The sequence below is a fragment of the Cornus florida genome, unplaced genomic scaffold, assembly GCF_030987335.1.
Source record: "Cornus florida cultivar Cherokee Brave unplaced genomic scaffold, ASM3098733v1 CherokeeBrave_3.0.0_Hap2_Chr10, whole genome shotgun sequence".
Taxonomy (NCBI): domain Eukaryota; kingdom Viridiplantae; phylum Streptophyta; class Magnoliopsida; order Cornales; family Cornaceae; genus Cornus; species Cornus florida.
In genome coordinates, this window is record NW_026775580.1 from 35,836,799 (window position 1) to 35,908,887 (window position 72,089).

A 72,089-nucleotide genomic window follows, 5' to 3' on the forward strand; every position below is an offset into this window, starting at 1 on the left:
CCATGCCGGATTTTATCATCGCTTCATCAAAGACTTTAGCAAAGTCTCACGGCCCTTGTGTAATCTCTTAGCCAAGGATGTTCCATTCGATTTTGATGAAGCTTGTATGGAAGCTTTCATTAAACTTCGCACTCTCTTCTCATCTGCCCCAATAATGAAACTGCCTAATTGGTCTCTTCCTTTTGAGATCATGTGTGATGCATCCGACTATGCATTAGGCGCGGTTTTGGGCCAACGTATGGACAAGCTCCCATACGTCATTTATTACGCTAGTCGAACTCTTTCTGATGCTCAATTAAATTACACAACTACTGAAAAAGAGTTACTAGCTGTAGTTTATGCCTTGGACAAATTCCGCTCCTATCTTCTAGGTTCCAAGGTCATAGTTTTCTCGGATCATGCCGCCCTTCAGCATTTGCTATCAAAAAAAGAGACCAAACCCCGCTTGATTCGATGGATACTCTTACTTCAAGAGTTCAACATTGAAATTCAGGACAAAAAAGGGGTAGACAATGTTGTCACCGATCATCTCTCTCGCTTACTCATTAAAAAATCGTCCGATTTCGCTGTTATCCATGATTCTTTTCTGGATGAGCAACTCTTCCAGATTTCCCATGCAAATCTTCCATGGTTTGCGAATATTGTTAACTACCTTGCGGTAGGTAAAATTCCAACTCATTGGTCCAAACAAGAGAAGGACCGGTTCTTTTCCCAAGTCAAGCATTTCTTTTGGGAAGATCCGGAGCTATTCAAATACTGTCCGGATCAAATCATCCGGCGATGTATTCCCGAAGTTGAGACCACAAGCATTCTCAATTTCTCTCATACTCTTGCTTGTGGAGGTCATTTTAGTGCCAAAAAGACCACTCACAAAGTTCTTCAAAGCGGATTCTATTGGCCCTCCTTGTTTCGAGATGCATACAATTTCTGTAAATCATGTGAAAGATGCCAAAGGCTCGGATCCATCTCCCAAAGAGACATGATGCCCCTCAATTCCATATTAATAATTGAAATTTTTGATGTGTGGGGAATCGACTTCATGGGACCATTTCCATCTTCTTATGGCTACGAGTATATCCTTGTAGCGGCGGATTATGTTTCCAAATGGGTGGAAGCCGTGGCCACCAGAACCAGTGATCAATCTAACATCTTTAGTCGTTTTGGTACGCCCCGAGCAATCATCAGTGATGGCGGATCACATTTCAGAAATCGTTATCTTAAATCCGTCCTTTCTAAGTATTCCGTCATCCATAAGGTTGCTACACCTTACCATCCTCAAAAGAGTGGTCAAGTAGAGGTTTCTAACCGGCAGATAAAGCATATTTTGGAAAAAACAGTTCGACCGGACCGCAAAGATTGGTCACTAAGACTAGACGATGCACTTTGGGCTTACCGGATGGCTTATAAGACACCCATTGGCATGTCGCCATATCGACTTATCTTTGGCAAAGCGTGCCATCTTCAAGTAGAATTAGAGCACCGTGCTTTTTGGGCCATAAAAAGGTTAAATTTTGATCTCAAACAGGCCGGCTTTAATCGTGCTTTGCAACTGAATGAACTTGAGGAAATCCGAAATGATGCATACGAAAATGCCAAAATCTATAAGGCAAAGACTAAAGCTTTTCATGACAAGCACATTGTTAGCAAGTCTTTCGCCCCGGGCCAAAAGGTTTGGCTTTTCAATTCCCGCTTGAAACTCTTTCCCGATAAACTCCGGTCAAGATGGGATGGTCCATACATCGTCACTACTGTCTTCCCTCATGGAGCAATCGAACTCCAAGATCTGGCAAGAGGATCGCTCTTTAAAGTTAATGGTCAACGGCTTAAGCCTTGCATTGACGGCATAGTCCCAACCCGAAAAATTGAGGAAGTCCTCTTGACAGACCTAATTTACGAGGATTGATGCCTGTTCTAGCTTCGTCTAGCTATCGACTTTAAATTTAGCACAGCATGAGAAACACTTCTTTCTATTTCCAAGCTTCTCTACATTTTCATTGCCTGGGCTTTGAAATTTTCTGGGAAATTGCTAAGGAAAGCCAAAATTTAACCTTATCTGGAATTATCTTAAATTGTGTCCAATAATTCAAACTGGTTCTCTTAGGCCTTCTACAACCCTTGTTTTCATACTTGGAAATTTTCAGCTCCATCCGGCAATTTTATTGGATCGTTGGAATGCTTCACATGTGTATAACCTCTAATTTTTAATGCATTATTGAAAATTTTTCTCCAAATTCCATTCATGCATTGAAGAGATGTTAGCAAATTGGCAATTTCAGTCATTTCACCCAAGCTTTGCTCACTGGTCAAATTTCGAGCACTCAAAGTCCAAGCTTCGAGCACTTGAAACTTCCATTTTTCACTTAAGAGCCTACTGTCTCAAGTTCGAGCGCTCGAAGTACACACTTCGAGCGCTCGAAAGTCCATCGAAGCTCACTGCCTCAACTTCGAGCGCTCGAAGTGCACACTTCGAGCGCTCGAAACTCACTGCCTCAAGTTCGAGCGCTCGAAGGCCTAACTTCGAGCGCTCGAACCCCCCTTCCCCAGTTTTTAAATCTGATCTCTCTCTCTCCCGCGTCTTTCCAACTCCTCAACCCACGACCTCCTCCCTCCATTTCCACCTTTTCTCTCTCCCATTACTTCTCTCCTACCCCCCCCACTCCCTCCATCACCCATAACCTCAACCTTTCCACCTTCCTCTCTTCCTCCATTAACTCCTACCCCCTCCCCCCCCCCCCCACTCCCTCCATCACCCACAACCTCAACCTTTCCACCTTCCTCTCTTCCTCCATTAACTCCTACCCACATCCCACTCCTCTCCTTCTTCTTCATCCATCCCTTTATATATGACCATCACCCCCACTATTCCTCCTCATTCCATCCATGCCTCTCTCTACTCTTCTTCCAAGGTGCTCGCTAAAATTCCCCAACCAAGTTCGCCTCTCCAAATGTCTCGTGCCGGCCCTTCCCGTCGTCCTAGACCCTCTGAGGATGTTCCCGTCATTCCTTATGAACAGCCCCGAGCCCCTTGGCTCAACAAAGAGCTCAATTATGAGCTTCTCTTCCCGCTCACGGGTGTCTTTGACACTCTTCCCACCACTTCATGGGCTGTCGCGGAGCTAGTTAACCGGCGTCTTCAGCACATTTGCCAACCCGTTTCCAAGGTCACCTACCCCCGTGTGGTGCGGCTCTTCTTCCAGAATCTTAATTGCCCCGAAGAGCCACCGGTCACTCTCACCACATCCATTGATGGCATCCCTTTTTCCTTCACTCTTGCGGACATAGTGGCAGTCTCTGGCTGTCCTCTGGAGTGCCCCGATGACATTGTCAATCATGAGAATCTCCCTTTATATGAGGAGCCGGATACTTTAACTGTGGAGCAGGTTGTCGCTGCCATCTGCAACGTGGATGACCCTCATCGCCCTCGGAGCTTTACCCTCAAATCCACCCTTCCGGAGCGAGTTTGGTTCCTTGACTCCGTTCTCAAGCATAATGTTTACCCTTTGGCGCACAGCACCGAGCGCCGAGGCCTGATGTTGCAAGCCTTGTATGCCATGGACCAAGGCAAATGGTTCTCTGTCCCAGAACTCATTTGGGACACATTTATGCGGTTTTGGGACGAGTGTATCAACGCACGGCAGCAACATCTTAAAAATCGACCTTTGCCATTACCATTCTTTGTTATCAAGCTCTTGAAGTACAAGGGCTTCATGGTTCCCCCTCATGAACCAAGGGGCAAAAAGATTCAAACTTTTACTCTCCGCCGGTGGACCAATGTTCTAAGCCATTCTCGGAACCCTCGGCTCGCTGCTCCTCCTTTGCCCCACTCTCCATCTCCTCCTTTTTCTGAGGATGACCCCATAGCGGAGGACACTGAAAGGGACGAGCCTCCTGTTGATCTTTCGCCCGACCAAGCCTTCATCCGGGCTAGTCTTGCCCGTCTTCATGAGCGGATGGATCATTTTGAGATTTCTTTGGCTGACTACACTCGAACTGTGCGTGAGGACTACTTCCGTGCCGAAGAAGACCGTCGCTTTGCTACAGACGACCGCCGTGTTGCGGCGGAGGACCGTCGCGTGGCACAGGAGGCCCGGCGTGAGACTCAATCCTTCCTCAATGCCATCCTCGCCCGTTTTCCCCCGGCCCCGTAAATAGTTGCCAGTGTTGGACTTTATCATTTTGTTTCGTATTTGTGTATGTTTCCTTTTTGTTTTTCTTTTACTTTTCAACTTTAGGATTGTGTTATGCACAAGTTGCTCTGGTTCAACATGATTGACTCTCAGTTCCTTTTGTAATCATGTTATTATGAATAAAAATCCTTTAGCATTTCTGTTATCTTCTTTTCTGAAATTTTCCGTCCATATTTTACTGTTTGTTACTATTTTTGTTGTTGTTCTGCCTTTTCTTCATGTCCCATTACAGGTGGCACATTTCAAGTTTGGGGGACGCATTTTGCGCTTTTATATAGTCGGAAACCTTTGCCTTCGTCACTCCACTTGGTATTTTTGTTCCTTTTATCCCCTATGCCCTTTATTTTTCCATCTTTGTCTCCCACATTGCGGACAATGTGTCCTTCTAGTTTGGGGGTGCAACTTGCATTGTTGGTTCCATATTTTTGCTAAGCAATGACAGTATAATTTGAAACTTGGCGGAGATAAAGCATATGTTTAATACCGTGGATATAGAAGCAATTGTGATTTTTTTGAAAATAAAGAAAAATGTGATTTTAAAGTGATCATGTGGATTCATATTAGTCTGTATAAATATCTTAATTAGATTCTCGTTGGATTTTCCACTCTTTTATGCTTCACAATGCACAAATGCACATTGGAAACTTAACCGTGAGGCATGTAACTTGATTAACCGTGATCTTGACCTAGTCAATCTGAATTGATGAACCTAATAGATGGATACCTTTGGTGTGAAAAAAATAATAATAATAAAAATAAATAAATAAATTTGACCAGTTTGAGTTTGTAGCCTTTCCAACTTGAGCTATTAAGCCCTAGGAGTGTCTCTACACTCAACACCCTAAAGCCATCTGGTTTGGGAGTTGTTGGCCTAACGCTTGCTATATGGGTTGGTCAGAAAGCTTAAAAGACTTAGACATTGCACGGTCATTCAAATTTTTTTTTATTAAACATGGTTCGTTGGAGTTCGTAGCCTTGCCAATTCGAGCTATTAAGCCCTAGGAGTGTCTCTACACTCAGCACCCTAAAGCCATCTGGTTTAGGAGTTGTTGGCCTAACGCTTGCTATACGGGTTGGTTAGAAAGCTTAAAGGATTTCAGCATTGCACAACCATTTTATGTATCATTTTTGAGTTAAAATAAACTCTCAACAAGCAACAAAGTTGTTCGTAATTTAATTCATGCCTTAGGGACTTCATTTAAAATGGAATTCAACGATTTGAAGACTTGTGTCTTGAAACTAGAAAAAGAAAGTAAAAGCCGCATGTTGTGAATCCAATCCACTTTCACTGAAGTTAGAGTTGATTTCCAGTCAAGAGATGACAATTGAGTTATTTATATAGACTAGGATGTTGATGCGTGTTTATTGAAATGTGTTTAACCAATTTTTTTGTATCAATGCTTCATATATGCATGGTAGTCTCCTCAATGACCCCGTCTCCAGTCCTGTGTCTGTTTCGAGTTATATTCGAGCTATGTATATATTTCATTTTGCCATAGTTGATTTTATGGTAGCATTTCCATTGTTGTCATTTCATTGAGTTTTTCATTTTAGTTTTGCTAAGGGACTAGCAAAATGTAAGTTTGGGGGTGTGATAAGCGCCGAATATTGCATATTCAAGCGCCCTTAGCTGCATTAGTTAAATCCATTATTTGATTATTCTTTATAAATTATCTTTATTTGCATGCTTTTATTTATTTTCAGGTTCATTGGCCAAAAAGGAGCAAAAATGGTGTTTTATTCAATCTTTGAATAGCAATGTGCTCAAGGCTAAGTTTTGGTAGCAGCGGAATCTAACTTTGCTCGCCATTTTTGACCAATCAAACTCGAGAACTAGACTTCCATTAAAACATGACATATTTAGAGCTTTGATTTAACTTTCCAAATCTTCAAACGGTTCATCATTTGGAGTTCGGAGCAGAAAGTTATGGCTGTTCTACCAAAGTTATGCAAAGCAGGTCAAGAGGAAGGAGCTCACTGGACTAACTTCGAGCGCTCGAAGTGCTTAGTTCGAGCGCTCGAACTCTGGGCAGATTCCTATCCGGGAACCATCACTTCAGCCCACTTGCACCTTGTTTCCCTCATCTCTGATTTCCATCTTTATGGGTTGGTTGGAGATGTCTTTTGGTTTTTTTTTGTGCCTTGTTTGGTGGAGGGGAATGTCTACACAAAGGAGGGGAACCACACAAACAATATCATATCTTATCTTTGCAAGATTTGTGGAGAGAGAAAGAGGAGGAGAAGATAGAGTTCTTAAAGCCAAGGAAAGGGAGCTCGAAAATGGAGGTTGCAACCAAGCTTCTTCCTTCTTCTAAGGCTCCCATGGGTAACTAAACCTCCATCTAGGGAGGTGATGAGGCCCCTCCCTTGTAAGCATGTTCTAATTTAGGTTATTTTTTGGGGATTACAATGTATATTTTTATGGTCTTTTCATAACCAAGAGCACTTCATTTCTTGTAATGAATGTTGATATATGTATGGATGATTTCTTTAAGTTGATTATCTTATTGTAGATGATGTCTTATATTAATCATATTGCTTAAGTTTTCATGGTGAGAATGGAAGTAAGGTTATGAAATGGTTTAATGACATGTTGATAAGGACTTTGATAGATCATTGCTTAGGTGAAACCTTTGATGAGTTATGCTTATTTCTTACCTTCATGTGTTTCATCATTTTATCTAAGGTTGATAGTCTTTCATTCAAGTAAATGTGGTTAAGCTACACCTTAGTTAGGTAGTCTAAACATGTTAACCTTTGATGGATTATGCTTGCTTCAGATTTAATGAACTTCTTGAGGATATTATAGCAACCAAGTGTTGCTATGTTTCATGACCACAGTATATATTGTTTTCCCCCAATTTAGCTCTAATCTAGCATGTGTATAGGGATGGAGGTGGATTCACTTCCCTAGTCCTCTTTACTTGTATTTCATCTCCCTTCAACTCTTGCAAACTTTTACTTTATGCACTTTAATTTCATAGCTTAAGTGACAACCAAAAATCCTCTATGAACACCTCTATCATTCTAAAAAGACTCTAGACACTTAGGTTGTCATAGATTAGCGCAGTCCCAGTGGTTCGACTTACCCGACCAATAGCCCTATTTTACAATGATTCGTGCTATTGCGAAGGTTGATTTATAATTGTAATCGACTCAACCGATCAATTGTATGTTGTATACCTTGTCTTGCTTTGTGTTTCGTGCATTCATAGTGTGAGTTACACTCGGTCATAATAACTTGTGTTATTGTTGACCTCCCTTCTTTTGCACGTTTAGCACCATGGTTGTCACACGTGGAAAGTCTTCGCGTTTGGGCACTGAGGAGCAGGTGGCTGACACAGAGTTGACGAGGGGTCCGGGGAGGCCCAGGATTCCAGTTCATGGCGTGGATGCTAATCCGCCACGGGCACCGACTTACGAAGAACGGGTTGCTCAGGGAATCAATCAAGGGATCGTTGAATCCTTACAGGAGTTGATACGCAGGCAGGTGGCAGGGATACTGTTTCCTACACTGGTACCAGCACCGGCACCGGCACCAATAGTCAATGAGGCACTAGAGTACTTTATGCGACTACAGAGGGTCAAGATTGATGTTTTTGCAGGGAGTTCACATCCGCTAGTCTCAGAAGCTTGGTTGGACCTTATGGTTCGCAAGTTGGACAGTGTGGCGGTACCTACGGACAGGTTGAGGATTTCTTTGATAGCTTATATGTTCATGGGAGATGTAGATTGATCGACGAGTCGATTCCAATTATAAATCAACCCTTTTGTAATAGAACAAATCATTGTAAAATAGGGCTATTGGTCGGGTAGGTCGAACCACTAGGACTGCTAGCTTATGGCAACCAAGGTGTTTAAAATCACTTTTAGTTTGATGAAAGTGGGATATAAAGTTTTGTTGGTTTGTCACTTAGTCACTAGAATTGAAATGTGGTTAAAGTAATAAATGCAAGGAATTTAAGAGGAAGAAATCTAGAAAGAGAGGTCTAGGGAAGTGAATTCACCATCAACTTTGTAAACATGCTTGCTTGCAAATAACTTAGGGGACAAAATATATATGTAACCATAATATGTAGGAATGCAAGACAACTACAATATCTTCAAGAAGTTCACACATTCAAGAATTAAGTATAATCCATCAAAGGTTGGTATAATTCATCTATCTAAACTAAGGTATAGCATGAAATATCCTTCCTAAGCTATGAACCATCAAAGTCCTCAATTTGTGTGATAAGTGCACATGAAGTCAAAAGCTAAGAATAATCCATCAAAAGGGAGACCCTAAGTTATGGACTATCAAATCTTCCATACAACATGCCATTAAAACCATTTCATATTCTCATCTCCATTCTCACTAAGGACATGTAAGCCCTATAATCATAAAAACATACAATCTAAGACAAGATAATACATTTAACACAATCATTTATTGAATTGAAGAACATTTACAACATGTTTTAGTCTCTAAAATATGAAAAGATTACATAAACACTTCATTCCCCAAATCAAAACAAGTTTATAGCATGCTTACAAAGAATAGCTTCATCACCTCCCTAGGATAGGGAGTTAGTCGCTCATGGATGCAAGAGAAGAAGGAGAAGAGATGAAAACCCCCTCCATTTTCATGCTTAGGAGCCACCCACAAGCCAAGCTCTCAAGAACACTCCTTTCTCTCTCTAGAACCTTATAAAAATGAGAGATATATTTTTACATGATACAAGCCACCAAATATATCCTAAAAATCTTATCTATCTCCCCCAATTTGTGGCTTAGAAATCCCTAGAAGGAAGCCTAACCATTCATTTAGTCAAAGGGGACAAATTTGAGCAAAAATTATGGAGTGGGTGAGCAGATCTCTGCAAATCGGCGGGCGCATGAGCTCGCTGCCCATTTTGGCGGGCGTCCGCGGATGTTCCTCAACTCTGCGCACCTTTGGTAAAATGGCCATAAATCCCTGATCCGAACTCCACATGATGAACCGTTTGATGATTTGGAAAGCTAATTCAATGCTCTAAGTACGTTATGTTTTAATGGAAGTCCAGTTTTCAAGTTTGGTGGGTCTAAAATGAAGATCAAATTCGAACTTCACTGCTGCCAGGCTGTTCTGCGTACCTTTGGTTAAAAGGCCATAACTCTCTGCTCCGAACTCCAAATGAAGAAACCTTTGATGATTTGGAAAGCTAATTCAAAGCTCTAAGTATGCCATGTTTTAATAGAAGTCCAGTTTTCAAGTGTGTGGGTCAAAACTAACAAGCAAAGTAGAACTCCACTGCTGCCAGGCTGTAAACTTCAGCATTGCATACTTTGATATTCAAGAACTCATCAAAACATCATTTTTATTCCTTTTTGGGAAACAAACCTGAAAATATATAAAAAAAAACATGCAAATGAAGACAATCTATATAAAATAATCAAATAATGGAGTTAACTAATGCATATAAGGACGCTTAAATATGCAATATTCGGCGCTTATCATAGATATTTGGTGGAGGTCTATGACCAATGTCCACAATGTTGAGTTGATGACTTGGTATGAGTTCAGAGATTTGTTCTTTGAGCGCTTCATTCATAGGGCTATGAGGCGGGAGATGAGGACACAGTTCGCAGGTCTCTATCAGGGCACTATGAGTGTCTATAAGACACGATTTACTTTTCTCTCTCGTTCTGCCGAGGATATGGTAGTAACAAACGAGGCTAGGGCAATGAAATTTCAGAATGGACTACATCTTGACATCAGATCACAGGTCTCAGTTCTTGATTTGAGGACTTACAGAGAAGTGGTCCAGAGGGTTATGCTAGCTGAGGCAGAGGAACGGGATTAGATATGGATCAGGGGTTCATATAAGTAGCCGTGCGGGGACAATCCATCATCTTCCGGGAGTCAGTGGAAGAAAGCCAGGGCGGGGAACAATACTCACTCACAGGGGGCATCGCAGTAGACTCGTCCTGCACCCACAGTTCCCGTATTTACGGGATCAGCCCAGGGAGTGGTTAGTTACCATTGTCAGCAGCCAGGGCACATCAAGCCTCATTGCCCACAGCTTCGGGCATAGGCCAGTCAGACTTCAGTTTCTACAAAAATAGGGCAGGGAGCTTGCTTCTATTGTAAGTGACCAGGTCATCTTAAGAAGGATTGTCCAAGGTTGTTGAATAAGTCACGTAGTGGCACAGATTCACAAATGGTATCGGCACAGTTTACAGTGGTTTAGTCTAGTTTCAGAGTTCCTTAGGCACTACAGCCAGTGGCGCCAGTTGGCACTTATCCAGCCAGGGGTTCCACACCTATCGCTTCTACACATCAGTCAGGCTATTAGGGAAGTTCACAGTAGGGCTCAGGGACTCAGGGATGAGCCTACGCTCTTCCACAGGCAGATGCTTCCGCAGGCACCTCTTCAGTTCGAGGTATCTTTCCAGTTTTCAATTCTTGGGCGCGGATTCTTATTGACACAGGTGCATCACATTATTTCATTTCTGCATCATTTGCACATTCATTGGGTTTGGAGGTCACACTTAAGGACAGTCTTCTTTGTGTTGACACACCAGTTGGGGGTCCGATGTCTTTGGATCGTGTTTATCGGGGTTATGCTTTTGAGATAGCTAGGAGGACCTTAGAGTTCGATTTTGTTGTTCTCGACATGACGGGCTTTGACGTCATTCTCGGGATAGATTGGTTGTCATTCTTTCGGGTTATGATTGATTGCTTCCACGGAAGGGTGTCCGTTTACACTCCCAAGGGAGATTGTTTCCATTTTTGTAGGAGATTAGAGTGATTCCCACCCGGCGATGGTTTTTAGTATTGGTGACTGGAGTCGCCACAGATCCTACTTGGTTAGTCTGCTAGTTGACGAGAATAGCAGTTTGGGCCGTGTTCTTCTGGCAGTTCTTGAGGAGTTTGTTAATGTCTTTCCAGAGGAACTAATAGAGTTACCTTCTTTAAAGGAAGTTATTTTTGCCATTGATGTCATTCCCGGTACAACGCCTATCTCTATGGCACAATACTGTATGGCACCGGTAGAGCTTGATGAGCTGAAGGGTCAGTTGGATGATTTGAAAGCCAAGGGCTTTATTCGTCTTAGTGCTTCACCATGGGGAGCACCGGTTCTTTTTGCGAAGAAGAAGGATGGGTCTTTGAGACTTTGCATCGATTATCGCAAGTTGAATCACGCTACGATCAAGAACAGGTATCCTTTGCCTAGGATTGATGACTTGTTTGATCAATTGAAGGGAGCGACATACTTTTTAAAGATTTATTTCAGATCGGGATACTATCAGTTAAGGGTAAAGGATGAGGATATATCCAAGACTGTTTTTCGCACACGGTATGGCCATTATGAGTTTCTGGTGATGCCATTTGGTTTGACCAATGCTCCAGCAGCTTTTATGGATTTGATGAACCGTGTATTCAGTGACTATCTTGACAGATTTATGGTGGTGTTCGTTGATGACATTCTTGTATACTCGGCTTCGGTAGAGAAGCATGAGTATCATTTGAGGATAGTGTTGCAAATCCTTAGGGATAATCAGTTGTATGCCAACTTCGAGAAATGCGAATTTTGGCTACCAGAAGTGAAGTTCCTTGGACACTTCATGTCAATGAGCGGTGTTGCAGTGGATCCGTCAAAGATTAAGTCTGTGATGGATTGGGAGCATCCGAAGATAGTGTTTGAGGTTCGGAGCTTTCTTGGCCTAACCGGCTATTACAGGAGGTTTGTTCGGGATTTCTCTCGTCTAGCGGCACCTATGACTCGACTTACTCGCAAGGGAGTCAACTTCATATGGAATGAGGCTTATGATTTTGCTTTTCAGGAGTTGAAGGTCAGATTGACATTGGCTCCAGTTTTAATCATACCTGAATGTGGTTTAGGTTATGTAATCTATTGTGATGCTTCGCGAGAAGGATTCGGTTATGTCTTGATACAGACAGAACGGGTAGTTGCTTATGGGTCTCGACAGTTGAAGACTCACGAGTTAAACTATCCGACACATGACTTGGAGTTGGCAGCAGTTATCTTTGCCCTGAAGGGGTGGAGACATTATTTGTACGAGAGAAGTTTGAAGTTTTCTCCGATCACAAGAGTCTCAAATATCTCTTCTCTCAGAAGGATTTGAATTTGAGACAGTGCAGATGGGTTGAGTTCATGGAGGACTACGACTTTGAGTTGCAGTATCATCAGAGGAAGGCTAATGTGGTGGCCGATGCATTGAGTAGGAAGTCACGGGGTACTCTTGCTAGCATTTCCATTCACAGGTGGAAGATACTAGAAGAGCTTGCAGATCTTGGTTTACAGTTGTATGAGGATGTTTCACCGACTATTTTGTTTAGCCTTGTGGCTCAACCGGCTCTTGTTAGCAGAGTTATTGAGGCACAGCAGGAGGATAAGAGATGAAGTCCATCCACGATCGAATTTCAGGTGGCGAGAATATAGAGGGTTGGACCTTGCATTCAGACGGTGGTCTCAGGTACAGAGGGAAGATGGTTATTCCTTTGTCTTGTCATGATGTTGTTCTTTGGGATTTTCACCATTCTCGACTCGCAGTTCATCCTGGTGGTACGAAGATGTATCACAATTTGCGGAGACAGTTTTGGTGGAAAGGCATGAAACAGGATGTTTCTCAGTCCGTGGCTAAATGCCTAACTTGTCAGCAAGTGAAGGCAGAGCATCAGAGACCGGCAGGGTTGTTGTAACCACTACCAGTGGCAGAGTGGAAATGGGAGCACATCACTATGGATTTCGTAACGGGACTTTCGAGATCCAAGGCAGGGAATGATGCCATTTGGGTCATTGTTAACAGATTAATTAAGACGGCTCACTTTTTGCCTATGGCAGTGACAGATGACGCAGAGAGGCTTAGTGGACTGTATGTGGGGCAGATTGTCAGGCTTCACAGGGTTTCGGTATCCATTGTTTTGGATAGGGATTTCAGGTTCACGTCTCACTTTTGGCAGAGCTTTCAGGAGGCTCTTGACACGGGGCTTCATTTCAGCACAACATTCCATCCTCAGACTGATGGTCAGTCGGAGCGTACCATTCAGATATTGGAGGATATACTACGGGCATGCATTTTGGATTTTGGGGGTAGTTGGGAAGGCTACTTACCCTTGGTTGAGTTTGCCTACAATAATAGTTACCAGATCAGTATTGGCATGGCACCTTTTGAGGCGTTGTATGGCAAACCTTGTAGATCTCCAGTTTGTTGGACCGAGGTAGGTGATACAGTTGCCCTGGGTCCCGATATTGTCTTTGAGACTACAGAGAAGATTAAGTTGATTCGACAGTGGTTAGCTACAGCTCAGAGTAGGCAGAAGAGTTACGCTGACAAGAGGAGGAGATCATTGTCTTTTGAGGTAGGGGACCATGTCTTTCTCAAGATTTTTCCACAGAAGGGACTTCTGAGATTTCGGCAGACGGGCAAGTTGTCTCCTAGATTTTGGAGCGCGTCGTTGAAGTTGCTTATCGTTTGACATTACCGCCAGACCCGGATAAGGTTCACGACGTCTTTCACGTATCTATGTTAAGGAAATACGAGCCGGATCCATCGCATGTCTTACGGTGGACAGATATTGTTGTTGATGAGGATGTGACCTACGAGAAGGGTCTAATCCAGATTCTTGATTCACGGGAGCAGGTCTTGCGGACCAAGGCCATTCTGTTGGTTAAGGTCTTGTGGAGACATCACGGCGTTGAGGAGGCTACCTGGGAGCTCGAACAGGAGGTTCGCTCTCGGCATCCCCATTTGTTCTTTTTCAGGTACAACTTGATTTCGGGGACAAAATCCTTTTAAGGAGGGTAGGTTGTAATGACACGGTCTTTTTCCTCCTTTTCCTTTTTTGGCGATTTTCTTTTTTCGTCTTTTTCCTATTTTGTCTTTTCCCTATTTCGTCTTTTTCCCGTTTATCATTTTTCCTTGCATAACCTTACTTGTTGTGCTAGGATTTGATTCCAGTTTTGCATGCATCCATGATAATTGATTTTCATATTAGTGGTATTTTTACTTTTATAGAAAAGTATGTTAGTTGCTTACTTTTTTCATAAAGGGTATGGATGCATACTTTCTTGTAATTATTCCTTATTTTTGGGATTTTTGTGTAATTACATAAAGTAATTATTTTTCATCTTGGGGACCTTTTTGTAATTTAATTTCAAAGATATTTTGAAAAAGGACCTTTTTGTAATTTTTGAAAAATGTGACAAGTGTCACATTCCCATGGTGCCACTTGTTGGCAATGGGGTGGAGTGACTTGGATGTATAATCTCTTGACATTTGGAGGGTGGAGATTCACCCACTTGTTGGCCTAGGATTGGAGCACTTGTTGGCTTAGATGGTTGACAAGTGTAGGCTTATGATTAAGCCTAGGAAGGAGCCTTAGATTTGTGACAAGTGTAGGATCACAATTAAGTCTTGCATTATGTGTGTGTCAGAGGTAGTGTAAGAACACATAGTGAGTGGAGGAATACTAGACCCTCCACTCACCATTTTCACTTTATCCCTTTCATTTTCACTTATTTTCTAAAAACCCTAACCTAGCCACCATTGGCGAAAAGCTTGGTTAATAGTTTTGACTTCATTTTTGGCCTCCTTCCATTCATTCTAGACTTAGAACCTTGGAACACAAAAGTTTCCCCCCACTCTCCTCTTCATTAACCCTGAACTTGTTTTTCATTTTGAGCTTGGTTGCTTAGATTATAGAGATTCAATTCTCTATTGAGGTAGGGATGGTAGTATGTTTATATTTTAAGTGTTTTATAATCCTTGGGGTTTAATATATATTGTATACATGCTTTTAATATGATAGATTTGCATATTATAGGAAATCCTCACTTCTTGACTTAGGGTTTATTGATTTAAGCATATATGATATGTATAAATCATGTAAAGAAAGATTATATAATTTAGTAGTATGCTAAATTCTAGTATTTTCACATGTGTAGTGATATAGAACTCTTGTAGAATTATTAATGTTATATACAATTCCTATTGACTTGAATTGCTATATTTATGGTGGTGATAATTCTATGATCTTGTTGATGACAATTGTCATTATTTTAGAAGCTTAATACTATAATGTTGTAATCTAGTATATATAACTTATTGTTGCGGCATGATTTAAATTGATAAGTTGGTGGTATTGTATAGTACAAAATAGCATGATGAGGACTTGTCATTTGGTATGCCATTTTAGACTTGGAACCCTAAGACATGGTTTGTGTGGTTTCAAAATACTTGTGCATGGAAGGTGGTTTATATGCCTTAATTATAGTGTTTGAGTTTTGAACTTGATTGTGATTTTGGATTATCTTGGGACATTGTTACAAGTGATATGGCTAGAGTTTGGCTCTAGTGCGGGAGGTATGAGTTTTCCCCAATTGAGATAGTGCGCACTAGGGTGGTCTTCCTAGAGGGTTAATGCTCGAAATAACCATTTTGATCTTGGTTTAGTCCGAAACGTGATGTCCAAGTATTTCACTAATTGATTTTGCATTAAATTCCAAGTTGACAACCAATGCTTAATTATAACTTGTGATTTTTGTTATCGGCGAATTTATGTTGTTAAGTACATTGATATTGATATGTGTTGTTAAAGAATCATTTAAGTTAGCTTATGATGATCCCTTAGAACACCTTGAACATAGATGTTAAGTGGAATGCTCCCTTGTATTCGTCTATATTGACCTTGTAATGATATTAAAACTTTAGGGTATACGCATATGCTTCTTCTTACGAGTAACTTGATTACTCACCCTAGTGGTTTGGGTTGTTTTTCAGGTAAGGAGACTATGCTCGTGGATGCTCATCATCCTTAGAGGTTTATGAGCAATTTGGAACATTTTTGTATATTGTCATGCAAGTGTTTAACATGCTTTACTTTTGAAGTTATATTTTTGCATACCATGGATGTATGGTATTTTTTAGGCTAATTTATCTACCTTGATGCGTAATGATACTTAAGTCTTTAATTTAGACATTATAAGCACGTAAGTAAAGAGGCCAAGGGCCAAGCATGTTTACTTTAACACTTGTGTTCATTTGGTACTAACTTTTGCTATAAAAATGTACTTTTACCAATTTTGGAGGTTTGGTGTATGAAAATCTTGTAATGAACATGTATGAGGCTAGGAGCCATTGTTTTACATTAAAATATGCATATGAAACTTGTTGACATGTTCACATACTCAAATCTCATTGAAAATCAATTTTAAACATTCATTTTGAACCAATTCATGAGGGGATTCAAAGTATGGGTTGAACCTTAACACCTTAGGCATATAGCAGGCCTTACAGTAGCATTTCGAGGTGTTTCGGTCGACTAAAACTCTATTTCGGTCGACCGATGGCAATTGGAATCATCAATGCACCGTAAAAACTCATTTCCAATAGCCATTTCTACTGTTCAGGGCCATTTCGGTCGACCGATGCTTCATTTCGGTCTACCGAACCAACCAACACTTAAAAACATGTTTTCAAAAAAAATTCTATCCAATTCGGTCGACTGAAACTCTATTTCGGTCAACCAAAATAGCTTGAACTCGCACACAGCTTCCAATTAGGTTTCAGCACTGATGATCCAACTTCAAAAGGCCATAACTTCTTCGTTTCTAATCCAAATTGAGTGATTCTTGAGCCTAAACTCAAGGATTTTGATTCAGATTTCCAATGGTACCTATGCAATTCTCAAATTTCAATCATAGTGGGAGTTATTCATGTTTTAGTGAGGTAGTGTTAGTTTTTGCTTAAACTGGGAAAGGGCGGGATTCTTGTCCAAAGTTCTTAGAACCTCTTGGAATGTTATAAAGTGATTAGTTTAGGTTGTTTTCACCTTGTTTGACTTGTTTAGAGTTAATTTTCTCCTTTTATTTGTGAATTGACTGATTTGCCCTTCATTGTCAGATTTTGCCCGTTTTAACTCTAGTTTCCTCTTTTGCTCTCTTTAACTTTTGTGACCTCATGGAATGTCACATTGATGTCTTAAAGATGGTTATCTAAAAAGACTATGGTTTCATCTTTTGCTTCCGCATTTCGGATCTGTTATCGGGTCAACTTTCGGGTCATCACTGACGCACCGGGTTGAAAAACTTGGGCTGTCACACATTGAGTGTAATGCTAGGGATTCAGGTACAGAATAATCCAATTTACTTTAATAATACAATCCGTTAGGCCAGCGAATGGTAGTTTCTCGTGCCAATATAAGTGTCACAAGAAAGAAAGCTTCTTTTCAGTCAGCGTGCTTATTATATTGTACTAGTATATGGGACTTAATGACCTTGCACGGCTCAGTTCTAGAGTCAACACTTTGGTTTAGTTTGGGGCTGGGCGTGCTTCTTTTCATACTCTGGGCTTTCTAGCCTGTGGATTCTGCTGGCCCAGTTTAGACAGTGATAGTAGTAAGAATAAATAAGAAAGATTAACAGGCTAGTGGCTTAGCGATACTAAGCCCCTACTTCCCAAAGGGAGGTCAAGGGTTCAAGTTTTAGTGAAGGCATACGTGTGTAAGTATCAACTAAGGAAAAAAAAATAGATAAAAAAGAGTAGAGCACCAGTTAGGAAGATCCATTCATCGTAATTGCACTGATCTTCCTATCTGAGAAGGGCTGGAAAGAAAGAATGGTGATCGTTAGCAACAACTGAAAAGTGCCCTTGTCTGACACATTCCCTGTCCCCAAACAATTTCAAATAATCACCCCTTCTTCTGGTTGTGCGGTTTATGAAGTTTAACTTATCCGTTACATTTACACATTTCTTGATTTTAATACAGCTTCATTTCCTTCTTCAGGTGCTTTGGAGAGGATACTTGAAGGATAAATTGTGGAAGGATCTGCCTTCATATTCGTCTCTCTTTACTTCTTAAAACCTCAAAAAGCTTGCCGAGGACACTCTAAGCATAATTGACATGGACCTTTCCATTCTCGACTTTGGAGTGACTACTTTCACTGAATAAGAGATTCAACAGATGGAAGCCCTAAAGAGGAAAGCTGCTGAGGATACCCCTACTGATGGGGCTAAAGATGCAACGACTGAAGCTGCTCAAAAAGAAGATTCATTTCCTTTGAAATGAGTTTGGAAAACTCAAAACTCCAAGGACAAATGCGTGGAAGGTGGCACAAATTCTAGTGCCATTAATCTGGAAAAGGGAGCTCATTGCAAAGGAGGCAATGAAGATGAAGTTCTCCTTATTTGTGCTCCAGAAATAGGGGACACCTGGGTCCTATCTTTTACTAGGTCTGACGGCTCTGCTCTATACACAGGGGAATCCGTTATAAATGACCCTTAGCTACCTTAACTTTGGCCAGGAACATGTGGCTAGCTGCCCAAGGATGAGCTTCTTATGAGGGATACACCTCAAAATGACCTGACACTAGTTCGAGCTATTTCTATACTTCCTCTGGTGTTTTTCTTCGGCCAAATCTTTTTACTCTAGATTAATTTTAATTATTTTGCTGCAAAATGTTTTTCATGCCATGGCTCTGGTGAAACTTGTGATATAATGGCATCTAAAATAGCTTCACCACAAACTATTAAATATTTTGAGACGATAATAGGAAACCGAAGTGGGCTTTTGTAATGGCTGGGCGTTGCCCATTTACTCAAAAGCTCAAACTGTTGGGTAGTGTTGCATACCTACTTATTTATACACACTTCAACCCCTATCCAAATTCGAAGTAAGACAAGTCCCACTTGTAATATTCTCCCCCATCCGAACTCACGCAACGCCATCGTTGCGGTCAAGCCACTATGCCTACCCGGGGCCAAACTCTGATGCTTGGCGTGACACCGAATTAAGAATTGGATCTAACTCTGATACTAACTGTAACGAGTGGGCGCTTACCCATTTACCTAAAAATTTAAATTGTTGAATAGTGTTGCATATCCACCTATTTATACATACTTCAACACCGATTCAGGTCCAATTAACAGCTTTACTAAATAGGAAACCGGACAATACATTACCCATGGTAACAAAGTAGTCAAACCCGCAAGACTCAGAATACAAAAATATTAAAAACAACCCAATTCCATCTTTGGATTACTCTCTTATCCGGGATTCATTTTTCCATTTATGTCCCTGTCAAATATTCACAACCAACCTGTACTTGATGTATCTATATATTTTCTTTTTTTCCCCCTCATTTCTGTTGCACATTCTTGTCACAGGGACTGGCAAAGAGACAAGCTCATTTTAATATGGGTTTGTTTGACCAGTTCTAGTGTGGCCAAAGTGACCCATGTTTTGGTTTCAATTTATATCAGCTTTCACTCTTCAATTCAAGTCTAGTATAATATGCATCTAGAATGCTGCAATACAGGTCCTTGTCATGTTCTGTTTCAGCCTAAACCGCGTTTTCTGGGCACCAGACTTTTTCATCTTGACCTAATACTTTAAATAGGAGTAAAAAAAACGTTGATTGGAAGGGGAAAAAAAAAATGACCATGTTGTAATCCTCTTTCTGCCTGGGTCATAATGCAATCCCGTTATGACTCGAATCATATGTTTTGTGTAAGGATGCACAAAAAATCGGTAGGACCAAAAACTCCAATCATAGGTTTTGTAGGGATCTTTCATTCAAATTCTAATCTTTATTTTAGTCACAAAGGATATACCTGGGATAGGGTTTGAGAGTTCTCTAAAAAGCACGGATACAAGATACTGATACAACCCGATGTGAGTAGAGCATTGTGGCCAATCTTAAAAAAATAATAATAAATAAATAAGATAGAATACGACAATGATACAGTAATAAAAAATAAAATATATTTAAATTTTTATATATATAATAAATTAATTTTTGGTCAATTTTTTTTTTTTTAAATATTATGGATCTAAATACAATCATTAATATGTTCTAAATATAGAAACAATTAAATATAACATAGAAATATATCTCAATAGTTATATTTTATAAATAAATAAATAAAAACGATATATAACTCAATATTCTTTTCAAATAAATTTTGAACTTTTTTTAACAATTATACTAATATATTATTATTATTGTAAAATGTACATTTTAATATCCAAAACTAATTAAAATTGTGTTTTGAATTATCAATACACATTAGAAATAAAAAAAATATTTAAAAATTATAGATTCATTTAAAAATTATTTGACACGTATTCGCGAGTATGTAAAGAGTGTCAGTCATGTAGAAGTATCCGAGCTCTCTAAATTCCCATGGTGAAAGCGCTCTACAGAGTTTTACCGTAAATTGGATTATAAGTCGAATAATTTTGTTTTATGTTACTTGTGTTTGTGCTTGGCTGTTTATGGCTGTATTTGTCACAACAGCCAATTCCTAATTCTCCCTTGTCATGACCATTGATAGGCCGGGTTAGGAGGGCCGGTCTAGGGTTAATATATATTATAATACATTCACAATCGCAACATAATCCAAATTGTATTATCAATATTAATTTTTCTCTACTGGGGTCCTTAAAATCTATTATTTTCCTAATTTATCAACATTATTGATTATATAAACCAGGTCTAAGTCAAGAATTAATGTCCTATTATCAAAAATATTTTTAAATTTTAACCCGACAGAACGGTCCAAAATTAGAAGAAAAGTTTAACCAGTCTTGTATTAAAATCAGGCACAAATCCTTGATGTTTGCCAAACAAGTCAAACAAGATACACATCAACATTCTCCAATTTATAATCCTTAAACGCGTTTATGGTGAAATCCCAGCAATTAGAGGTCTTAAATATCATTCTCTGAACCCTCAAACTCTCATCTCCATTTCTCAAATTTTCCCGGGAAAGTAAGCAATCATCATGAATTGGGTTCTCCTCAGTTTGTTCACACACTGCTTTCTCACTTCATTCGTCAATGCTCAGCAAGAATATTCAGCAAATTCAGTGCTGGATTGCAACAACAAAGATGAAACAAAGCCCTCTCCGGCTTTCCTTTACGCATGCAACGGCCGAGAAACCTCTTGCCTGGCGTTTCTGATCTTCAAATCTCAACCTCCTTACGATTCAGTTCCCACCATTTCAGCTCTCACATCCTCAAACCCCTTGGAGCTTGCTCGGGCCAACAACGTCGCAAGGCTCACAGTTTTCCCAACAAACAAGGAGGTCATTGTTCCTGTGAGTTGCTTGTGTTCGGGTCAGTACTATCAAGCCAACACCACTTTTCTCATTCTGAACGACATTGAAACCTATTTCACAGTAGCAAATAACACATACCAGGGATTATCAACCTGTGATTCCCTCAAGCGTGCGAATTCTCAGGATGAGAACACAATGCAGCGTGGCCTTCGGTTGCAAGTGCCTCTTCGATGTGCTTGTCCTACTCGGAATCAAACTGCAAAGGGTACAAAGTATCTACTGACTTACTCAGTTAGCTGGAGTGACTATGTTCATGGTCTAGGGGAGAGGTTTAATGTTACTGCAAAGAGTATACTTGATGCTAATGGTTTTTCAGAGGAAGATCCGACTATTTTTCCTTTCACAACAATTCTGATTCCTCTCCCAACCGAACCACTAAGTTCACAAACCATAGTTCACACCCTTGAGCCAGAAATCTTACCTCCACCTACTTCTAAGGACAGGCACATCAGACACAGAAGAAAACTTTACGTGGGCATTGGATCTGCAGCAGGTGGTTCTCTGCTTGTTATCGGTGCCATTCTGTTAGCCATCTTCTTGTTTCGGAAGAAGAGAACAGAAGGCACTCCTGGGAGGAACGAAGGGAAGAGAAAACCTGTATTGCCCAAAGACCTCCTTTCTGAAATTGCTAGCTTTGATCGAGTCCTCAAAGTGTTTAAATTCAAGGAACTAGAGAAGGCTACAGGAAATTTCAGTTTCAGGAGTAGGATAAAGGGTTCTGTGTACCGTGGGGTGTTCAGCAAGGAAATCCTAGCAATTAAGAGAATGAGTATAGACGTATCCATGGAAGTGAACATGCTGAGCAAGATCAACCACTTCAACCTGATAAAGCTTCATGGTGTCTGCAAAGATCGTGGCTATTTCTACCTCGTTTTTGAGTACATGAGAAATGGTTCTCTAAGGGAATGGCTTCAGAAGAAAAGCTCCAACGAGACAGGAGGCTGGAGTCAGAGGATTCAGATTGCCCTGGATGTTGCTAATGGGCTTCACTATCTTCACAACTTCACCAAACCAGCCTATGTGCACAAGGACATCAAGAGCAGCAATGTTCTACTAGATGGCAGTCTAAGAGCTAAGATTGCAAATTTCAGTCTTGCAAGAACAACAGTGAAGGGATCAAACAATGCTCCCCAGACAACACGAGTAATGGGGACAAGAGGTTACATGGCACCTGATTATATAGAAACGGGGTCAGCAACTCCTAAGATTGATGTCTATGCTTTTGGAGTTGTGATGCTCGAGTTGATCACAGGAAAAGATGCTGTTATTATACAGGAAGGCCAGGAAGTGCTACTTTCAGCAGCAATAGCTTCCATCGTGGAGGGTGAAAATGCAGAAACCGAGCTTGGTTGCTTTGTTGATCCCTGTCTTGGAGAAGATGATGGGATAGAACATGCATTGCAGGTGACAAGATTAAGCTTAACCTGCTTGAGAAGAGATCCAACAAGCAGACCAAGCATGGGTGAGATAGTGTCAACACTGTTGAAAGTTTATGTTGATATACAAAAATCAGAATCATTGTGTTGAATTTTCTGGAGTGTAGATTGATGAAGAGAGTAAGGAGTGGCCCCCTTTTATTTATATTGACTCTACTACGTTTCAAATTAGTTAAAAAGTTACAAGCTATTCATGTATCATATATCTATAAATCTATCAAGCAAGTAAATGATCCATATAGCCAAAGATTTAGATATTGATTGCTTTTGCTGCTCAAAATCTGCAGTTATTATCTGGACTCATGGCGTGAAAGCAATCAAGGGATTGCTCATATTGTCAGTATAAGCAAATGAAAATGACTGGTCTACAAGCTATTCATGCATTATATTTCTGTAAATCTATCAAGCAAGTAAATGAGTCATATAGCCAAATATTATGAACTAGGAAAAAATATATATATAGCCAAAGTTTATGATATTGATTGCTTTTGCTGCCCAAAACCAGAAGTTATTATCAGGACTTGTGGCATGAAATTAATCTAGGAATTACTCATATAATCAGTATAACCAAATGAAAATGACTGGTTTATAACTTACTGTAGGTTCAACTAGCAGTTATACGTGTTTCAAATACTTCAAAGCCAGATTTCTAGGAATCTGTTAATTCTCAGAAGACAAATGAGGCGAAGCAGATGCAAAATATTTCTGTAACCTTTCTCTCACCGAGGGTTCTTGGTGTCAACAAATTGCAAGGGCTAAAGTGCTCAGAGGACCTTCAAGGCTTCAAGAGAATGAATATTCAGCAAGTTTATACCCACCCATCTTAACCTCCCTCTTTATGTTCCTCTGTTTATCTGTGCTTCTCTTCTTTTAAGTGCTCCCTTCAACAGGTTCTTCATGCGGACGTTTAAAAGTTCCCTTCGATAAAATCTGCAACTCCTTTAATTCAAAATGGAGTGTTAGACTCTTCGAATAAACCAATGGGTTGTAGAAACAATTGATCAGGAGCAAAATCCTAGCTTTATTTCACGGGACAAGCATTGTAAATTATATTTGCTAGGTTTTAGCTCTCAGTTGTTAAATGACAGGCACCAACGAGGTAAGAGATCTGGTTAGGATTCAGGATCTGGGTGACTAACCACCAAAGCCAGAAGAAATTGCATATGCAAAGCTTATTAGATTGAGAGAGACAGTGACAACAAAAAATAAAATAAAAAAATGATTTTATTAATATTGAGAAGAGAAAAGTACAGGAAGGGACTGCATCAAAAAGGCATATAAATCAGAGCTTTCCCCGGAACTACTCAATTAAGATATAATTTCTATAGCGTGGCCTAGGGCTCTGATATGAAGAGAGCAAACTAGGAAAAAGAAATCAGAAACTCCACTCAAATTCCAGGCTCAATGCTCAATATTTCAATAAGGAAAGGTCCCTGTCAGCCGAATGTGGTCCAGTGTCCTACGAAGACCATATTTAAGCACTGCCATGTTACCAGCTCTGAACCCATGTCCATACACTGGTGACATATCTGATTCAATCTGGTGTTTAAAGAACTCCCCAAGCTTCCTATCAAATGGAGATCTAGCTCCATGCTTTGATGATGTCATAGCAGAAGAGGACGAGGTTGACGCAGCATTGCTTCCTGACATGGACATAATCTGGGATTCTAACCACATGTGAGCCAGCACCTGACAAATACCTTCTTCAACATCTTGACTGAGAGTTCGATAACCTTTCAAACAAATAGCAAATATATCAGCATCTTGAGATTTTTCAAAAAATCTGATAAATTGCAGTCATTGAGGAAATGAAAGAATCCCATCTTTCATGCTTAAAAAAACTTCATTGAAATCCTAAAGTGACTTTAATTTAGTGATATACATAATATAATAAATAAATAAAAAACAAAACCAAGAAATTAAATGATACGATTTCATCTCATCTGGTTTAGAAAACATCCCATTAACAAGATATATGATATGCCAGAGAACGGAGGAGCACCTCTAAGCCGCAACCATGCATGCATCATCTCATGAGCTAGGATCGATCCAGTTAGCAACCTGCATGAGAGATTTTCTATCATACATTGTAACTGTGAGGTCCAAATATAACATCTGCAAGAAAAAATGAAATATAAAGAGAATGTGAACAAGCATTTCATTTACGCCTGAGGGGCCAACATCAATTCTCTAGATTTGTCACATATTGCCAAATGAGAAACTTCAGCTCATGAATTAATTCCAATAATCGCACTCGTTCAAGTGAACTTATATCTCATCACCCTCCCCCCGCTCCATATCTGAGTTGTTTTGGGTGTATACATAAAAATTTAAACCTTCTCTCACAAACTCATAAGGCAGGATAGATCCAGTCAGCGCATGCAAGTTTTTCAATTGTACATTGACAAAGTGAGGTAAAAAAATCTAACAAATTTGCCAAAAAAAAAAAAAAAAAAATGAAATGCTAAAGGGGAAGGAAACAAACCTGTCAGCTGAGGCTAAGAAGCCGATATCAATCCTCTAGATTTGTCAGTTCACATATTGCTATAAGAGACACTTTAGCTCATTAATCAATCCAATTAGGACAATGCTTGCCTTAGGCCATATAAGAAGGAACTTCCTTCTTATATGAGACCTAAACCAATTGGAACTTCACACCTATTTAAAACTTTAAAATTTTAAAAATGGGTCACTGTGTCTCTTTAACCGGTCATTCAAGGGGAAAGGTAGGTTAATAAAAGAAAAAAAAATAAGGAATTTTTTTTCCTCAACCTAGCTTCTCTCTCCACCGTCACCGTAACTTCTCTCTCCCCCTATTTATCAAAAATAATAATAATAACTTCTTTCTTCCCCCACCAAATCTCCATTGTTGCCCACCACTTTCTCCGTTCTTAAACCCTAATATTCATCATTTTCTTCCGCCAGCCAACCTCCACCACCTCCACTACTTATCCCCTCCCCCACCACCAAAACTCCATTGTGTGCGATTCATGCTAAGAGGGAACCGTCATGCCCAAGGATGTTCAGCTGGCAAGGAGAATTTGAGGCAATAGCTTAGAGCAAGGTCTTGGGTTGTATTGGGTTATGGGCAGTTTGTGTTTTGTACTTGGGTTAGGGTTTGTTAGTGGCATTAAAGCGTAAATTAATCTAATTTTAGTATTTGAATTTCATTCAATGAAAAATTGCAATTTTATTTTGTTCACTGTCTGTTATTTTGATTTAATTGCTTGATGGGTGAATGATAATTAGAAGAGAGAGAATCTACAGTTTGAGATGCAAAGAGAAGAAATACCTTTTGTTGAAAGATATAAAAAGTTGAAGAGAGAAATTAAACATGAAGAACACAAGAATATAACATGGTTCAGCCACTAGGGCTTACATCCACGACACACAAAGCCGAAAGAGCTACATCTCTTTAATTTCATTCTCTCTTAATTTTATTTACAATAACCACCTCTATTTATAGGTGAATTGGGGAAGACTTGTAGCTACAATAAAGGATTTACACAAAAAGTCAAATACAAATATGACAACAACTTGTTGCCCAAGTATAGCAACTTAACATTCTGTCAAAGAGTGCTTTAAGGCCTTAAATCACTCATATAATTATTCTCCAACACCTTTCTTTTTCTTTCTCTTTTTAAACTACCTTTCTTAGATGACCCGTAAAAGAGACCCAATAACTCATGTTTAAGTCTTTACAAGTTTTAAATACGTGTCGAGTCCCTATTGGTCCAGGTCTCATATAAGAAGGAAATTCCTTCTTATATGGCCAAAGGCAAGCATTGTCCTTTCCAATTATATCTCTTTCAAGTTAATTTTAGATCTCCTCACCCTTCCTAGTTCATTAATTATTGTTTATTTCTTATTATTATTAGGGCGAATTGCACTAAACCATCCTTGACTTTCATCATTTGGGAAAAACCCTCTTGATAAATTTGTTGGCATAAGACCCCCTCAACTAACGAAAAACTCATGAGGGGGTTATGGAACTAAATGGCTGTTAACGGAAAGTGAAAATTACTAAAATACGAATGTAGTATGCACGGCGTCGTTTTGGTGTATATACTAAAAGTGCCCTATTTGGCGTCGTCTTTTTTTTATCCCTTTAGCCTCTGGCTAGGGTGTTTCCAACTTTTTCTTGCAACAAATACAAATCTATATATAGAACCGTTAAACTGCTACACATTGTTGCATTGTAGAAGATTTAGAGAGAGGTTGGATTATATTTATCTATTATTTCTTCTTCTGCAACCAATCTTTATATATATTTATAAATAATGTTCTACCACTGCAGCAAACACTAGAGAGAGGGAGGCATTGTAGAGAGAGAGTAAGGTAGAGAGTGGAGAGGAGAGCAGAGAGAAGTCACAGAGCAGATATCGATATATATGGTGCAGGGGCTACTGAGTATCATTCAGTATCAATCCAACACTAAAGCTAGGTAAGCTCAACACTATGCCTGTGTTCTTTACACAGGCAGTTCCAAGCCCGGATAAAGGAGGAGGGTCGCACCAGGTAGCTTGACAACCGGCGTAAAAATTTTCCATGACCAATATGAACATGAATCATATGGAAACATAGGATCCATGTAGCCGACCCCAAATAGTTGGGAAAAGGCTTTCTTGTCATTGTTGTTGCTGCATATACATATAATTGCTAAAAAAAATTCTAATGATTTTGTGTATGAATAGAACTTTGCTTGCTAATCTTTAATTAATACTGTCCGTAACTAACATTTACTCATCCCATAAGTTTTTAACTAAGTTTTTCAGTAAATATTTGTATTAATGTGTGTATATATATATATATAGTCCTAATCTCTTGCTCAGTGAGCAAGAGAATTTATTCACACCACATTCCAAACCCACTAGTTTTCTTTCCTTGTAGTAGAAAATCATTCTCTGCCATTTTATTTTCCAAATTTAAGATTACCAATACCACTCATTTTATTAACTAAGGCAATTAGCAAAATAAAAAACACCCAATTATCAAACAAAGAAATTGGAAATCAATCCCCAATTATCTATGCAGAAGGCAAAAGGTGCTTCACCCCTTTATTGTATTGTAATTCAAATCGTATAACTAACTGTTCACTCATGCTTAAGAAAGTCTCTCCAAAGGCCAAGTTTGCCCACCAAATCTGAACTGAACCTTGCCGCTCACCAAACAGGAATTGAGAAAGGAAGGTGAGGAATGAATGGAAGACTGGGCAAAAGGCCGGCGAAAAGAGGAGAGGTTGCCATGGATGCTGAAAGAAATTCAAATTATAAATGATTCAGGCAACATCGGATCTCAGGGAAGGTTGATACATGGAAGTCAAAGTGAAATTCACTTGAAACGGGCTAAATCCACATTTATACCTGAATAGATAAGACTCGGGAACAGATTAGAATAGGGAAAGTGCTAGTAGTTTTCTCCCAAACAAAAGCTTGCCTGATGAGGGTGAGGCTGCTCCATCCACAGTTATACCTGCCATCTTTCCTCTGCTTAGGTGACTGGACGCATATGTGAAAGCGCATTGAATTTACCACATGCTATCTTCTTTTATCCATCTTTTACAAATCCAATCCAACCATATAAATTTTTTGTTCGCAATCACCAATAAATGTTAATATATCTAAAAACGCATTACAAAGATTTACATTATTTTTTTTCTTGTGCAATCCTCAACATATCTCTGAACACATATAAAACGTGAATAAAAACAAAAATTAATTTTTCAGAAAGAACGAAAATAAAAAGATAATTACCAAATTTCTTGAGAGTGTGAAACGTGAAGAATGTAAAGAATTTTTGGGTGTTGATTTCTAATTTCTTTGTTTGATAATAGGATTTTTTAATTTTTTTTTTTAGTAATTGCCTTAATTAATACAATGAGTGGTATTGGTAATCTTAGATTTAGAAACTAAAATAGACAGAGAGTGGTTTTCTAATACAAGGAAAGAAAACTAGTGGGTTTGGAATGCGACCGTTAAAAAACGGCACATCTACAAAGTGTGGATAAATTCTCTTGCTCACCGATGAGCAAGAGATCAGGACTCTATATGTGTGTGTGTGTGTGTGTGTGTGTATGTATATATATAGTTGGAATCTTTTGTGTTTCCATACATGAAATTTATATTGAACTTGTTAACTACCCCCACTCCAAATTTCAAAAGCTTAAGCTGTTAGAGAGGGTGTAAATTTGAGAATGCACCCACATGTGACCTCCTTTTGGTCCAACACATGTTTCAAATTTAATTGTGAGGGTGACGATGAAGTTTGAACAGAGATATGAATGGCAATGGAGCAGGTTTAGGGCGGGGGAATCCTTTCCCATCCCCGTCCTCGCCCCCATTTAAGTTTCCATGTTTCGTCCCCCACCCGAAACCATTTAGCAAACCTCCCTCCCACCTATCCCCGCCCCCTTTTAAGCTCCCCCGCCACGCACCCACCCACCCCACCCCACCCCATTTAAACTCCCCCGCCACGCACCCACCCACCCCACCCCACCCCATTTAAACTCCCACTCAATTTTTTTTCCTAATCTTCCCATCTCACTCAAATTTTATAAAGTCATATTTAAAAAATATAAATCAACTAAACATTCTTTCAAACCAAATAACAATCACATTGGTAAGTTTGAAAGTTTCCAACATAATAAAGTAAACTATGCATATTACATTCTTCCTATGATTTGAGTAATGGGAAGATTAGAGTTTTTAAGGCATACAGACTATATATATATAAAGGGTAAAATAGTAAATTTTAAAACAAACGAGGTGGGGCAGAGTGACCTTCCCCCGTCCCCGCCGCCATGCGGGTTATCACTCCTATACCGTCTCCCCGCCCAAAACCCTTAGGGTCTGTTTAGTAATACTTTTACATTCTGTTTTTTACTGTCAATTTCTAAAATCCCAAAGTAAAAGTACAAATTATGTTTATTAATATAATTTTACTTTTCACATTTTAAAAAGTACTTTCAGATTTAATGAAGGAACCAGAAAGTGAGAAAAGTGTGCTTTCTATAATTTCTGCACTATTCAAGGAAATTACATTCTACACTATAGCTCCCACATCTTCTGCTCACCCATATCCTTCTCAGTTCTCACTGAATACCACTCTTCACCACCACCATCTTTCTCCTCTCTCTTCTTCTCTCTACCACCACAAACTGCTACCAAACATCGTCGAAAACTGAAACCCCCTCATCATTTTGAAAGAGCAAGGTTAATATGAAATTCCTCCTCGAAGAAGTTAAAATCAACGGAATTCTCTGCCGAATCGGAGACCCTGGTGGTCTCAAATGCCGCCACCGCCAGTGGAGTTTGAGTCACATCCGATGAGAGGAGAGAGAAGACATAAACATTTTCTCTCTCTACTGGTTTAACCTAAGCCCACTTGGCTGAAAGTAGATGAATGGCGGCGGCGAGCAGTGTCTCCAAGCTGAGGCCGGACGGACTAAACTTATCAACGGACCGAACGGCGACGAGGCTGTGACGATGTGGGCAAGGAATCCGGCAATTGGGTATCTTCTGCTCTGCTTTCAAAAGTCAAAAATCTATGAAAAAGAAAAGACATGAAAAGTCAAGGCAAGCTTTTGATTTTGATCCCTAAAGATTAGACCTTCTAGGTCCAAAAATACCAAAAATAGAAAGATTAGGGCCTCAGACTAATCTTCCCAAGAATAGAGATCGTGAGAGGAGTCATACCATATGTAAGGGGTATAGCTCTAGGAACGGGCTTACACGATGGGTTGACTAATGGCTCGCCGGATATGACCAAGTTAATCCGGCGTTGAGAGACCCAATTAGAGAAAGGGAAAAAAAATTTAGAGAGAGAAAGATAAAGGAAGCAAAATTAAAATCAAAATTATAAAACTTACTTTCTGTTTTTTACTTTCAAAATACTAAAAATAAAATTTTCTTATTAAACACCATTTTACTTTCTATTTCATCTCAAAAAAGTAAAATTATGATTTTACTTTTGAAGAAAGTAAAAGCAAGAAAGTGAAAGCGTAAGTAAACGGGCCCTTAAACGGCCCCCCAAAACCATTTTAAACAGAGCAGGTCGGGATGGGCACCCAACGGAGAAGGGTGTTTTGCCATCCTAAACATAGGCCATTACCTGCTCTAATATTATGTTAACCACCATCTACTTCAAAAGCTTAAGCTATTAGAGATTATGTAATTTTAATATATAAAAATCCTTCAACAAAACCAATGCATTTATGGATATTTCTTCAGATTAATTTCTCTTATGCCTGATAAATAAATGCCCCTTGTGTGACTCTTCTTTGTCATTGACATTTCTGTGTGTGTATATACAATGGCTCACTTTATGCTTGATAATTTAAACAAATAAAATGAAAATAACTAAAATGCCTAGGGTCTGGAAATGGGAGCTACACCCATTATTTAAAAGATGATTCTAAGGGCTTTTCATCACAAAAAATGTATCAACAAAGTCAGGTGCCAAACAAGGTAGATTTTTAAAATAGCTGTTTAGTTCCGTAACTCCCTTGTGAGTTTTTTGTTAATTGAGGGGGGTTTTATGCCAATTTTTTTTTTATCATAAAGGATTTTTTTTTTTTTTTTTTCAAACGATGAAAGTCAAGGGGGGTTTAGTATAATTCGCCCCTATTATTATTATAAGTTGTCTCTATAAACTCTTCTTTTTAACATAGATTAATGAAATTTACATAGCTAAAATAAAATAAAATTCTATTCAAAACTTAACTGAAATTTGTAGAAGTTAGCCAGATCAAGACGCGGACAATAACAAATAATGACATGTGACTAGGATGATCATTGTTAAAATCCACAAATAGCTATCATGTTGAGTAAATGGCACATGTAGTATCAGCTTTAAAACCCCGAGCCAGGGAACATCAATGACTGTTATTTACAAGAAACTTGCAGGAATGCAAGTGAATCCGATAGACCCAGAAACCTGTTTAGACTTGGTGTCTGTGTTGATAGATTCCATGATGAAAACGTCAGTAGTAATTGGTCAAGTCAAAAGTCGGTCGGTTTAGGTTTGCTTGGTGAGGCAGTTATTGTTAATTTACTTGCTGATTTGCTTGTACGAAAGTGATTGAAGACTGAAGATCAAAGACGAAATGAAGATTGTAAAAAAGAAGAGGTTCAACACTACAAAAATTTAACTTACCAACAGACTGAACTTTAGACGGGTTGTTGGCGATTGATCCAAATAAGGTTGTGGACCAACCCAATTACCCAGTTGCGAAAAAATAAAGAGTTTCTAAGTCTAAAAAATTTGCTTTTACCAATTTATCTTGAACTAGACTTTCTAAAACACTATAAAACGGCTCATTATCTTCCTTCCATTAAAATAAGCAGAGAGTAGAAGAGATACATCTTTATGAGATTATGAGAACTTTCACATGCGTAGCTCGAGACTTCCAGTAAGAACCTTGAAAACTTTGTGTGATCGAAGTTGTTTTTCAGAATTTGGCTTGGTTCTTCCTCAATGAGAATTAGTCAGTGTTTTCCGTCATATTTTCTGAAGACCTGTTGTAACTCTTTGGCTGGGAAGGAATTTGTAGTACATCGAGCAGACTCGCTGCTTCCCATGAGGGATCATAAAGAATATGCTGACATTATGTGGAGATAGATATATGGATTGTGTGAAGATTGTTCATTAATTGGAAAACTAGAGGACTTGTGATGAGAAGTGTCAAGTGTAAGACTAGGTAAGATGTAAATCATTGTGGTGGTTCTTGGTAAGAATCTATAAGAAGATCAATCATTGTCCTTCTTTCTTGTATCCCGTGATTTCTTCATGTTTGTGTTTTCTACGTAAAAAGTCGTGTCTTCTGTTATTCTTTTGAATGATTGGGTGGTTGATGCATAATGGCTAGTTGAATTTTATTAAAAATTAACAAGTAATAAAACTTAGAAATATGATCATGTGTAAGCAAATTCCTAACCAGAACCACATTGAGGTGTAATTTTATTTCTGTAAATCAAATTGAAGATTCATAGACTTCAATACAAACACTAGGGTAAAGTAAGCAGAGCACTGTAAGGACACTTGATGTTTAATGAATATTTTAGAAGGTTCTTTATGATTAAGAAGTTAGAAATATATTCTAAGTGGCAAATTGGACAATGCACTCTTCGTTCACTTTGGTCTTGCACCGGTCGAAGTGTCCATTGGATTTTTAAAGGCTCAAAACAGTGAACACTAGAACCAGCGGGTAAAACAGTGAACACTAGAACCAGGGGGTTTTTGTACTTACAGTGGTCCATTTTGTTTTAGCCCAAACATGTGTTATAACCAGTAGCCAGTTGCACTGATGGAAGATCTGACTTGCACCTGTCCAACTTTTCCCAGTGCATGTCTTTGTTTCTTACCCTGCTTCCAACTTCTTTCTACTTTCTAGTGAGCGTCTTCCAATGCTTTTAGAAAACCTTTTCATCTTAAAATCAAGACTCTGTCTACAAAAGCTGAATATCGATCAATTTGAAAAGAGAGAGAACTTGTGATTGAATAGAGACATGTTTGAGAGAAAATTTGCTAAGAATTTTTTTTTTGTTTCTTCCAAAGTTCTACGCACTTTTTACACGTCGCTGCCAGTGGTGTGTGTTCTCACTGTTTGTGGATATCGAGATATTCTACTGAATTCATCCTAAATGATTAGAGCAGCATAATAATCGATGTCTTCACACTTGCAAGTGGAAGGAGAAAGGCGATTAATCAATATGAAAAGCCGCTCTTCATGAGTTGTTCACATTGGCGTGGATGAGCGTTGATGGTGATTCTAAAGTTACCAAGATTGGAGAATAATGTGTTGGACATAAATCAACTAGTGAGACTCGGCCGAGTTCAAGTCTGATACTCACTGATATATCGGTGGGAATAGGAATCACATGAGACTTGGCCGAGTCCCTAGGGGATTCAAATCTCGTCCTCAAACCTAGGGAATCCGCTGAAACTCAGCAGAGTCCCTTTTAAGTCCCTGGGGACTGCAGCACATCTAATGGTGTGAAAGGTCATAACTGATTCCATTCTGATACAACCCCGCATCTGTAATATAAAGTCTGTGTAGGTGTCAAACCATCCTACAAATACGATTTATGAATGACAATAAATGTGAAGCAACTTTCTTAAAGTTAAGTGCAGCTTCTCTATTGAAGAAGTTCTCTTGCCAACGGGCAGTGGCCCAGCAGACAGCAGTACCAGGCCCCTACTTCTCGAAGGGAGGTCAGGGGTTCAAGCCTCAATGGAGGCATGGGTGTGTGAGTACCACCAACTAAGAAGAAGAAGAAGGAAAAAAAAAAAAAAAAAGTGCAGCTTCTTTATTGAAGAAGTTCGCATATGAACCCTGTGTATTCTTTTAGAAGCATATAATCAAATACTTAAGTAATAAGAGTTCCCTAATAGGAAAAAGAATGCAAGTCTCTCTTTCCCTCACAAAGAATGTAATTGCCAATTTGCCATCACGATATCTTTGTACGACTCCACAAATAGCACAAATTGTTCGGAACAATATTAAGTCCAAGCAAATATCATGCAAACTATTTTTTCACTTAAACCAGAATAGAGCTCTATATTGGGTTTCCTTACTAAAGTCAGTAAACTTGGTTTTTCTTATATTCCACCACCTTCTTTCTTTGAATATCTCAACAAATCTTCAATTGCTTTAGATTGGTCAACATCCTCCAATAGAAAATCAAAATAAATTCTAATCACATCAGTATGTGTTAGCATATATGATAGCCACGATTCATGGAATGACTTACCATAATAGCAGAGATTTGATTATGCATATGTTAGCATATATGATAGCCACGATTTATGGAATAACTTACCATAATAGCAGAGATTTGATTATGCTATAGAATATGCCATAGAATATGCTTTAGAATATGCTGTGATTTGATTTAGATTTGATTTAGTTTCCTTTCTTGTAATATGAACATGTGCTCATTTTATCTATAAATACTAGAGCTGTGAATGAATGATTCATCTCATTCAAGCCTTTACACAATTCTCTCCTCCTTTTTATATTTCTACTTGGTCTCAAAGCCAGGGTGGTCTGACTGCAATGAGGGCATTGTGAGTTCGGCACCACCCATTCAGGAATGGTCTAATGGCCATCCGGGAGGTGTCGGGTAGGCAGGGTGGTCCGACCTCAATGAGGGCGTTGCAAGTTTGGCACCACCCATTCAGAAACGGTCTGAGGAGAGATAGTCGTTTCTTTTTTATGGTCTGAGTATACATTATTGATTCTTTCATTTACATTATTTAAACATATGTATGAAGGGGAATGGTTTGATTCTTCCATCTACATGTTTTAAACATGTGAAGGGAAATGGTCTAAGGAGACATTGTTGGTTGTTTATGGTCTGAGCAGACATGATTGGTTGTTTATGGTCTGAGCAGACATGATTGGTTGTTTATGGTCTGAGAAGACATTTTTGATTTGTTAATCGGCACTTCATTTGAGAGAAAAATCATTGCTAGTCAGATTTTCACTCTGCAACTTGTAGATTCTTACAAAGGGCGTTAGCAAAATTGTGTTTAAGAATGCATTGTCCAAGGGCGTTTCAGATATCCATGCACCAACTTGAGGGGGAATGTTAACATATATGATAGTCACGATTTATGGAATGACTTATCATAATAGCAAAGGTCTGATTATGCATATGTTAGCATATATGATAGCCACGATTTATGGAATGACTTATCATATTAGCAGAGATTTGATTATACTATAGAATATGTTGTGATTTGATTTAGTTTCCTTTCTTGTAATATGAGCATGTGCTCTTTTTATCTATAAATACTAGAGCTGTGAATAAGTGAGTCATCTCACAAGCCTTTACACAATTCTCTCCTTCTTTTTACATTTCTACTGTATGATTGCAGAGAAATTCTTTAGAATGCTTTGTGATTTCTTTCCCACCTAATCCATTTTTGCTCTGTAGTAATTTCGTTAAGATTATGCTTGCCTACATATTTCTCTCCCTACTTACACATGCATGCTATATTAATCTGCATTTAGTACCATGACCCTCGCATGTCTTTAACATAAATAAGTTTATATGAATGATCAAATGCAATAAGGCGTTTGACAGTAAACTTTCTGCATTTAGCCAAACCATCAATCAAAACAGGGTTTTTCCTTCTATTCCCTTGATTTTATGTTATTATTTAAATCCTGAATAGTTTTTCATAGGAAGAGAGTGGTTTTTAAAACATAAAATAAAAGGTATCACGAGTAGTTGACCTTCTCCCCCACTGTTTCATTTACGCATATCACCAAAAATTGAATTTTCCATTTTCATAGTGGTACCAAGATGTACTCTTGTCATTCCATTCAAAGACCATTGATCATGCTAATTTTGAACTATGTACAACAATTAGGACTCAAATGTACTAACATGTAGTAGTGATAATAATATAAACGTCAATCTATTCGAGATATTGCAATACTGTTAAGACGATATGTATTATATTATGTTATGTGCATGTAAGTGGTACTAATTGTGCTAGTGCAAGTTTATTTTGTTAACTCGATATCGTGCATCACATAAATCCCCTTCTACTATAAGTTAACAGCATAGGGAGAAAGCGAAACAATACCTCGGAAGGCCATATAAAATGAGAATTGCTGTCACTTCACAACGACGCGTTAACTTATAGGGCTCTGTTATCATGTTCATGACTCTATTCCCTGCCCCAATCCTTGGTCGCTTCAAAATCTAGAAATTATCAGAGAAAATAGGATAAAAATCTCTAACCAATAAATTTTTCTTTTCTAAGAAGGCGATCATTCTGGAAAAAAAGGAAACAAAGAAATGAAAGCAATATAAGGAATCCTTACAGTGCTGACAGTTTGTTCTTCAGAAAGGCAGAGTCCTCTAGTCTCAGGCAAGTGATGATGGCCCTGTTCATTAGAAAGAACCATAATTATAAGCTTTCTCTCTGTCGAAAGGGGAAAAGAGACACACACGAAAGAAAAACAAAAAACCATTACTTATATAATGGTTCCAACATATTTTCCCTTACATGCTTTTCTCCATCCATGGCTTCATTTAGTGCTTGTCTCTCAACCAATAATAACGGAACCTGCTGCTCCACTTTCATGTTTAAACCTTCGTAAAATTCTTGTATATCAAGATGAAGGGGTTGACACTCATTGGTATCCATGATTGCAGAATCGAGACACTCCAGGCAGAGCTTCCTACCATCATCAAGGGCAACATATCTTGTATCTGTTGGCTGCATATGATAAGCAAAAGATCCGTACTGATCAACATTTATCAAAAAAATGGTCAACTAGACTTTTCTGGAAACCATGAAAAGTTCGCTTTGGCTAGACTGACCTCCATTCTCTCACAGCTACAACACCGTGGAGTTCCATCATGCTCATGAAAAGGGCAGTATTTTTGGGCCCAAAAAGGATGTGCCCTATATTCAATAAGACCAGCAGCGTTTGTTGGAATCTGTAAAGGATGATATGCATTTCAAAGAACCAACAGAGATTGGCAATAAATAAAATATCTGAAGAAAAGTAGAATAGCAATTTAGCAAGTCTCATTTGTCAAATCTCATAAATGTGAAATCTCAGATAATCATAAACTGATTGCATTACGAGAACCCCAGAAATGTTGATGTAAAGCCTCCGAAGAAAAATGAATGACTGAATGATAATAGAAAGTTGTGCCCAATTGAAAGAGGCTTCTTAGATCTAAATAGTCTCCAAAAGTTCTCAAATAGAGTTTGCAAGAGAATTTTGGTTAGGAGCTTTATCTCTATATGAAGCCATGTAATTAAAGAAAATTTCCATAGTTTCTGGGTCATTGTGCAACAATTTTTTGGCGTGATTTATCACAGAAATAAGAAATTAATTGTTATTAGTTAATCAATCAGTAAAGCTATAACTGTAAAGGAACCAAAACTTATGAAATTGACTCCTACTGGATCTTTCATCTGATTCCAACAATACATGTTCATCAAATGGGCAAAGCTGACGCCACTTGTTTATTGAGACTAACCCACTGGTTTATTTTCTCCATGCGCAGCTTGCATGACGTGTTCTGGGATTCTTGTAACACAACTCAAAAACTAGGAGAAAAATGTCATGGTTGAAGTTTTTAAGTAAATCCATCCAGATTACTCTCACAGTGAGCGTATGTGAGCCCCAAAATATATATTTTTTCTTTCTTTTTGTTTTCTTTTCCATTTTTCTTTGGCATGGTTTATAGACAGATAATGACCATGGGCAGTTAAGTGGTTCAGGCTTCAAGTTGCTTCTCTTGTTTCCATTGAAAGAAGGGTGCTCAACAAATATGATAGTATACAACTTTTTGCACTGCTTTAATTTCTTTAAATTACTAACTTAGCTTTTTGTATGGAACACGCAATATAAATTTAGTGCTTCTACAAATAAGAAAACTGAATTTCTTTTCCTGCCATTTCATTTCTCCGCATAATTAGTCTCCCGTGTGATATAATAATAATCTATAGAGGACATTAGTTGAAAGTAACAACCGCAAGAACATTATTCATAACTTTTTTATATTACAGTATATGGATATTAATACACGGCATACTATGATATGACATTTAAATCCACCTGCATATATTTCAGGCTTATCAACACTAAATGAGCACTCGGTAATTACTATTCAGGAAATAGTGGTAAAAGGGAAAAATCAACTGAACATTCACTTAATATTGCTACACATAGTCCCTAGAATTCCAAAGATAGTATTGCCTCAGCGAGGATACAAGTCAAAAAACATAGAATATCAGTTTGTTTGCCCTGGCCATTCACAAATAAAAATGAAAAAGAAAGAGCTTGTGCAAGATACAAGAGAATCATTTCCTTGATAGCCAAGAGATACTTACAAAGTGCTTGCAAACATCACATTTAGGGTGATACTGCTCCTTGTAGCAAGATTTGTGATAAGGGTAATTCCCTGACATGGAAAACTACAAGCAAAAGGAGATGTGCAAAATCAACCACTATAAGCCGAGCAAATGGCACTTGTTTAACTTATGAAAAAAGAAGGGCATTTGTTTATTAGTAAACCAATAATACTCCCTCAATCCCACAAAATGTCTAACTTTCCATTCTGCTGGTCCCTAATGTGTGTCCATTAAATTAAACAGTTTTAATTATTTTCCTTTTCACATATTACCCCTTGTTACAAATACATTAGATGTATATAAAAAAAAGCAAAATGAATTACAAGAATGAGATGTCAAGGATGATCAAGGTTAGTTTAAGATGACTGCAATTAAAATTGTAAGTAGTCAATTCTTAATTATATCTCCTTAACTTGAAGGACAGAGAGAGTATTAATAAAAGGACAATAGATTCCAGGAAAGAATCAGAATTTTGGCAGTCTATCAGAAGTACATTTCATACCTCATACTCAACAATTGGTTGGTTGCAGGCATGGCATCGGAAACATTCTGGATGCCAAACTGCACCCATGCAACTCAGAAATCGTCCATGACCAATCTCAGCATTACAACCAGCACAAATCCTACAATAAAAATAAAAAGTAAACATTGCTTGATAAAGTTGTAAATGTGTGGAATTGCCTTGAGGTAAATCATAATAAAAATGAACTGATACATCTAAATTTCGATAGAAAAAAGTAACTGCTAGAGAAGAATCAAAAGACGGAAAATGATTGAGAGCTTTCATCTCTCCTTCCTCTTTACATTCATATTGCTCAGCTGGTGTTACTTTAACTATGGGCCGCATTACATTTTGCAAGAACAAAAATCAAAGCAAATTGATTTCTTCTGGTTCACCAATCGATTTCAAGTTCCTTCCAGAGGCACTGAAACATGTTTCTAGAGCTCCTGTACATGATCCATGTGCTGACAACAGTAAACAAATCGAAGATGATGCTGCTAAGCCTGCTATAGCTATGCAAAGCATGCCACTCAGCCAAAATGGTTGTAACGTAGTCGATTCAATCATTCAACTCATGGAGATTAGCTACCCTCAGGAATCTAAATGTTCAGATTCAAACAAAAGGTAACCTGTCTTCTACTCTTCTCCCTCAAGGATTTTGAACACAAATTTTTACAAGAAAGAAGGTACAGGCCCGAATACCCATCTATCACCAGGCTTGTCCACATGTCCAGGCAACCCACATCTGAACCAGTTCAAACAAAATCTGGATTGATATGTTTCCATGATAATAATGATCTGTGTCCAAATAGAAACAGTGGTACTTGGAGCAATTTGTTCCATGAAAAATCCAACAGTGGAGGAGAGAGAGAAAATAGTTTTTGAATACACAAAGCCCCCCTCCAAGAATGCTTCAGTCTGCTTGTTTTCAGAAGTAAAAGGAGATAGTCGGATACTTAATTTTTGGACAATTGCCATAAATGCTAGTAAAATATAGTATTGGTAAATTTCAGAGCAAATATGGCCTAAACTAAATCTTGGCCATGAAATATGGTTTTTCCCTTTTTAAGTCTAATAATGCTCAGGAAAAAGAGATGCTTTTTGAGAATAGACCTTGGCATATTGTAGGGAGGTTAATTGTGCTTAGACTATGGTAGCTTAGACTCGATCTTGTTTAGGAAAGGTTAAACTCCATTTCTATTTGGTTCAAATTTTTTAATGCGACCAAAAAATAATAATAATAATAATAAAACAACATACCAAGCACAAGCAAGAAGTTTGACATCATAGACACAGGGAAGAACATCGTTTGCATTGACAAGGTTCCTTTAAAGAAACATGTTTTAAGTCCTTGAGTCAATTATTATTTCATTGGAGAAGCTGGAGGAGAGTTCTCTATTGGTGTGTCAAATGTTATTTTTCCCTCTTGTGTAATAGCTCATGCTTTCAAGTCCACGCTTCTAATCCCTTTAACATACATATCATGACAACAGGGGGATCCTCTTGGGTATGAGAAAGGAAATTGATAGCTAGGTTTATTGATCTTAATTACCTAGCCACTCATTTTGTGAGTGGTTTTGTGTTGGGAGCCAGAGGGATAAGGATTGCTTTTCTTTTGTGGTTTTCCGAACTTTTTAGGTTGTGAAGTCTATTTTAGCTGGCTAGGCTTGCTTATGGTCTCGTGGCTTAGGACTTGCTTTTCTTTTGTGTTCATTCTGGTCTTTCGGGTCATGAAGGCCTTTCTGGCTGGCTAGGCGTACTTATACTCTCAGGCTGTGAGAGGTTTCTTGAGCTCTTTGAGGTCAATTTTCCGCTTCGTTGTATATCTTCTGTACGCCTCTCAAATTTGGTTAAAAAGAAATTTTGGCAGTGAATGGGAAGTCCAATAACAAATTCAATGACTCTGCAGCAGGTAGATTTCAATATCTAGAATAACAGATGCGTATGAGAGTAATTCCTTTTTCCACGCATACAGGATCAGAACATCAAATCCAGCAAAATCAAAGCACATTGAAAACTGTGTTTAACATTAAACTTCAGTATCAAAGGTTATAGTTGTACATGCTGGGGGCAAAAGGTTGCAATTTTTCAAAAGTTCTACCAAAATATGATTCAACCAGCACATAAAGCCCTTTATAGAGTATTACAATCATATATCAGTGTTTAAAGTAGAGGACTTATGACATCATATATATTTTAAACTATTACTCCTTTCTTAATATGGACCATTGCTTAAAAAGAAAAACCACCAGATTGACAGGCATGAGGAAACGAGTTCAAGTATGAAGTATAAGAGCTGCCACTTTGTTCAAAATAATGTCATATCCAGTCTTTCCTTCCCAGTACCTAAGTAAGCGAGGCCAACTATTGATAGAAATACATTTATGATTTATCTATATAGCTAAGGGACTGGTTTTTACAATTGACAGCTAAAGGATCATCAAGCTAATCGATGATGCCAGAAGGGCGGACTAGATACGAACTTAACCATTGCCATTATTTGCCCAAAGTGGCTGTAAACTATATTTTTTTAATTTTTTATAGTAAACTAGAATTGAAAAATAAATCAACAAAAAATTTAGTAGCAATAAAGTAAAAGAATCTTAAGAGGGTCAGGATCTATAAAAAATTTAAAAGAAAGAGCGGCTATGATGACTAATCATATTATCAGCGTAACTTTAGGGAATCTGTGCATTCGGAAAGAAACTGAACCATGATGGCACAACATGGAGAGAAAACAGGAATTCGTTGTCCTCTCTTTCTTTATATTCAAAAACAACAATGTATATGCATCTGTGTGTTGAGATCCAATTCAAAGAGGCCAACAATAGTTCATTATAAGAAACAAAAAAGCTTGACCACAGAAACGGCTAGTAACCACAAATGCAGACAGTACAAAAGCTAGTACTATTATCGACTTAAATCCTAATGAGCTGAAACAAAGACATATCAATAACAAATGCTACTCTCTTAATTCATCTATACACCCAGTACCACACATGCAAGAAGGGTGAGATATTTCCAATTACAGGATAAAATAGTTGGGAACATACTTGGGAATTGCATAATGATTAGTTAGAAGTGATTAAATTTTAATGACAATAATATGTATCATGAAAAAAACACACACAAAATAAGCAAGGACAAGTTAAACAAATTACCACCAAAAGTGAGATAAAAACTATCAGACATAAAGAGTTCGTATACCTGAACCCTGTTGAATAAGGAAAAGGTATAGGTTGATAAAAATTTCCATTGCCATTTGCAGATCGGGATGGAGACTCTACACTCAAGCTTTCTTGTATAGCTCTAGCAAGTTGCTCATCTTCTTTCAATTGGGAGTCATTGTCTGTCCAATCATTTGAGAAACTTATTAATTTAGAAATATCATAAATAAGGGCACACAAAATAGAGAAAATATTCAAAATATAGATCTGAAAAAACTCAATCACTTCCCTTTGCAAATACCTACTGTAGCAATCAAAAAGCTTAAAAAGACTAATCCACTATACAACATTAAGAAATATAAGAGAGCATGTACATGTGTGAGTTCCATTAACCATGCCTCTCCTGATTATCTGAATCATTGATGTACCTCTTTGTAAACACAAATTACTTTTGATCCACTCTTTCTAAGTGACTCTAATCCTTACAGTTTCCACTGATTGCCAAAATGATTTTCTCATGCCACTGAATAGAGTACTTATGTAATAACGTGTACAACATAAGTTGAATCTTCTTACTTGAACTATCATACTCGTCAATAAAAACTAATTTAACTAGTCAACAATCTTTATGTTTTCAAAATTAATAAATAAACACAGCAACATGTATACTAGCTAATTGCCAAAACACTGTCCTCCATTATATATCTCCTATTATAGCAAAGGCATTTTCTGCAAGATTAAAGCTAATCTCAGCCAGAGAGCAAAGCACAGAGTGTTGTGAATTTGGAGCACGTAATAATAATGAAAAAAAAAAAAGTCTCGCACTCTGATCACCTTCCATGCCACAAAAACTGCTTGCTAACTACTGATGTTGGATGTTAGCCACAACAAGACGTTGAAGTTTAGTACCCCGCTTTCCTCTTCAACTCTGATTAATAGCCATTCAAACACAGTATATCTTAATTCCCAAATAAGCCCAGTTTGTCCCTCATTGCTCGAATGCTATGCATTAAAATCACATAGAGATTATGCATATTCCATCAAGTCCTATTCATGATCACTAAAAGAACCAAGGAACATTTTACATTGACAATAAACTGAACCTTTTCCCATCAATAGAAACAAGAGAAAATTGAATCACTATATGTAATAATAAAAATTCACTTCGATGTAAAAAAAAAGTTCACGATGACTAAAAGAACCAAGGTTCGTGATGCTGTTTTATAAAACTAACTTTCAAAATTTTAAGAGCTGTATTTTAATTGCTGAATTTTTAAGTGTTAGATTCACAAATCCGAAAATCTATTTGGTATTAACTGAATTTTGATTGCTGAATTTATTTAAAACTGTTTGATAAGTACAAAAGACTGAACTCTGCAAACTGTATCATGTACAGTAAAACATACTGTACAACAGTACAACATCATCTACAAGTGGCAAAGCACTGGAACAAATGGATCATACACTACAAATATAAAAAAGTCAAATTCCAAAATAATCATGAACCTGGGCACACCTCCCCATCAAGTTCTTAAATTCTTAAAGGTTATTTAATTTGGGCATTCATTAACAGATGGCATTATAGCTCAACCTTAACATATATATAATTACATATTACACCATCATCATAGAGATAACTAAACGTTTGCCACATTACAGGCAGAATAATTAACAATACTAGCATCCATGCAGCAAAGACAAATCTTATGCCACTGATAATATCAATGGAGCTCACTAATGTCAGAGGAAGTTATGGACCAAGTTAGCAAAATTTCCGGAACACCCATTGCTTCAAGTAGAATCACGAAGACTAATATGCACGTAACGTTCAATAACTTTCAATCACATACAACTATGTTACAATGTCATTCTCTTCACCTTCATAGTTACAAGTACCAAACCAACTTCCATGTAGAGTATTGCACAATAATGGTAAGATCTTTACAACAATCTACAGTTCCATGAATACTACTGATGACACCGGATAGCTGTATCACTCACCAATTACATGTTTCCCTTTCTGATATTCGTCTGATAGGGAGAGCGCAATAGCATGATCTATATCTTCAATCTCTGACCATGCATCCTGCGTCCAAATTCCTCAATGAAGTAGGTAAGAAAAAGGAGCAAAATAAAATTTGATTAACAATTGTCCAATGTTACACCACTTCAACAAAGGAGCTATAAAAACATTCAGTGGAAAAAAACGACCATAGATATGTTGAAAAAAGCATGAATTGACTTCTTCTTTTTTATAAGTAAAAATATATTAGAGCGTTCAAAAGGGGAACGCATCCCGAAAGCTATAGAAAAAAAACATGAATTGACTTTCATCCCAGCATTTTTAGTTAAATTGAGACTTGGAATCTAAGTTCCCACATTAGGCAAAATATAGAAAACAATCTAGCCCAACGAAATGATGATAGAAAAGCTCGTAATTACCCCTGAACTTGAAGGTTCATTCCCGACTGTATCCGATCCATATCTCCAATCATATCGCCCTTCTGAAATTTTATGGCTTGAGCCTTTAAAAATTTTGCTAAGCCAACCCATTATGGAACGCGTTATCTGCTCATGTCAAGAAAGTTTTTAGTTGCATAAAATCATCCAATCAAGTAGTAGAAACATCATGAGGATGATAAAAACAGAATGTAGAATCCTCAGATATTCTGTATTAGCTAGATTCCCACAGACTTCGAAATACACACAAAGAATTTATGCTTATTGATTTTAATATTCACTATGAAAAACTCTTTTTCGCATTTCCTTTTTCAATGAATAAATCAGTCCTAAGATGATTGGTTCAAACCCAAATAAAATAACTCAATATTTTCAAATTTGGTTTTAAGACAAATGACAAGACAAACAGAACCGCGAGAAATGCAGATTATCCCCATACCATTGCACAAAGTGGTTGTCAAGAATGTAGCATGCAAGCCTCAATTGGAACCACGGAGCATCGAATGCAAACCAAATAATTTACTCCTCATCAAGAAAGCTAATCAAACAAGAAAAGAAAATGCACAATAGAATGACTCATCATCACACATAAACTACTGCCCTAGATATCTAAGTTTCAAATAAGCAACCCAAAAAATTCTAAGATGAGGCATCAAAGTTCTTATCATATCCCAAGTTAATATAAGAACGACCCAGAAAAAAAGATTCTTCCAGCTTATTGAGCCCATTACATTAATGGCCATTAGCATATCACCCCATATTAAATAAAGATAAAACAATTCATAATATCTTGATGAACTCACATTAATCAGAGAATCTGAAGAAATGGTAGAAGCTGAAAAACCCCAGATCAGATAAGAACCCAATTAGCCCAAAAGCCAGCATCGTCCAGAACAATTACATTCGAATAAAGATATTCTCTACCGTACCCTTTTATTTTCTTTCAATCCAAACAAGAATCTACAAACGAATAACTGAGATATGAAAAAAATATAGGGTCCGAAACCTTAACAAACACCCAAAAAAATGATACTATATATAAAAGGATGGTTGAAAAATTGAAGAATGCTTGAATAGTACGCATTATTCAAAGTCAAAGAAATAGAGCTTAACCCAAGAGGGTTTGACGACGGAACATCAAACCCAGTTGGGGGTTTTCACTTTTCAGTCCGTTTGAATGCGTTGAGAGGTTTATATTGGCGTGTGGGGTCCTTTTACCTCTCTCAGAGAAAAAGGACCCCCAAAAGTTTCTCGATGAGAGAGAGAGAGAGAGAGAGAGACAGAGCCTGAGGAGAGAGAATAGTTTGGTCAGCTTCTGTTGTGTGAATTATGTAAGGCAACGCTAAAGACGATTCTAACGAGTAATTATTCATTTATTGGAACTATACTTCTTAGTTCTTAAACACAATCCTGTCCGTCCATATCAAGAAAGATGCCTAATCATTCACAAATGAATAACAAATTCTCATCAATATATATTTTTTCTTTTTAATAATATTTGACTAATTGCAATCAAGACTGATCAACACGTCTAATAAGCCATTCTTTTAATTCCAGCACCGATTAAATTTGAGAAGGGGCCTTGTGTTACAGGGTATTGACACTGTTTCATAATTTTATACTCATGTTTTATTTGATAAGGAAAAATCTTTAATTAAGGTGGAGTTATGAAAAGTTTGAAGTGGAGTTATGAGAAATCCTTGTGTCTACCTTTGGCTATTGCCAAAGTCGAACCTGTTATAATAACTTCTTATAAGTAAGTTGTGGAATTCTTGTCAAAGTCAGAAAATTTAGGGAAAAGGTTCAAGATTTGAGAAAGAAGTTGCACCTAGTATTTTAGAATTAGAGATTGATATGGTAACTCCTTGTATGTAAGTTATGGAATACTTGTTAAATAAGAAATTAAGTTTTGAAGACTCTATATATAGATATAGGTATGAGAGGTTAGCTAGAGAAAACAAAGAAAAGATATAAGGCGTTTAAGGGTGACTATTATGGGAAAAAGGGGGGGTATATGTAATTTTCAAGTATATATATATATATATATGTAATCTCAAAAGAGATGATGAGTGAGTGAGTGAGTGAGTGAGGTTTTGATATATGATTGTACATTATTTTCCTTGATACATATTGTGTTGTGCATGGATGCATATGATTGTTATATTCACATATGCTTATGTTGATATGATATGATGTGATGTAATGATGCGTCCATTGTGGACGAGGGATTTAACTTTCAACAATAACTGATTATGGAGTGAGTTAAGGATGGATTAGGGGGAGTTAATTAATCCATAATAGGTACTTATTCCACATTGAATTTGAACGAAAAAAAAAAAAAACAAATATATATGAATTAAGTGTTAATCTAACTTAATAATTTAAATTTTTTTATCAAATCGTGAAGCACCTGTTGTAATAGTTGATATTGGGTTTATATGTGTGCCACTTGGAATAAGCAGAGTGGCCATAATAAGGACTAGGTGGGAAAGTACTTGCGTTGTTACCACAACCTTTCTATAATTGAACCCCGAGATTAAGAAATTGGAGTATATCAAGACTTTTTGTCGTACTAAAATATCCACAAACAAGCTCCCTCCACCATGACATAAGCTGCCATTGTTCAACACCACAAATTTACTTCTTTTTTTCCTTTAAACACCCAATTTTATCTTTATAATGAGTGAATAGAAATTCCTTCCAAGAAATCATTTTTAAAATATATATATATATATATATATATATCTTCCATAATTGTATATCTACAACATGCCAAATCTGTTATACCAAATATTTTACTACAATATAGTGTTCAACTACTAATTCAATAATCAACTTCATTAATTCAATTCAAATGAGATATTAACTCTAATGCATAATTCTACATTAGTATTTATCACACAATCAGGGACATGAGGGTCTAGTGAAATATTTAATAAAATGTTGGTGTGGTGATTGTGTTGATTAAATATAGGACATGTTGATTTTTAATATAAATTATTGACTCACAATTCATATTGGGCACGCTAATTTTTAATAGTATAAATTATTGATTAGCAACACAAATCAATTAAGATAGTACTAACAAATTAATTTCTTTTTGAAAATACATCAAATTTATAAAATATATTCCTACTTAACTGAAAATGAAGTTTGTTGTAAATAATAATAATAATGTTAAATGCCTATATTGAATTGACTTTTTAGAGTTCACAATGCTAAAGATATGATAGTGTCATGCTATTTTTTTTTATTTTTTTTCTCTGAATATGACAATTAGAAAAGGAAAGAAATTCAAACAGAAATTGAGATCAAAGTCACGTGGACTTCTTCTTTCTTTTTCTTTTCTTTTATTTTTTTATGTGGACTTATTCTTTCTAATGGCCTTTGAATGTCAGAGAAAAAAAGAAAAAGGAATTTTTTTTAAAAAAAAACTGGTTAGTAAAACTTGCAAGTCATAAGAGGATAGGAATAATAGAAAGTACTTCATTTGTATCATTTCCATACTTCCATGTTTTAAAGCACGTCACGCAATATAGTTAGGCCCACAATCTAAATTCACATCCGATCCAATCCAAGTTGGGCCAAATTGTTCTTAAATACATTTATATGTTGGACTGCTAGACCTATTTCCAACCCATAATACCATGTTTGCAAGGCAACCCTAAGATATCCAGCTGTGCAAGTTGGCCAATCTAATTTTGTACGAGTTTGGTTAACCATTTTAAAATTTTGGGTTAGACTTTGAGTAATATTTATTTATTTATTTACGTGGCAAGGAGGGGGAGGATAGGGTGAGTCGAATCTGGGCTCCCACACAATCCAAAGGAGTGCTTCTACCAATTGGGATACCCAGCTTACCCCGACAATTCTGTTCAACTTGGTTCTTTTTTTTCCTTTCCATGGTATAATTAAGTTGGCATAAGATCTCTAGGCATGACCCAGAGGTCATATCACTCATGTATTCAGTTTCTAGGTTGTTTATAAAATTTTTGCACTTAATTTATTTAATACCTGTGATCTGAGGATGACTACGGTATCTGAGAGGGGAGGGAGACACGAGTCAAAAATCTCTCCAATGACCTGTATACTAGCTGCAATGCACTACGTGGGGTTGAGATCAATCTAATCTCCAATCTAGGATCACACGTAAGAATATGGGACATGAGTATGACACGATACCAACATAGTGATACGACTATTGTTTTTTTTTAAAAAAAATAGGATGTGAATACGCCAAAAATAAAAAAATAAAAAAAACTAAATTGTTGTATATGTTAAAACAATAATTTTTACTCATTTTATCTTATATAATCTTGAATGAAATCACTAATTTGGATCTTAGAGTTGGATATTTGTTATTTTTGTTTTCTTAAATTTTATATTATTATTTTTAGCTAATTCATAATATATTTTAACTTCTAATGAATCTCATTCTTCTAAAAATATAATTACAAAACTACCCATTTTGTCCAATAACCTGTAAATTCTAGCCTGGCGTGTGTGTTTTGGATGGGTCAAGCCTAACATGGACTAGGTCCATAACCACTACACCACTTAGTTGTGTGACCTTTCATTTCAATCTTGTTATATATATTCACACCAAGTTTCTCTTAAACTTCCAATGCGGAATAAGCATTCCTTCAAACCCATTTCAACTTTTCGTATACTTATCAAACGCTTCACTTTGGACTCGGTTTTGAACAAGTAAATATACCATGCTCATCTACTCTTAGAGAGGAACATGTTCCACTATAGACCCACTAAACACTCCAAATTTAGCCCGAAGATTGTTTGAACACACTAGTTTCAAAATAATTTCTTGCAGACACCCCTAAGAAAAGTATTTGTGCTTCTTAGTCCCTGTGCATCACACAATACAGATGCAGTGGAGTTGATGGTGGGACGAAAACATTCTTCATTGTCGAAAAATAAAATTAGGATTATTTTTGCTAAACAAAGCTAACAAGGCAAACAACAACAGAGCTACAATGCAAAATCCACAAAGGTCAAATTAAGAAGAGTGGAAGAAATATGCACAAGGGCTACATCTTGAACAATAGGACACTTCAATAGCTTGGCAAGCTCATGAGCAATTCGATTGCCATCATAATGAACATGGCTAAAGTAGATTGAAACAACGGTCCTAGAAACCTACTTGATATCAAAGATGCAAGTCTAAATTTCTAATAACCCTTGATAAGACTCCACCATAGCTTTATACACCACCAAAGAGTCACATTAAATGTTAGGAAACTAATAATATTGTAAGTCGCATTAGGCAGTTATATTCTTTTCAATTATTATTTACTTTGTTTATGAAATATGTTATTTTTATTTTTCCTATACAAGAATGCTAATGTAATGGAATTAATATTATGAGTGAAACTTAAGAATTTTTGTGGCTAATCCCTAATTCAAAGGATTACTGGTTTTTGATCTTCAATAAAAGGATCAAATTAGGGTCTAGAAACTGATCATCTAGTATCAAAACATTTGATCTGAGACGGCCAAATTTTCTTTCTTTCTTCTTCTTCCTCTATTGTCCATCTTCATCATATTCGGTTCAAATTTTTTCACAATATGACAGTCAAAGAACTTGAAAAATAATTTGCTGCCTTTATTAATAGGGTGGATGAGTTGCTGCGTGATACACAAACCCATAATGCTACCTTTCAGCTTATTCAAGTGATGTTGTAAGATAAGCAAGAACCACAACTTATTCCTTATTGGCCTCAATGTGATGAGCCTCTTCCCCTAAATGGCATTAACCTTAATCAGCCTCTTTAATTTGATGACGACAATTATTGACATGCTAGTCCGATTATTCAAAGTTGGACTCTTTGAATCGACTTTTCAAAATTTAATGGTACTGATCCTAAAGGGTGGTTGTTTTAGAGTGAACAATTTTAAGAAATAAATGGCATTTTAGATACATAAATGGTTTCATTGGTTATAGTGCACCTTCAAAGAGATGTTATTTCTTAGTATTGTTGGATTAAAAAATCCTTGGGTATTCTGACTTGGCAAAAAAAATATCTGTTCAGTACGTACTCGCTTTAGATCTCGATAACACATTGACCCTTGTTTAGCAACTCTATTGCTAAATAATGTTGTTATTTAATTCAGAAAGACAAGACTTTATTAGTCATGGTGGCCAATGGTGGGTTTCTATTAGACCAAGAGGGGGGAGAATTGATCAAAATAAACTTCTTCCAAGTTCACTGCAGGCTTAAAAAATACACGCAAGGCATAAAACACAAGATGTACAAGGAAACCCTCTCAATAAGAAGTTTTGGCCTCAGCCAATAGTAAACACCACTAGATGTATGCAGTTACATACTCAGTTGTCTCACACTATGCACACACCCTTTTATAAGTTGAAACACTAGTTTTCACAGTCTCTACACATATACTAGCTCAACAAAGTGTATAATACACTCCCCTTGTCCTAAGCACCCTTGCTTGGACCCCGCAAGCTCTCACAACTTATCAAATACATTAAAATGAATGTATAAAAACAATAATCAAGCATACACAAAAGATAAGTATGTTGTGCAACTCAAAACTTCAATCTACAACCTTTAAAGCCTTTTTGTAGAAACTAGGGTTTAAGGGGTAAATCTGGAAATTCGCGTCCCAAAAATTTTGAGATCACTTCCACAGCCTTATATCACCATTGCAAACATGCTCAGGTGATAAACATGAAGAGTACAACATGTATATATCATTATAATCACAGATAAGGCTTGACAACAACTGCTCACTTAAGAACTTAGGGTTTTGGTAGGTCAAAACCTGAGATAACAGAAGTTCTGTCCAAAATCCAACTTCAACACCCTTGATTCATCAATATAAACTTGCTAGCAGGTAAATCAAATATTGTATAGCAAGATATAATCAATCTCTATATGAATCACAAGGCAAAACTAGAAAACAAGCCTAAAAACAGGTTTGAGAGTAAGAATTCATTTGCAGCAATGTGTAGTTCAAAAACAAGTGCTCAGCAAATGCAAATAGCTCAAATATACCTGCCTTAACCTTCACTTCGCACTACAACAACCTCAGGCTCAATATCAACCTTCAAACCAGCCCTTGCACCAGCAACTTTAACAACAACTTATCCTCTTTGGTAAGTATAGCAACAAGGCTCAATTTGGAGCTCTTGAGCATATTGAAATGCAGGTCACTTTTTAGGGTTTTCAACAAAAGGTTTGAACCCTAAAATCACTATAATAGCATATATATAGTGAAGCTCACTACACTAGTCCTTCTTCAATAATGATATACACTTGTAACCTTTAGCCAATCATTATACAGAGAATGTTCTAACATTCTTCATGTGAATGGACCAATACACCCTTGCCACCTCAGCTGTTTTGTCCTCTAGTGTACCAAAAATTGCACCTCATAATGATAAGATTGTAATAGCATTGTCATCCAAACTTAGCCCTTAAGCAATGCAATTGTAGTGAATATAATATCACTCTAGGACCACAGCAACGTGTCACACACCTAAGCTCCATGTAGAAAGACCAAAATGCCCTTGTAACAACCACTTATCACTCTAAGTATAATACAAGTCCTGAGATTGTATACATCACATTGTAGGCTCAACCATAGTTATTCAATACAATGCAGCTATCTAGACACGTGTATAAACATATAATATAGCTATGGAAAGACCATAATACCCCTACAAATCCCTATAGCCAATTTTCATGTGTTGAAGCTCAATTTACACAGCAAAATAGCATGAGCAGGTATAGTGACTGCAATGTACTATCTCAAACCCTTGTGTAATTGTGTTACAAGATGGTAAAAGATAATACTACCTATGTGTGATGATTTAAGCCACTGTGCACCACAATGTAGGTGATAGAACCCCATGAAAGCCTTGTAATCACTGGTTTTGACATTAAATAGGCAAACATACCTTAGAACCAACAGTTTCTAAATAGTATGTGGAAGTGTTCTAATATTTAACTTAACTTACAAGGCTATTGATGAGTGCCGAAAGATGCACATCTTGGCTCTTACTCTTGCATATTTTAATGCCTTAGTCCTATCTCTATTTACCTTTTTAGTTCTAATTTGCTTTATTGTTGATTTCAGGTGCTTAGGGCTAATAAGGGCTAAATCCAGTGCTTTAAAGTTTCAATGGAATTGATGAGCGCTGAAAAGTGCGCATTTAAATCCCTTAAGCTTAGGTATTTTAGAACATTTATCTATCTTATTTTCCCGCTTTAGATTAATTTTGTATTATTTCCATTTTCAGGTACTTATCCCTAAAATAAGCTAACTCAGTTAAATAAGAGCATAATTGAAGCAATCTTGAGATGAATCAAAGAAAGGAGCAAAGTAGGAGCAAAAGGAAGTAAGTGGTGGAAATTCAGCAAGTTCGATCGATCTCAGGAAATATTTGATCGATCGAAAGTTCATCGATCTCAGCATTTCAAGATAGATCTAAGCTCTTTTGTCTTTATCCAAAGATTCCACAAAGTTCGATCGATCCAACATTTTTTCGATCGATCGAAAAGATTCTATCTTATCCAGTTGTACCACCTTACCTACCACAATTGTCTCTTTCCCAAAAATATCTTCAAAATATCTTAGATTTGTCTTTATCTAAAAAAGGCGCCACCACAGAGGATCGATCCAGCTTAAATTTGATAGATCTCAGCCATGTTCGATCGATCTCACCACAAGTTCGATCGATCGAACTTCCTCAAGCCCGAGAAAATCCAATTTCCAGTTTATTAAAAGTTGTCTCATATCCAATCATTGGAAGGAATATGGGTATTTACGAGCCCAGCTCATTAGGGTAAAATTTTAACCTACCTATATAAGGAATAGGAGCCATTCTTGAGAGAATATATATATGGAGGGATACTTTAGGAATATATACATACTTTAGAGACACAAATTTTCTATATTCTTAGTGAGGAAGAAAAGAAAAAAGGAGGCTAGAGACACAAGCTTGGAGTTCTTCCATCAACCAAGAAGAGGAGCAATCTCTACCGCGGAGTTAGCCCTTGAGGGTTGGAGGATACCATCCATGAGTAGCTAAACATCCTCTTGGGGCTAGAGTTAGCCCTAAGCATGCTTTCTACATCTTGATTTATGTATTTTTGAGGGGATTTGTATTGTGATACATGTTTTGACATATTTATATACATAGATCTTGTTTATTCAATGATTTGTGTGGTTTAATGCTTCGAATTGATCATTTCATTTTATCTATATGTCTATGTATGTTAGAATAGATGTTCATGTGTTTGTCTCTAGATTTTGTGTTATTGATGCATGTTTATGTGTGTTGATGCTATAGATCTAGAGATTGTCAAGACATAGTGCTTAATAGAATGCTCTTATGGTTTATTTGATGGTTCATATTCATTTCTTGATAGATTGTGCCTCTCCCTTAGTTTAATTTCTTGTCATTAGCTTAATTGTAGTGTAGTTGTAGATTAGATGTTAAATGGGAGGACAATCCATGCTTGTTGTTTGATGTTCCATACTTATGAAAGCAAGTAGCATATGTCTCTAACCTTGTGATGTGCTTGGATTGTGAGCTTAAAGAAAGGATTAGTGGCTTAGTTTGATATATTGTGCTATCCACCATATTGCTTAGACAATATATGCTTAATTTGTCATCCATACTTGTTGAGACAACCACACACACACACACTAATGTTGCAATACATGTTTTCCTCCTCATTAATCATTCATTAAGGGTGTAGAAAAGTTATGCTTAGTGGTGATCTCTAAATCCCAAGATCTCTCTCTCTCTTATTTTCTCCCTATTGCATTTAGTTGTTTACTTTAGTTTAAATTGCATCTTAGTATAATTCAATCACCAACCAATCTTTTGATCACTCGACCTACTAACCCTAATCTCGATTCCACAACCTAATACAACCCACCAATCCCTTGGGATGATCCCTACTCGCCCTAACTATATTTTTAGTGAAAGGCAGTAGTGGCATATTATAAATGTAAAACTTGGCCACACTCACCATAGTCTAACATCACTCTCTTTTACACAAACTTTGGGTTGTTGACGACGAACCCACCAGGAATCTTGGTGTAGAAGGGCAGGAAAAGGAAGTCAAATTGCAGAAATTCAAGAAACGCGATCGATCGCGTTGGGCATCATTCAAGTTGTGATCGATCACATTGATCCAACCATCGTTTGAGTTGCGATCGATAATATACTAAATATGATCGATCGCATTCGCAACATAACCTATTCAACTTTAGAGCTTGAGCTATATTCAACACAACTTCAAGAGGGATTCATTCCATGAGCCATGAAGCTTTGATCTGACCATTTTTGAGCTATAGAACCAATGTATAAATAGAAGAAGGGTCCAAATTAAAAGAGGACTTGAATTAGAAATGATATTGGGTAAGGCTTGGAGTACTTTCTCGCTCTAAGATTCTCTTCCACCATTGAAAGACTTTGGTTATGCTTGGAAATGGTGAATCAAGCTTTAAATATGATCAAATCCTCCTCCATGGCTAGCTAGTTCTCCTCTTAGGGCTTGGATGAAGTCCTAAGCCAAGTATTGTATCTTTGCATTCAATTTGGGGTTTAATTTTTGTAAATTGTATAACCTTGAGGATTGAACTTAGTTGTATTAAGCTAATTTATGTTTAAATGCTTTAATCAATCTTCTTATGATCTTTATGTTGTCTTATACTTTGATTATGGTTGATTGACCTTGACATCTCCACTCTTTGTAATTGTGTGGATGATGGTTATACAGTGTGCTTAGTTGATGTAATTGCATTTAATTTGATAATTCATGCTTAGTTCTAATGGATTTTATTGCATCTTTAGATTATAAGTAGGTAGGTAGACAATGAATACTCAGCTTTGATGAATTATGTTTATTGATGCAATTTATGTATTCTCTTGATCATAATTGTTTGCTTGTAGCCACAATTCTTTAATTGCACAATTAAGTTCCCCAATTTGATTGCATTGGTATAATCATAAGGGTTAAGGTGGATTCCATGCCCTAAGTTCTTCATCAATATCTTCACTCCTTTGCTTTTTATTATTTCTTTTACTTGCATTCTCATTAGTTTAATTAGTTGATAATTAGGACCAAACAAACATCACTTTTATTGCATCATTTTTCTATTAATTTGGAATTGAATTTAGCTGCTAGTCCTTGTAGACGATCCATACTTTTCTATATTACATAGTAGTATTGGTTTACATATTTAAAATTGATTTTCCAAGCTCTAAAACCACATTCCAAATATTACATTGATTTGTGAAGCGACTAAGCAACCATCAACTATATTTTCTCCACCAAAATTTTCTAGTTGGGTTTCTTTGGATGTGAGGTGGTTTTGGGAACACCATGGTTGCGATCGTTTGGCATAATTGCTTAGGATTTTGCTACTTTGATAATTGAATTTAAGGTGGCTGATCATGAGTTCATCTTGGTGGGGAATGATTCTCATATTGTAATTCTTATGGGTAAGGGAATAGTACACTATCTTTTACTGTAATGTCCCGGATTTTTTTGGATTTTTTGGTATTTTTCTTTTATTTATTTTTTGTACCTTGTTCTGCATTCTACGTGGTTCCCAAGGGTCTTTCGGGACATTTTCATGAGTTCGGGAGTTTTGGGATTACATTTCATTTATTTTAAGTATGCTAGAATTTATAGGATGGATTTTAGAATTTTTCGGAGTCGAGACCGACTTTGTGTTCAGAGATTTTCCCGGTTTTTTATTAAGTATTTATTATTGTATTTAGCATGTTTTATGTGTGTGTGTGTGTGTGTGTATGGTGGGATATTTTAAGGGCAAAGTGGGGAAGTTAAATAGCTTAAAGGGGCAAATAGGTCACTTCAATGAACCACAATTTGACACTTGAAAGAAAGAGGGCCACACCCTCATTTTGAAGTTTGGCTAACCTTTCACTCTCTTTCCCTACTTGGCCACCACTCTTTTTCTCTCTAGTTTTTTTTTTTTTTTTTTTTTTTTTTTTTTTTTTTTTCTCTTTCTCTATATCTATAAACACATATGCATCTATATGCATCAATGTTTCAATTCCATTTTTGAGAGACTTAGGGTGAGGTTTGACTAAGATCATAGAAGAGAGAGTTGTTCTACACAACAAGGGCTTCCATTTAACACTGGTCTTGCCACCATTTGGAAGAATTCAAAATTAACCTAGCTTTAAGGGCTTATTTGGCTTACACTCTTGAGGTAGGGATGTTTAATTCTTCATTCTTTAACTCTACATGAATTTCTTGTCTTATTTTTATGTAAATTATGCCTTAAATATGATAATCATGATGAAAAAGATGTTAGTTGTGTTTTTGTATGTGGGAATACATGTTCTAATGTGATGGTTGTGGTGTAAGGTGCTAAATTACTAAGTATGATGCCATGACTAGATTAAGCTCCATTGAAAGTGTTAATATTGCTATGATAATGGTGTATTGATGACAACATGTTTAGTTGATGTTAATGAAGGTGCCAAGCATGCTATTGATTACTAGTATGTTATAATTGAATGTTGCAATTATCTATGAATGATGTGGTAAAGTTGAAGGTGAGATAAATAATGTTTGTTAGCATTCATGTTTTGGGCATGGTAGGAGGGTTGAGAAAAATTTGTAAAAGGGATTGAATTTTGATAAGTTTAATAAATGGTTTTATAAAGTGTAACGACCCACTCCACTACATGGTATGATATTGTCCGCTTTGGGCCTGAACCCGCACGGTTTTGCTCTTGGGCTTCACCCCAAAAGGCCTCATACCAATTGGAGTGACACACTTACATATAAACACTTCACCTTTCCTCTACCCAGGTAATGTGGGACTGTGCACCCGTAGCTCGCCAGTGTGGTAGCTTGGCAGTGTCTCTCGCATCCGCCCACAAGTTCATCACAATCCACCCCCCTTGGAGGCCCGACGTCCATGTCGGCACACTTCCAGCTGGGTCAGGCTCTGATACCATTTGTAACGACCCACTCCACCACATGGTATGATATTGTCCGCTTTGGGCCTGAGCCCGCACGGTTTTGCTTTTGGGCTTCACCCCAAAAGGCCTCACACTAATTGGAGTGACACACTTACATATAAACACTTCACCTTTCCTCTATCCAGGCGATGTGGGACTGTGCACTCGTAGCTCGCCAGTGTGGTAGCCTGACAGTGTTACTAATTGGAGTGACACACTTACATTTAAACACTTCACCTTTCCTCTACCCAGGCGATGTGGGACTGTGCACCCGTAGCTCGCCAGTGTGGTAGCCTGACAGTGTCTCTCGCTACTACACTGTCAGGCTACCACACTGGCGAGCTACGGGTGCACAGTCCCACATCGCCTGGGTAGAGGAAAGGTGAAGTGTTTATATGTAAGTGTGTCATCTCCAATTGGTATGAGGCCTTTTGGGGTGAAGCCCAAGAGCAAAACCGTGCGGGCTCAGGCCCAAAGCAGACAATATCATACCATGTGGTGGAGTGGGTCGTTACATAAAGGAATTGGACCTAGAGGGAGCGCATGTTGGATTTGGACAAATGGTTGTTGCATTTAAAACTAGGGATAGTCAAGCAATCTCACCTCGGTAAAGTCAATTAGTGATTTTTGGTGTGAGTTATGTAGGTTTAGGACCGGAGTTGGGACGACATTGCATTGCATGACATTATTCACGCATTTAGATAATTAATTTGTTAAATAGATGTCATTGTTGCAAACTATATTGTTGTGATTGATTGAGGTCACTAAGCATAATCACGGTTATTCTTTAATTATCTTATTTGGTTTTTGACTCAAGGGAGTCCAAAGTAGATGTTTTAGGCATCTCCTATTGAGTCTGTGCTCACCCATTCCTTTATCATTTTTAGGTCACGGCAAGGAGGTAGTCGATGACGTTCCTCCACAAGGGTAGTTAAAGTTGAAGGATTCCTCTTTTAGTATCTTTTGTAGCTTTTGTATTAAATGACATCTTTGTAAAACTTAAGCTAACTTGTTTGTATTTATTTTTGTAATCGTTGCAATGGCAACACACAATTATTCTTTTGGGCATGTAATAGTTATTGTAGACACTCATTTATATCCTAATGAATAGGGTGGAATGTTTGAGAATGAATTTAAATTCAAAAGGAGGGGGGGGGGGGGTTATGTTAATTACATATATAAGCAAAGTATTTTTTGTCATGGAGACCTTGCAATTGTAGCTATATTCTTTTGGACATGTTTCTTCTATATTTTGGGAATGTAATTAGATTTAATTTTATTAAATTTTTGCATATGGGTGAAATTTGTGTATTTCATAACATGTGTGTATGGATAAGCCTATAATTATATTAACGTAGTTTTGTTTGAGTATATATGAATCAAAGAATTAATTTGGAGTGTTCTTTGAGTATGTATGAATTAAAGAATTAATTGGGAGTGTTTTCACATAAGTGTATACACACACACACATGTATACATGTACAATGGTATTTTAGTGGTGTTTAAGTGGTCTTTTAGTGGTTGTGTTTTAGGGTGGTTTGAGTGCAAATTGTTGGAGTAATTAAAGAAGCTAAAAATTCATGCCTGGCAACTTTCGATCGACATGTCAGTACCCACACGTCAACCGATATCTCAATATTTTGGACAGTAGGCTTTTCTAATATACACAGCACAATCAGTCAATGTGAAAAAGGGTTTAAGCTGACCGATTCTTCCAACTCGGTCAAAGTGTAGGAAGCCAGATGTTGACCGAGTCTTGCTACTGTGACACCCCCAATCATATGACCCGGTGCATCAACTAAGAAGACTAAAACCCGACCTGATATCAAGTCCTAAATGCAGAAACGAGAATAAATAAAGATGTCACTAGAGGTAAGAACCACCTCTAGGATGACAAAAGAGCCTCGTAAGAAGTCACGAGACTCAACTCGAAGACAAATGTGGAAGCTAAGGTAAAAATGGACAAAATGTGGAACTAGGGATAAAATGATCATTTTATGACAAAAATAAAGGAAGGGGTGTGCACTATTGGATAACCAACTCAAAAACAATAAATTTAGGCTCAAGAATGACCTAAATCAGGTCTAAAATAAGCAAGTTATGGCTGTTCAAAGTTAGCAAGTCAAAGTGGTCAAAATGGGAGCGAACTAAAAGTTGGAATGGTTGCACTTTAGTTCGATTGGTCCAACTTGGGCATATCCGAATTGATAAGTGTTGAAACATTTCAGCCCTAATCTTAGGTATAATAGAAACTTTATCTATCTTTACTTTTCCGCTTTAATCTTATTTTGTTTTATTTCCAATTGCAGGTTCATAATGTTAAAAAGAGCTAAATCTGATCTCTTAATTAAAGCATTGGGAAAGTCAACCGAAGTCTTGACGAGAAACTGAAGCAACAAGGAAGTTAAGCTGCAAATTCAACCAACTTGATCGATTGAGCAATATCCTAGATCGATCGAGTATTTAGCCTTATCTAGAATCAATCTCCAATAACCTCGATCGATCGAGCAACATCCCAGATCGATCGAGCCTTTAGCCTTATCTAGAATCAATCTCCAATAACCTTGATCGATTGAGCAACATTCCAGATCGATCGAGCACTTTGTCTTTATCCGAAATAAATATCTTCAACAATCTCAGTCGGTTGACCCAAGTCTTTGATCGATCGAGCGGGTCTGAGAGTTGCGAAAATTAGAATTTAAGCCTTGATTCAAGGGGGCTCAGGGTACAATCAAACAGGTGTCCTTGTGTACGTGGTCTGACCATTTTGGGATGAGAAGAGTCTCCTATAAGTAAAAGATTAACCCATAATTGAAGGGGGTTAGAAAATTGGAGGCTAAATAGAATTCTAGATTTACTCTCTCTCTAGGGTTTTTCTCAAAGAAGAAGAAGAAGAAGATGAAGCCAAGCTTGGAGATGGATTGTGAGACCATCATGATGACATCTACCTTCTCCATAAGTAGCTAGTTTTTCACTTAGGGCTTAGATGAGCCCTAAGTTTGTGTAATTAAACCTCTTGTCTTTCAATTTTGGGGATTATTAATTGTAATTAAGTGCTTGGTCTTGTGAATTCAAACTTGGTTGTACCAAGGTTTATAGCGTTTTTTCTTCCAATTAATTCTTTATTTTGATTACATATTGTCTTATGTGTGATTAATTGAGGGTTGATCTCTACATTGAGTACTCTTTGTAATTGTGCTTAGTGATGGCCATGCATAGTTTTTATTGGATACAATTGCTCTTAGTTTGATGGATTATGCTTAGTCTTGATGAGTTGTTCTACACCTCCTGCCTACTCCAAATTTCTAAAGGACTTGTGCACTCTTAAGAGAAAATCTAAAAGCCAAGTTCCTTAGAAAATTTGTCTCACTGAGTAAGTCAGTGTTATTCTTAAGTGCAACACTCCTCTTTAAGGTTAAAGATCCTGGTGCTCCTACAATTTCTTGCATCATTGGAAACAATGTGATAGAGCGAGCACTTCTTGATTTTGGAGCAAGTGTGGATCTTATTCCTTACTCAGTGTATGAGAAGTTAGGTTTGGGAGAATTAGAACCTACGTTGGTTGTTGACGAGGCCACTTGATGTACGCCAAAATAATGTAGTGAATGTGCGGTTCAAGAAAAGCCTTTTGGCTCAAGTTTAAATTTATAAAAACCACAACCAACACTACTACTAAAGTAACAAGAGTGAGTAGGGATCGTCCCAAGGGATTATACATGTTGGAATTTAACTTCAACTCTAGCGTATCACAAGATTGCAAAAGATAGAGATTGGTTTGATTAAACTAAGGTGCAATGAAATTAAAATACAATTAAAATAAACTAAGTTGAGATAGGGATTTAAGAGATATGAAGAGAGGTCTTAGGGTGTTGGAATTACCACTAAGCTCATGTAATTAACCACTTGCTTTCCCTTAATGGGGAATACATTGTTGTGAACAAAATGCGACTACCAATTGCAATATTAAGCATGGACCATCTAATTTATGTATGAATTGTCTACCTAAACTAAGTGTAGCACAACCCATCAATTTTAAGCATGACCCATCTAAGTAGCAACAATTGTAGCACACATTAATCTAGAGAATCATAGAATTTGCAATAATAAGCCATGGAATATCTAAGCAAGCATAGATTGTCTACCTACCTACAAGCATGAATTAAATTGTAGAACAACTCATCAAGCATAAGTATAAACCATTAAATTAACTAACAAACTCATCCAATGAAAACCCATGCTTAGCCATCACCAAATCTTTAATTAATCACACATAGACATGCAACCAATATAGAAAATCTAGTGTAGAGATTAATTCCCAAATAATCACATATAAGACAACATGTAATCAAATAGAGAATCAATAGAAATAATTAATCCATATGAATCATGTAAGAAATAATTCCCAATTTAATCACACATAGACATGTAAATAAACTAGAGAATTAATAGGAAGAATTAACCATAGAAATCATAGAAATATACCAAGATTCATTAAATTCACAAGGCTAGAACACTAATCACAACAATATATATAAATCCTCAAAAATAGAAATACAAGGGTTTAGATTACACAAAACTTAGGGCTCATCCAAGCCCTAAGTGTAGATTTAGCCAATCATGGAGGAGGTGGATGTGGTCATGGAATCAAGCTCCAAATATGGCTCCATCTTCTTCTTCATCTTCTTCTTCTTCTTCTTCTTTGAAGCTCTAGAGATGGAGAGAGAAAGTGGTCTAGAGATGGATCTTAAGATGCGCCTCCACTTTCCTCTTTTTTTCTAACCCTAATCTTTAATTTTACTAGAGAGAGAAATAAAAAATGCAATGTAAAAAATAAAAAGATAAAAAAGCTTCTTTACAAATGGGTCACTTCCCTTAATATAGAAGGTTATTTTCTTAGTCACTAAGTCAGGAATATAGCCCCAAAAATATCTAATCCCGTACTATGTGGTAGGTGGACTTTTGGGCGCGCACGGGAATAAGACAGCTCGCTGCCAGCAAAAGTTCGATCGATTAGAGAAAAGTTCGATTGATCCAACTTTGATTTTCGATCGATCCAACTTTGATCGATCTTAGAAAAAGCGATCGATCTTATAAAAAGTTGGATCGATCCAACTTGGCAGATTTTCAGCATCGGCCTCTTTTTGCTCCAAATCGGCCTCTTTTTGCTCCGGATCATCACCAAGACTTAGTTTGACTCCAAAAAGGCCTTAAGAAACCATTTTTAGCCAATTTTAACATTATTGACCTGAAATAGACAAAAACACAAATAAGTACTAAAACAGGAAAATAAGATAGATAAAGGTCCTAGAATACTCAAGCTTAAGGGGTTTAAAAATGTACTTTTCAGCGCTCATCCGTTGTTCTATAGCTTAGTGACCGTTCTGTCAGACAACCATGAGATATTGTTGAAGATGTACTCATAAAAGTGGACAAGTTCTATTTTCCAGTCAATTTCTTAGTTCTTGATATAGAACCAGTCCATGATTCCAAAAAGTATATTCTAGTTATTCTTGGCCATCCTTTTCTAGCCACAACAAATGCTTGCATTAACTGTAGGATTGGAGCCATGGATTTATCTTTTAGGAATATGAAAGTCAAGCGAAACATCTTCATTGCTATTCATTATCCCCAAGATGATAGTGAATGCTTCTTCTTTAATGTTATTGATAAGTGGGTTGAGGAATCACTCCCAACTATTTTGTTCAAGGATCCTTTAGAAGCTTGTTTGAATCAGTTTAACTATAATGAATTCGATATCGAATCTTCAATTGCTGAAGTGAATTCATTGCTCAACTCCACTCATATCACAGATTTTCCTCTATGGAAATTTAGACTTGAGCCTCTTCCTCCACTTTCTAGTACTTCGCCTATTCATTGCTTCCAATCTTTTAAGTTCCCAAGAAAGTAGTCTATTAAAAGTTTTTGAATAAAATAAAGAGGCTATTGGGTGGAGTGTGGCTGATTTGAAAGGAATTAGTCCCATAATTTGCATACATCAGATTCATTTGGAGGTGGATTCCCGAACATCTTGGGAACTCCAAAGAAGATTGAATCCCAATATGAAGGAGGTGGTTATAAAGGAAGTTGTAAAGTTGCTAGATGCATGAATAATCTACCCTATCTCAGATAGCAAGTGGGTGAGTCCTACTCAGGTAGTACCTAAAAATTCAGGTATTATAGTAGTTGAGAATTCTGAGGGAGAATTAGTTCCATAGCGCACCACCACTGGATGGCATATGTGTATCGATTACTGGAAACTCAACTCCGCTACTAGAAAGGATTATTTTCCATTACCATTCATTGATCAGATCCTAGAATGGTTGGCTGGCCAGAGCTATTATTGCTTTTTAGACAGATATTCTGGTGGCCATTGATCCTAAGGATCAAGAGAAAACTATTTTCACTTGTCCATTCAGTATATTTACATATAGACGGATGCCTTTTGGTTTGTGTAATGCGCCAGCAACATTCTAGAGGTGTATGATATCTATCTTTTCAGACATAGTTGAAAAGTTTCTCGAGGTCTTTATGGATGACTTCTCTGTTTTCGGATCCACTTTCGAAAATTGTCTCCAACATCTGTCCCTAGTGCTTCAGTATTGTACAGAAACAAATCTTATTCTTTGTTGGGAGAAGAGCCATTTTATGGTTCAAGAGGGGATTATTTTAGGACATATCATTTCAGAAAGAGGTATTGAAGTTGATAGAGCCAAAGAAGATTTGAACTCCAAATTGCCTCCTCCTACCTCCGTAAGGGGAATGCAATCATTTCTTGGGCACGCCAGGTTCTATCGGTGTTTCATTAAAGACTTTAGCAAAATTTCTCGTCCTTTGTGCAATCTACTTGTAAAGGACGTTCCTTTTGTTTTTAATGAATCATACTGTAACGGCCCTAGTTTTTAGGCCAATGCGTCAGTGATGAACCGAAAGGATGATCCGGTAATGGACCCGAAATGCAAAAGGAAAAATAGAAAACAAGACTCTAAGAAGTTAAAATGACCTTCCATGAGGTCGTGGAACTCAATGAGAACTGATGCGGAAGCAAAAGATCGAAAATATGACAAATAAGCCCCTAGGGGCAAAATAGTCATTTTGCATGGAAATGACATCCCTAGAATGTATATTATTCTCGAGACACATCCATGACTTCCTGTGAAGTTACGAAACTCAAAAGAAAGTAGCGGAAGCGAATTACAAGACAAAAATAACCCCAAGGGCAAAATGGTCATTTCTGAAAATATAAAATCTGGTGCTATCAAGCACACCATTGGGAAGACAGCGAAAAATTAATCAAGTTAGACTCAAGAATCACTTGATTCGGAGTCCGGATGGAAGAGAAAAGTCAAAACAAAGTTTTGATGTCGCCGCGATCGTGAATAGTGTTTTGACAGTAATGAATAGTAACCTGGGTAAAATGCAAAAATTCGTGTGCCGTTTTGAGGCACTAAACGACATTTTCTAGAAAAACACAATAAACAAACCCCCTTCAAAATAATTTTTCCAAGCTGATAATGTCAAAAAAAAATTTATTTTTGATGTGAAATCCCCAAAATGCCCTCATAACAGATTTTTTTTAATAGTACATATGCGCACAGGAAATCAGATTTGACGCGGGGTTTTTGAGACCGAGACGGCATTTTTTGGAAAAATGCAAAGAAGAAACCCCCCTAAAATCATGTTTTCTACCTGAACATGTTAAAATAAGAAAATAAAATATGCAGTGAAATGCCCAGAATGCCCCCAAGAAAATCAGGTGAAGGGTGCCTAAAAGCTGCTATAGGGACTTATGAATTCTACCAGAACTGAGAGCAAAAATGGGGCTCTTAATGACATTTTCTGGAAAAACACGAAAAAGAAACCCCTCCCAAAATTGAATTTTCAACCCGGCCGTGTGAGAGAAAATGAAAAAAATACACTTTGAGATGCCCAAAATGCCCCGAGATCAGAAGAGGTCAAGAGGGCAAAAAACTACTACAGTAACTGTCCTGATTTGAGAGCAAAAAATGGGCTATCAAACGAATTTTTCTGGAAAACACAAAAAAGAAACCCCTCCTAAAATCAAATTTTCTACCGGGCAGCATGGGAGAAAATGAAAAAAGAAATATTATGAAATGACCAAAATGCCCTTAGATCAATAGAGGCTTAAAAACTCAAAAGTAAATCCATAGAGTACTCATTTTGTGAAATATGACTCTAAACTTGAAAATGATCATGCACGCAAACGTAACTTACCTAATAGGACGTGCTACAATGGTCCACGGCTTAAAAATACCGCCGATGCAAAATTCGACCCCCCGACGGCCAAAAAGGCAAAAATGAACGAGAAATGGGAAATTTGAAAACCAAAATTAACAAATGATTTCAAATTACTATTTGGCCCTTGGCTACACTTCATACATGATTAATGAGACCCTATGAAAGAATAAAAATGGAATTCCCACACCCGATGCAAACATAGTGAAGCAAAGACTTGTCATTTTTCAATATTTTCTTAATATTTCATGAAGTCAAAAAATTACATAGGATACAAAATACATGTTATTGGCCTTTGGCCTCATCTCACACAAGTCAATTACATCATAATAGGTATACTTATGTACACATTACATATATGGAATCGAAGATACAAGTTTAGACATATAAGGCTACAAAATGACATTTTATGCTAACATTTGCATGAAATAGAAACTTAAAAGTTATAAGTCATCCAAGGAATGATGAGCATCACAAACCAAGCCTTCGTACCTGAAATAAATCCCAATAACTTCGGGGTGAGTAACATAAAGCTACTCGTAGGAAATGAACATGCATCGAACTAACATTTTACAAAATTATCACCTTAAGGTGAAGCAAGTTAAAGGGGCTCATGCCACATAACGTCTATGTCAAGATGAGACTTAGGGAGCATTCTACGCCACTTTAGATCATTTTTAGCATAAATCACATCATTCATGCAATTTAAACAACATAGAAACATGTTATACAAAACAACAAGATATAGATTCTCAAAGTCCTCAACTTGAAATCTAAAACACGAAAACAAGTAAAGTGGATCATGCCACCTAATGTCTATGTTCTAAATGAATCTATAGGATCATTCCTAAGTTACATTTGAACATTAAAATACAAATCACAATATCGATGCAATTTAACCAACATTGGAACTTCCAATACAACGCATAAAGCATGATTTCTCAAAGTTAACATCTTGAAACTCAAAATGGGAAATCAATTAAAGGACAACAAGTTACGATATCAACTTGTAATGAAATGCAAAATCAAACAAAGTGGATACTTAGACATCACGCCGGATTAGCTCGACACCATAGTTACTAATAGGGAAAAATAAAACCTACCTTAACTAGCCGCCAGACCTCTTCGACTTTTGAACGATAATATTTTGTTATCAAAGATAAAGATTTCCATCGGATAAGAATGATGACATTTCTTATCAAGGATAATGAAAGATGACGTGGTTCAATAAGGTAAAGATAACCTTGGCACAATTTGAGAAAGTCAAAGGAGTAAATTGTATCCCCGACAAATCTGGCAACAAGCGATCTCCTTTGATCTCGCACAAATGGATCTCCTGCGGGACCAATTTGATTCCAATCGACAGTTATAAATAGGGCACCAAGCCATTAAAGAAGGTACGAGAAAAAACCCCTAAATAAAATATACATAATTATTATGTGATACGATTATAAGTACTAACTTGATCGTCGGAGGGTCCCCGGCTGGCACCCCACCGGTGCCATTCGAGGTGACGGCCCTTTGTTTTGCAGGTAAACGCCGTTATTTTGAGTCGCGAGGATTTTCGCATTAATAGCTGGCGCCGTCTATGGGAACGATTAGTTCTCTAAAGAAATAATAATCCTGATGTGACTTGGCTCGGACGACAAGATAAAAGTTTTCGATCATGGAAACCATCCCAAAGTCATCAGCTGATAACGGGTTTCTATGTTGTTATATAAGGACAGGTCTCCACATCATGATTACCCATCCATCATATTGGGGGCAAAACGGTGGGTTGCGTGATACCACCCAGTGTACGATGACAATAATCAAAATTTGGCACGTTGACCCAGGTAGTCCAATGTGGTGTTTTCCATCTAGCGATGCTTGGTCCCCTCACTACTGAGGTTTGGTCGTCTAAGACCAAATGCTATCTCATATCTGGCAACAGCCAACTACCAAGGCCTGATCATTGAAAACTAAGGCCTGGTCCTTCTACGCCTACATAAATGAGTTGGTCTCCACCCATCAAGAAGATCACTACCAAGAAGGGGGTTTCTACCTACTAGTAAAGCCTCTACCACTGAGCATGTCTCTGGCAACGGAGTCTCATTACTCCGTCCATTCGTGCAATCAGGGTGGCCTTCTACACCCAAGAATGTATCAAGGCTTTCAGGTCCAAGGAGGTCTAATGTCCCTCAAGATCCCACGAGGTTTGTATTTCCAAGGAGGTTCATAAGTGAAGGGCGATCATTGGACCCAATGAGGTACTGGCCACCAGACCATCATCTGTCAACCGTTGGGTACCATGCCCCCATCCATCAGGCATCGAGCCAATTGCTGGACACCAAGCCTCCACCTACCAGACGATAGTCGTTACCTCTCTTCCCTTGCAAGAATTACTTATCGACTTCAGATTATACAGAATTTTGGATTGATAATCCATTGCAGGTTAATTTTCAGTAATCATTTCTAACACAATCTAATGTTTTTAGACAACTGTAAATTATTGCAGCACTAGGCACCCCGTTCGCTGTATAAACGTCTATATCAGGGGCAGAATAGTGGATCACACGATATTAATCATCGATCTACATATTAAGGGAAGTAGGTTTTATCATCGCGGTGTCGTATATAATTTACTAGAGAGACAAGACGACTACCTCTTGTATTAAAGGGGTCACCCTCCTTCAAACTATACCTCTTCCCCCATAAGGGATACAAGGGATGGTAATGAGTGTCCTGCATTACAAGGACCCAGGCTGAATGAATCCTGTAATCAATATCCCCGTACTATAAGGGATAGTAAATAAATGTCCTGTATTAAAAAGACCCAGGTTGAATGAATCCCGTAATCAATATCCCCGTACTATAAGGGATAGTAAATAAATGTTCTGTACTAAAAGGACTCAGGTTGAATAAATCCCGTAATCAATATCCCCGTACTATAAGGGATAGTAAATAAATGTCTTGTACTACAAGGACCTGGGCTGTATGAATCCCGTAATCAATATCCCTGTACTATAAGGGATAGTAAATAAACATCCTTATTAAAAAAAACCCGGGTTAAATGAATCTTGTAATCAATATCCCCTTACAATAAGGGATAGTAAATAAAAATTCCTTACTAAAGGGACGAGCTGAGTAAAGCTCGTAAAATTTAATTCCCTTATTAAAGGAGTGATGACTTGAGTGAAGCTCGTACAATTTATTCCCTTAACAAGGGAAGATTACCCAAGGGTACCAAAAATAGTACCCAAGGGAAGAGTACTCAAGGGTACCAAAAATAGTACCCAAGGGAAGATTTCCCAAGGGTACCAAAAATAGAACCCAGGGGAAGAGTACCCAAGGGTACCAAAAATAATACCCAAGGGAAGATTACCAAAAATAGTACCCAAGGGAAGATTACCCAAGGATACCAAAAATAGTACCCAGGGAAAGAGTACCCAAGGGTACCAAAAATAGTACCCAAGGGAAGATTACCTAAGGGTACCAAAAATAGTACCCAAGGGAAGATTACCCAAGGGTACCAAAAATAGTACCCAAGGGAATAGTACTCAAAGATTCATTACCCAAGGGAAGAGTACCCATGGGAACATTACCCAAGGGAAGAGTACCCAAGGGAACATTACCCAAGGGAACAGTACCCAGGGCAAAAAATAAAATACCGTTCACATGAACAGTGCCCGCGGGCACTCTTCCCGAGGGAACAGTGCCCAGGGCAATTTTTTTTTTTTTTTTTTTTACTGTTCTAATGAATAGTACCTACGGGACAGTGCCGGGGGCAAAAAAAAAAAAAAATTCACATTCCCAAAGCTAGACTAGCAAGCTTAGGAATGGGGGGCAACTGATAGGGAAAAATAAAACTTACCTTGACCAGCCGCCAGACCTTTTCGACTTTCAAGTGATAATATTTCGTTATCAAAGATAAAGATTTCCATCGGATAAGAATGATGACATTTCTTATCCAGGATAATGAAAGACGACGTGGTTCAACAGGGTAATGAAAGTACAAAGAATTTTCCCTAATCGTCGAGAGATAAACTTTACACTCCCAATGATTTTTTCAACACTTTTCCCTCCCAATCCCCTCTATTTATAAACCGTTATAACCACCACTGAGCTGGTCCTATCTTGTTCTCCTTCGGCTGGACTCGACTTCCCTCATTTTATCATGGGCTTCTGAAATGACTTTATGGACCTGGGCCCATACGACGCGAACTTGCTCCATCTCGTTCGTCCACATCCGACCCATCCTATGCAATGTGGATCACACCAAACCCGGGTCATTTTGGTGTGATCCACATTGCATAGGACGGGTCGGATATGGACGAACGAGATGGAGCAAGATCGCGCCGTATGGGCCCAGGTCCATAAAGTCATTTCAGAAGCCCATGATAAAATGAGGGAAGTCGAGTCCAGCCGAAGGAGAACAAGATAGGACCAGCTCAGTGGTGGTTATAACGGTCTATAAATAGAGGGGATTGGGAGGGAAAAGTGTTAAAAAAATCATTGGGAGTGTAAAGTTTATCTCTCGACGATTAGGGAAAATTCTTTGTACTTTCAATTGGCGCCGTCTGTGGGAAGAACAGGAAGGATTGATTGATATCATTCTAGATCGGATCGATTCAATGCATTATGCTAGGAAGACGACTAATCTGCGAAAGCTGAATCAACATTGGTAATAGTACGATTTGTTTTGACGAGTCCAGGTTCCGGTTGATTTCGGAAAATTGGCGTCCGATCCAAGCAGATCAGATCCGTGCTTGATCCGGCGAACTGCGTGGTTGTGATCTGTTGTGGTTACTGAATCCGGCTAGTAGTGGACTGAATTCGGCAAGTGTAAGTTCAGATCTAGTGTGCGCACGTTAGCGAAACTCTGATTTGATCAAGAAGCCTGCAGTTGATGACTTTGCTCCGATCTGGAATGATGATCGGAGAGGTGAACCCGAATTCTTTGGAGAACGGCCAGCAGACAAAGCTCGATGAGCTAATGAATATGATCGACGCTTTGAGAAAAGAAAATGCAGAGCTACGAGCTGGAATGGAGCATCGAGAGGCTCCTGCAATTTCGAGGCCGCCTCCTGAAGGAGAGGGAGCTTTACCGTCCGAAGCTGATCGTCAAGGTGATCCGGAAGACGTTAATCGTGGTGGTCCATGTCGTGATGAAGGTATAATCGGTAATCTACCCCCGAATGTCGGACGAGTAGAGGATCGGGAAGGATCTGTTCGTCTGGAACCGCATCATAAATGGATTATGAGGGAGGAAGCACCGGCATATGAACATAGGATTGCGTCACCATGGTGGAGTGAATTTGCAGAGGATAGGTCGTTCGATCCGCTATACCGACCTTCATTAGCGACAGTTGATTACCATAGCTCAGAAAGGAGATCTGCCGATTGAGGATTTTCATCACGATTTTCAAGAGAAAACGAAGCATTGCGTTCCTCAGCAAGGACGGTCGCATCGCCGTTCACTGATGAAATTATGAACGCGCCGAATCCAAAGAAGTTTTCCATGCCGGTCTTCATTCTCTTTGACGGAACAACCGATCCGGTCGATCACATATACCATATTCAGTTGAAAATGGCTTTGAATACTAATAATGATCCTTTGATGTGCAAGTGTTTCCCAACGAGCTTGGCTGGACCAGCTCTCAATTGGTTCAAGAATCTGGCTCAAGGCTCAATCGCCAGTTTCCAGGACTTATGCGATAGATTCATAAGCCAGTATTACGGGAATAAGTGTCCGGCCAAGGATGTATCGAGCCTTTTCATAATGAAGCAGCATGAGGATGAGCGGCTCCAAGCTTTTCTCACCCGGTTCAACCTCGTTAAAAGCATGGTAGTGGAGTGTCACCCGTCAACAGCAGTCCAAGCATTTAAACTCGCAATGAACCGGGGGACACCGTTCCATACCAGCTTGGTGGTTAATACGCCAAGGACAATGGACGAGCTGAACGAGAGAGCTGACGGTTTTGTTCGCCTTGAGGAGAAAGAAGCAGCTAATTCAAGGAAGACGTCAATTATTTCGACCGAGGAGAAGTCCAAAGCTAAGATCCGGCAAAAACAAGCTCAACCGCAACGTTACCCCTCATGGAAGGCGGAGAA

General features: G+C 37.7%; 2 protein-coding genes across 3 annotated transcripts; one reads left to right on the plus strand and one right to left on the minus strand.

The window, feature by feature from the left end:
• The first annotated feature begins 20,939 nt into the window (after positions 1 to 20,939).
• On the plus strand, positions 20,940 to 22,858 carry LOC132279228 (lysM domain receptor-like kinase 4). The gene has a single exon (XM_059781155.1). It carries the CDS (start codon positions 20,961 to 20,963, stop codon positions 22,821 to 22,823), a length of 1,863 nt encoding a protein of 620 aa, XP_059637138.1. The 5' UTR covers positions 20,940 to 20,960; the 3' UTR covers positions 22,824 to 22,858.
• A 1,080-nt stretch (positions 22,859 to 23,938) lies between these two features.
• LOC132277661 (protein DA1-like) lies at positions 23,939 to 46,084 on the minus strand. 2 transcript variants are annotated; one of them, XM_059779502.1, is made up of 13 exons: positions 45,553 to 46,084; positions 45,189 to 45,287; positions 44,732 to 44,857; positions 44,291 to 44,375; positions 42,330 to 42,471; positions 39,123 to 39,243; positions 38,600 to 38,683; positions 37,072 to 37,191; positions 36,755 to 36,967; positions 36,570 to 36,632; positions 36,329 to 36,447; positions 24,735 to 24,793; positions 23,939 to 24,465 (listed from the first exon to the last, which is right to left on the minus strand). In XM_059779502.1, exons 2-13 carry the CDS (start codon positions 45,189 to 45,191, stop codon positions 24,149 to 24,151), a joined length of 1,452 nt encoding a protein of 483 aa, XP_059635485.1. In that variant the 5' UTR covers positions 45,192 to 45,287; positions 45,553 to 46,084; the 3' UTR covers positions 23,939 to 24,148. The 2 variants fall into 2 exon arrangements, with proteins under 2 accessions (XP_059635485.1, XP_059635486.1); XM_059779503.1 differs by lacking the exon at positions 45,189 to 45,287.
• Between the last annotated feature and the right edge of the window lie 26,005 nt (positions 46,085 to 72,089).

Excerpts from the sequence above, each read along its gene's own strand:
- LOC132279228 (XM_059781155.1), top strand. The coding sequence starts at position 20,961 with ATGAATTGGGTTCTCCTCAGTTTGTTCACACACTGCTTTCTCACTTCA.
- LOC132277661 (XM_059779502.1), bottom strand. Across the intron at positions 44,376-44,731 it reads ATGAACCTTCAAGTTCAGGG|GATGCATGGTCAGAGATTGA; the intron begins GTAATTACGAGC and ends ATTTGGACGCAG. Across the intron at positions 36,633-36,754 it reads CCATGGATGGAGAAAAGCAT|GGCCATCATCACTTGCCTGA; the intron begins GTAAGGGAAAAT and ends TCTAATGAACAG.